This window comes from Triticum aestivum, chromosome 5B, assembly GCF_018294505.1.
Source record: "Triticum aestivum cultivar Chinese Spring chromosome 5B, IWGSC CS RefSeq v2.1, whole genome shotgun sequence".
Classification (NCBI taxonomy): Eukaryota; Viridiplantae; Streptophyta; class Magnoliopsida; order Poales; family Poaceae; genus Triticum; species Triticum aestivum.
In genome coordinates this window covers 494,092,755-494,164,843 of record NC_057807.1, presented here as the reverse complement: position 1 = coordinate 494,164,843, position 72,089 = coordinate 494,092,755, and the positions used below count along the sequence as shown (strand labels likewise).

The 72,089-nt window shown below is 43.8% G+C and overlaps 1 protein-coding gene across 1 annotated transcript; it reads left to right on the top strand.

Moving 5' to 3' along the window:
* The first annotated feature begins 43,181 nt into the window (after window positions 1-43,181).
* LOC123114919 (uncharacterized) lies at window positions 43,182-59,341 on the top strand. Its single transcript, XM_044536285.1, has 4 exons — window positions 43,182-43,798; window positions 45,508-45,535; window positions 45,983-46,001; window positions 59,019-59,341. Exons 1-4 carry the CDS (start codon window positions 43,182-43,184, stop codon window positions 59,339-59,341), a joined length of 987 nt encoding a protein of 328 aa, XP_044392220.1.
* Window positions 59,342-72,089: the final 12,748 nt, after the last annotated feature.

Genomic DNA, 72,089 nt, shown 5'->3' with positions numbered 1-72,089 from the left:
GAGTAGCTCCGTGCAGATTATTGTAGACATAGAAATTTGGTTAGATGTGGTTTTATGTTTTAATTAGTGTTTGTGCCAAGTAGAACCTTTGGGAAGACTTGGGTGAAGTCTTTATGATCTTGCTGTAAAAAACAGAAACTTTAGCGCACACAAGATTAGCTGCCATTGTTTACTGGAGAGTGCTTTTAGGTTGATTATTTTTGCAGATGATTAGTAGACAATTTCCTCACGTCTACCAATTTATTTCAGAATTTTTGGAGTTACAAAAGTATCCGTTTGATACAAATTACTACAGACTGTTCTGTGTTGTTTGCTTATTTTGATGAATCTATGGCTAGTATCGGGGGGTATGAACCATAGAGAAGTTGGAATACAGTAGTTTTAACACCAATATAAATAAATAATGAGTTCATTACAGTACCTTAAAGTGGTGGTTTGCGTTTCTTGCACTAATGGAGCTTATGAGTTTTCTGTTGAGTTCTGTGTTGTGAAGTTTTCAAGTTTTGGGTAAAGATTTGATGGATTATGGAATAAGGAGTGGAAAGAGCCTAAGATTGGGGATGCACAAGGCACCCCAAGGTAAAATTCAAGGACAACCAAAAGCCTAAGCTTGGGGATGCCCCGGAAGGCATCCCCTCTTTCGTCTTCGTCCATCGGTAACTTTACTTCAGGCTATATTTTTATTCACCACGTGATATGTGTTTTGCTTGGAGCGTCTTGCATGATATGAGTCTTTGATTTTTAGTTTACCACGATCATCCTTGTTGTACACATATTTTGGAGAGACACACATGAATCGGGATTTATTAGAATACTCTATGTGCTTCACTTATATCTTTTGAGCTAGATAATTTTGCTCTAGTGCTTCACTTATATCTTTTTAGAGCATGGCAATGGTTTTATTTTGAAGAAATTATTGATCTCTAATGCTTCACTTATGTTATTTTGAGACTCTTTTAGAACAACATGGTATTTGCTTTGGTTATAAAATTAGTCCTAATATGATGGGCATCCAAGATAGGTATAATAAAAACTTTCATAAAGAGTGCATTGAATACTATGATCAATTTGATACTTGATAATTGTTTTCAGATATAAAGGTGGTAATATTAGAGTCATGCTAGTTGGGTAATTATGAAATTGAGAAATATTTGTGTTAAAGTTGGCAAGTCCCGTAGCATGCACGTATGGTAAAAGTTATGTGACAAATTTGAAGCATGGGGTGTTCTTTGAGTGCTTTCCTTATGAGTGGCAGTCGGGGACGAGCGATGGTATTTTCGTACCAATCTATCCCTCTAGGGGCATGCGTAGTAGTACTTTGCTTCGAGGGCTAATAAACTTTTGCAATAAGTATATGAGTTCTTTATGACTAATGTGAGTCCATGGATTATACACACTCTTACCCTTCCACAATTTTCTAGCCTCTACGGTACCGTGCATTGCCCTTTCTCACATTGAGAGTTGGTGCAAACTTCGCCGGTGCATCCAAACCCCGTGATATGATACATTCTATCACACATAAACCTCCTTATATCTTCCTCAAAACAGCCACCATACCTACCTATTATGGCATTTCCATAGTCATTCCGAGATATATTGCCATGCAACTTTCCACCATTCCGTTTATCATGACACGCTCCATCATTGTCATATTGCTTTTGCATGATCATGTAGTTGACATCGTATTTGTGGCAAAGCCAACTTTATAATTATTTCATACATGTCGCTGTTGATTCATTGCATATCCCGGTACACCGCCGGAGGCATTCACATAGAGTCATATTTTGTCCTAAGTATTGAGTTGTAATTCTTGAGTTGTAAATAAATAGAAGCATGATGATCTTTATTATTAGAGCATTGTCCCATGTGACGAAAGGATGATGGAAAAAATGATTCCTCCACAAGTCGGGATGAGTCTTCGGACTTTATAAAAAAAAGGCCAAAGAAGCCCAAACAAAAAAAATAAAAAATAAAAAAATGAGAGAAAAAGAGAGAAGGGACAATGTTACTATCCTTTTTCCACGCTTGTGCTTCAAAGTAGCACCATGATCTTCGTGATAGAGAGTCTCCTATGTTGTCACTTTCATATACTAGTGGGAATTTTTCATTATAGAACTTGGCTTGTATATTCCAATGGGCTTCCTCAAAATGCCCTAGGTCTTCATGAGCAAGCAAGTTGGATGCACACCCACTAGTTTCTTTTTGATGAGCTTTCATACATTTATAGCTCTAGTGCATCCGTTGCGTGGCAATCCCTACTCCTCATATTGACATCAATTGATGGGCATCTCCATAGCCCGTTGATTAGCCGCGTCAATGTGAGACTTTCTCCTTTTTTGTTCTCTCACATAATCCCTATCATCACACTCTACTCCACCCATAGTGCTATATCCATGGCTTGCGCTCATGTATTGTGTAAGGGTTGAAAAGGATGAAGCGCGTTAAAAAGTATGAACCAATTGCTCGGTTTGTCATCGGGGTTATGCATAAGGGGAGCATTTTGTGTGACGAAAATGAAGCATGGCCTAACTATATGATTTTGTAGGGATAAGCTTTCTTTGATTGTTATTTTGATAAGACATAATTACTTGGTTAGTATGCTTGAAGTATTACTATTTTTATGTCAATATTGAACTTTTATCTTGACTATTTTGGATCTAAACATTCATGCCACAATAAAGAAAATCATTGAGAATTATGTCAGGTAGCGTTCCACATCAAAAATTCTGTTTTTATCATTTACCTACTAGAGGACGAGCAGGAATTAAGCTTGGGGATGCTTGATACGTCTCCAACGTATCTATAATTTTTTATTGTTCCATGCTATTATATTATCTGTTTTGGATGTTTAATGGGCTTTACTATGCACTTTTATATTATTTTTGGGACTAACCTATTAACCGGAGGCCCAACCTAAATTGTTGTTTTTTGCCTATTTCAGTGTTCTGTAGAAAAGGAATATCAAACGGAGTCCAAACGGAATGAAACCTTCGGGAGAGTTATTTTTGGAACAAACGCAATCCAGGAGACTTGGAGTGGACGTCAAGAAAGAAACGAGGCGGCCACGAGACAGGGAGGCGCGCCCAGGGGGGTAGGCGCCCCCCACCCTCATGGGCCCCTCGTGGCTCCCCTGACCGACTTCCTTCGCCTATACATATCCACATACCCTAAAAACATCTAGGATCACCACGAAACCCTATTTCCACCACCGGAACCTTATGTACCAGTGAGATCCCATCTTGGGGCCTTTTCCGGTGCTCCGCCGGAGGGGGAATCGATCATGGAGGGCTTCTACATCAACACCATAGCCTCTCCGATGAAGTGTGAGTAGTTTACCACAGACCTTCGGGTCCATATTTATTAGCTAGATGGCTTCTTCTCTCTCTTTGATTATCAATACAAAGTTCTCCTTGATCTTCTTGGAGATCTATTCGATGTAATTCCTTTTGTGGTGTTGTTGGGGATATAACTATTCAGTATAAACCGCCCAAGAGGGGCCAGTTTACCCTCAACCATATTGAAGCCCATGAAGACTCAGAAGATGGCGTTTTACTATGAAACTTAGATGCCCGGAGCCCAAAGGCGGATTAGGGCCCATAATAGCAAACCGCCATGGTTATGTAAACTTGTGTTGTAAGTTAGGAAAGGAGAGACCGAGCCGAACCCTTGTATGAGTCGGCCTCGGGACTTTGTAGACCGGCGGGGCGTCAACCTGTTTATATAAAGGGACGACCGGCAGCGGTTTAGGGACAAGAGACAACAACTCGAGACTCAGGCAAAGTGTATTCGCTCCCTGATCATCCAAACCCAATCAACCCCATCACAACTAGACGTAGGCTTTTACCTTCATTGAAGGGGTCGAACTAGTATAAAACTCCCGTGTCCCTTGTCCGGTTTAACCCCTTCAAGCTAACCCATAGCGATGGCTCCGTGACCAAGTCCTTTCATGAGGACATCTGACGTGTTAATTCCACGACAGTTGGAGCCCACCGTGGGGCTATCGCATGATGGTTTCGAGTTCTTCAAGGGCTGCTCTGAAGGACTTAAGGGGTACGTGGTCGACCGGATGACCAAGAGTCGTCGCGGCAAGCTCTACATCGACGACGAAGGATGGGGACCCGAGGCCGGCTCAATCGAGTACGGGTACCGGGTCCCCTTTGGCGGAATTCGCGTTTTCATTGGCAAGATCGATGAACCGGGCCCTGAGCCGGACATCTACACTGACCTCGTCGAGATGGCTTAGCGTGCAAGCCCTGCCCGGGTGAAACCCGCCATGAAGCGTGCGTTCGTAGGATGTGTGCATGGGATCAGTTCTGAACCGGTGTCTAAAGGCGAGACGGTTATTTATTCCGATAACAAGTCATCCACTGGTGAAACTAAGTCCCTGTACCAAGTTCATGATGGTGTGTTCGAAGGATATTCCGATGGCAACAGTATTCCGGACCTCCTTGAACCGCCAAGTCGGGTTGCTGTTTTCATGGCCGGAACATAGGCCACTCTGCAGTCTTCTTCCACAGCAGCAATGAATACTGGATCAGCAGCCATGGCAGGAGGCCTGGCGCGCTGACCGGCTCAAGTCCTCTCCGGTTTGATGGATGCCTGGGCTACCTTATTAACCACGACAATTACCCCGAAGACGCAGGATCAGCATAATGCGAATATTGCGAAGCTTAAGGACCAGATAACACAGGCCAAGGAGGATCTAGCAACGGAGGACGCTAGGTTGGCTGAAGAACGGGCCGCTTTGGATGCCCAGTCACAACAAATACAGACGCAGAACTACCGGCTCCTGTTGGATCAAAATGCAACAAATGATGTAATGCGGAGAAAGTATCGATCACGTCCGCCATCAGTCTTCGAGGGAGTAAATCTTTTCAACACACCAGGGGCTGGGCCGAGTAATCCGGTAGCCACAAACCGGACTGACGCACCAAGGGCAGCACCGGATCAACCACGGACGACGGAACCACCTCGACGAACAGATAACCCGCCGCAATATGGGCCTACTCCACCGGGTCACTTCTCAAGTCCTTTGGATAATATGATTGCTGCAGCATCTCGCTTGGCAGCTATTCCGATGGAGGGCGATTCACTGGCGGCAATTGAGACAGGGCGGGCCAGAGATCTTCTTCAAACCGCGGTGGTGCAGCAGCAGGCTTATTCCTACAGTCGGTATAGAATTCATTCAACTCCTCGTCCGAGCAAAAGTTACAGTAGGCACATGGATGAACCGGAAGTGTGTAGCAGTGCACGACACCAAAATGTTCCCCAAAGAACCAATCTGGCACGTGGTGAAGTAAATGCTCAGGACATGGTGGATAATGGCAGGGCACGAAGGGAGGCCGCTTTGGCAGCACAGCATGCGGGCCGTTATCAACCCGCCCCGGTTCAACCTGCGGCGTCAGTAGACCGTGGTACCGGGGTAGTCTTCAGCTCCTGGGGAGTGCCTTGTCTCATTCCGGCTCTACGCAATGTGCGACTGCCTAAAGATTTCAAGGGTCCACGTAAGGTGCCGAATTACACGGCGGATCAGCCGCCTGAGGCGTGGGTTGAAAGTTATGAGATGGCAATGGAGATGCTGGACGTGGATGAAGCGGCTTGTGCAAAGTATTTCACAATGATGTTGGAAGGGACATCCCGTACTTGGTTGAAATACTTACCAGCTAACTCCATCGAATCGTGGGACCAGTTGAAGGCCCGGTTTATAGCCAATTTCAAAGACACATGCAAACAGCCCATGTCTATTGTGGATCTGGATGCCTGTGTTCAAGGGGAGAACGAGTCAACCACTCATTGGGTGCGCCGGGTTTCAGAAGTTTTGCATTCTTCAGACCGGATTAACGCTGGTCAGGCAATCATCACTCTAGAACGCAATTGCCAGTTTAAGTCACTAGAGATGATGCTGGGATGGCTCAAGCGCCACTGCGATGACTTGGGCACCCTTATGGCCGCCTTGGTCAAGTATGCCGATTCTGATAATACCAAGGATCCCGATTCTGATGAGGAGAAACCAGAGAAGGGAAAGAAGAACGACGGTACCAAGAGATGATAACTCGAGACTCAGGCAAAGCGTATTCGCTCCCTGATCATCGAAACCCAATCAATCCCGTCACAACTAGATGTAGGCTTTTACCTTCATTGAAGGGGCCGAACTAGTATAAAACTCCTGTCTCCCTTGTCCGGTTTAACCCCTTCAAGCTAACCCGTAGCGATGGCTCTGTGACTAAGTCCTTTCATGAGGACATCTGACGTGTTAATTCCATGACATTGTTGGGGAACGTAGTAATTTCAAAAAAAATCCTACGCACATGCAAGATCATGGTGATGTATAACAACGAGAGGGGGAGTGTATCTTCATACCCTTGAAGATCGCTAAGCGGAAGCGTTTATCAACGCGGTTGATGTAGTCGTACGTCTTCACGATCCGACCGATCCAAGTACCGAACGCACGGCACCTCCGAGTTCTGCACACGTTCAGCTCGATGACGTCCTCACCTTCTCGATCCAGCAAGACGGGCGAAGTAGTAGATGAGTTCCGGCAGCACGACGGCGTGGTGACGGTGTTGGTGAAGAACAATTTCCGCAGGGCTTCGCTTAAGCACTACGGAAACTATGACGGAGGATAAACTAGAGGGGATGGGGTTGCCGGCACACGGCTTGGTGTTTCTTGATGTGTCTTTGGTGCTATCCCTGCCCCTCTATTTATATGTTGAGCCTTGGGGTCGAAACTTGGAGTAAAAGCCTCCACAAAGTCGGTTTCACCCGAAAGGCAAGAGTCCTTCTCGGACTCCAGGGCCAGACGCCAGGGTTCCCGGCGTCTGGACCCAGACGCCAGGGACCCTAGCGTCTGGCCCCTGGACTCCACAAAACTTCCTTTTGCGCTTTCCAAAAACCTTGTGGGATTTCCCCTTTGGCCCAAATAACGTGTTCTCGTTCCCAAACATTTCGGGAAACATCCGGAACCCCTTCCGGTGAATTCTGGAACTCTTTCGGAGATCAAACACTATTATCCCATATATCAAACTTTATCTCCGGACCATTCCGGAGTTCCTCATCATGTCCATGATCTTATCCATGACTCCGAACAACATTCGGTTACCAACATACATAACTCATATAATACTATATCGTCAACGAAACGTTAAGCGTGCGGACCCTATGGGTTCGAGAACTATGTAGACATGACCTAGAACTTGTTTCCGGTCAATAACCAATAGCGGGACCTGGATGCCCATATTGGCTCCCACATATTCTACGAAGATCTTTATCGGTCAAACCGCATAACAACATACGTTGTTCCCTTTGTCATCGGCATGTTACTTTCCCGAGATTCGATCGTCGGTATCCAATACCTAGTTCAATCTCGTTACCGGCAAGTCTCTTTACTTGTTACGTAATGCATCATTCCATAACTAACTCATTAGCTACATTGCTTGCAAGGCTTATAGTGATGTGCATTACCGAGAGGGCCCAGAGATACCTCTCCGACAATCGGAGTGACAAAACCTAATCTCGAAATACGCCAACCCAACATGTACCTTTGGAGACACCTGTAGTACTCCTTTATAATCACCCAGTTACGTTGTGACGTTTGGTAGCACCCAAAGTGTTCCTCCGGCAAACGGGAGTTGCATAATCTCATAGTTACAGGAACATGTATAAGTCATGAAGAAAGCAATAGCAACATACTAAATGATCAAGTGCTAGGCTAATGGAATGGGTCAAGTCAATCACATCATTCTCCTAATGATGTGATCCCGTTAATCAAATGACAACTATTTTGTCCATGGCTAGGAAACATAACCATCTTTGATAAACGAGCTAGTCAAGTAGAGGCATACTAGTGACACTATGTTTGTCTATGTATTCACACATGTATTATGTTTCCGGTTAATACAATTCTAGCATGAATAATAAACATTTATCATGAAATAAGGAAATAAATAATAACTTTATTATTGCCTCTAGGGCATATTTCCTTCAGTCTCCCACTTGCACTAGAGTCAATAATCTAGTTCACATCGCCATGTGATTCAACACCAATATTCACATATGTATGTGATTAACACCCATAGTTCACATCGTCATGTGACCAACACCTAAAGGGTTTACTAGAGTCAATAATCTAGTTCACATCTCTATGTGATTAACACCCAAAGCGTACTAAGGTGTGATCATGTTTTGCTCGTGAGAGAAGCTTAGTCAACGGGTCTGTCATATTCAGAGCCGTATGTATTTTGCAAATATTCTATGTCTACAATGTTCTGCACGGAGCTACTCTAGCTAATTGCTCCCACTTTCAATATGTATCCAAATTGGGACTTAGAGTCATCTGGATCAGTGTAAAAGTTTGCACCGATGTAACTTTTACAACAAACTCTTTTATCACCTCCATAATCGAGAAACATCTCCTTAGTCCTCACTAAGGATATTCTTGACCGCTGTCCAGTGATCTACTATTAGATAAAAATTGTATTCCTTTGCCAAACACAGAGCAAGGTATACAATAGGTCTGGTTCACAGCATAGCATACTTTATAGAACCTATGACTGAGGCATAGGGAATGACTTTTCATTCTCTTTCTGTTTTCTGCCATAGTCGGGTTTTTGAGTCTTACTCAACTTCACACCTTGCAACACAGTCAAGAACTCTTTCTTTGACTGTTCCATTTTGAACTACTTCAAAAAATTTATCAAGGTATGTACTCATTGAAAAACTTATCAAGCGTCTTGATCTATCTATATAGATCTTGATGCTCGATGTGTAAGCAGCTTCACCGAGGTCTTTCTTTAAAAAAACTCCTTTCAAACACTCCTTTATGCTCTCCAGAAAATTCTACATCATTTCCAATTAATAATATGTCATTCACATATACTTATCAGAAATGTTGTAGTGCTCCCACTCACTTTCTTGTAAATACAGTTCTTTCCAAAAGTCTGTATAAAACCAAATGCTTTGATCAACTCATCAAAACGTATATTCCAACTCCGAGATGCTTCCACCAGTTCATTGATGGATTGCTGGAGCTTGCACACTTTGTTAGCATCTTTAGGATTGACAAAACCTTCTGGTTGCATCATATACAACTCTTCTTTAAGAAAACCATTAAGGAATGCAATTTTGACATCCATTTTCCAGATTTCATAAAATGTGGCAATTGCTATCATGATTTGGACAGACTTAAGCATCACTACAGTTGAGAAAATCTCATTGTAGTCAACACCTTGAACTTGTCAAAAACCTTTTTGCGACAAGTCAAGCTTTGTAGATAGTAACACTACTATCAGCATCTGTCTTCCTCTTGAAGATCCATTTATACAATATGGCTTGCCGATCATCGGGCAACTCCACCAAAGTCCACACTTTGTTCTCATACATGGATCCCATCTCAGATTTCATGGCCTCAAGCCATTTCGCGGAATCTGGGCTCATCATCGCTTCCTCATAGTTCGTAGGTTCATCATGGTCTAGTAACATGACTTCCAGAATAGGATTACCGTACCACTCTGGTGCGGATCTTTAATCTGGAAGACCTACGAGGTTTGGTAGCAACTTGATCTGAAGTTTCATGATCATCATCATTAACTTCCTCACTAATTGGTGTAGGAACCACTGGAACTGGTTTCTGTGATGAACTACTTTCCAATAAGGGAGAAGGTACAATTATCTTATCAAGTTCTACTTTCCTCCCACTCACTTCTTTCGAGAGAAACTTCTTCTCTAGAAAGGATCCATCTTAGCAACGAATAACTTGCCTTCGGATCTGTGATAGAAGGTGTACCCAATAGTTACCTTTGGGTATTCTACGAAGACGCACTTCTCCGATTTGGGTTCGAGCTTATCTTGTTGAAGTTTCTTCACATAAGCATCACAACCCCAAACTTTAAGAAATGACAACTTGGGTTTCTTGCTAAACCACAGTTCATATGGTGTCGTCTCAACGGATTTAGATGGTGCCCTTTTTAATGTGAATGCAGCTGTCTCTAATGCATAACCCCAAAACAACAATGGTAAATCAGTAAGAGACATCATAGATCGCACCATATCCAATAAAGTGCGGTTACGACGTTCGGACACACCATAACGTTGTGGTGTTCCAGGTGGCGTGAGCTGTGAAACTATTCCACATTGTTTTAATTGAAGACCAAACTCGGAACTCAAATATTCGTCTCCGCGATCAGATCGCAGAAACTTTATTTTCTTGTTACGATGATTTTTCCACTTCACTCTGAAATTCTTTGAACCTTTCAACTATTTCAGACTTATGTTTCATCAAGTAGATATACCCATATCTGCTCAAATCATCTTGTGAAGGTCAGAAAATAACGATACTTGCCACGAGCATCAACACTTATTGAATCGCATACATCGGTATGTATTATTTCCAATAAGTCAGTAGCTTGTTCCATTGTTCTGGAGAACGGAGTTTTAGTCATCTTGCCCAAAAGGCACGGTTCGCAAGCATCAAATGATTCATAACCAAGTGATTCCAAAAATCCATCTTTATGGAGTTTCTTCATGCGCTTTACATCGATATGACCCAAACGGCAGTGCCACAAATAAGTTGCACTATCATTATCAACTTTGCATCTTTTGGCATCAATATTATGAATATGTGTATCACTACGATCGAGATCCATCAAACTATTTTTATTGGGTGTATGACCATCAAAGGTTTTATTCATTTAAACAGAACAACAATTATTCTTTGATTTAAATGAATAACCATATTGCAATAAACATGATCAAATCATATTCATGCTCAACGCAAACACCAAATAACATTTATTTAGGTTCAACACTAATCCCGAAAGTATAGGGAGTGTGCGATGATGATCATATCAATCTTGGAACCACTTCCAACACACATCGTCACTTCACCCTCAACTAGTTTCTGTTTATTCTGTAACTCCTGTTTCGAGTTACTAATCTTAGCAACCGAACAAGTATCAAATACTTAGGGGCTACTATAAACACTAGTAAGGCACACATCAATAACCTGTATATCAAATATACCCTTGTTCACTTTTCCATCCTTCTTATCCACCAAATATTCAGGGCATTTCCGCTTTCAGTGACCATTTCCTTTGCAGTATAATCACTCAGCTTCAGGCTTTGGTTCAGCTTTGGGCTTCTTCGTGGGAGTGACAACTTGCTTGTCATTCTACTTGAAGTTCCCTTTCTTTCCGTTTGCCCTTTTTCTTGAAACTAGTGGTCTTGTCAATCATCAACACTTGATGCTTTTTCTTGATTTCTACCTTCATCGATTTCAGCATCACGAAGAGCTTGGGGATCGTTTTCGTCATCCCTTGCATTATAGTTCATCATGAAGTTCTACTAACTTGGTGATGGTGACTAGAGAATTCTGTCAATCACTATCTTATCTGGAAGATTAACTCCCACTTGATTCAAGTGATTGAAGTACCCAGACAATCTGAGCACATGCTTACTAGTTGAGCGATTCTCCTCCATCTTTTAGCTATAGAACTTGTTGGAGACTTCATATCTCTCAACTCGGGTATTTGCTTGAAATATTAACTTCAACTCTTGGAACATCTCATATGGTCCATGACATTCAAAACGTCTTTGAAGTCCCGATTCTAAGCCGTTAAGCATGGTGCACTAAACTATCAAGTAGTCATCATATTGAGCTAGCCAAACGTTCATAACGTCTGTACCTGCTCCTGCAATAGGTCCGTCACCTAGCGGTGCATTAAGGACATAATTCTTCTATGCAGCAATGAGGATAAACCTCAGATCATGGATCCAATCCGCATCATTGCTACTAATATCTTTCAATACAATTTTCTCTAGGAACATATTAAAATAAACATATGAAAGCAACAACGCAAGCTATTGATCTACAACATAATTTGCAAAATACTACCAGGACTAAGTTCATGATAAATTTAAGTTCAATTAATCATATTACTAAAGAACTCCCACTTAGACAGACATCTCTCTAGTCATCTAAGTGATCACGTGATCCAAATCAACTAAACCATGTCCGATCATCACGTGAGATGGAGTAGTTTTCAATGGTGAACATCACTATGTTGATAATATCTACTATATGATTCACGCTCGACCTTCCGGTCTCCGTGTTCCGAGGCCATATCTGTATATGCTAGGCTCGTCAAGTTTAACCCGAGTATTCCGCGTGTGCAACTGTTTTGCACCCGTTGTATTTGAACATAGAGCCTATCACACCCGATCATCACGTGGTGTCTCAGCACGAAGAACTTTCGCAACGGTGCATACTCAGGGAGAACACTTCTTGATAATTAGTGAGAGATCATCTTAAAATGCTGCCGTCAATCAAAGCAAGATAAGATGCATAAAGGATAAACATCACATGCAATCAATATAAGTGATATGATATGGCCATCATCATCTTGTGCTTGTGATCTCCATCTTCGAAGCACCGTCGTGATCACCATCGTCACCGGCGCGACACCTTGATCTCCATCGTAGCATCGTTGTCGTTACGCCATCTATTGCTTCTACGACTATCGCTACCGCTTAGTGATAAAGTAAAGCAATTACAGGGCGTTTGCATTTTATACAATAAAGCGACAACCATATGGCTCCTGCCAGTTGCCGATAACTTCGGTTACAAAACATGATCATCTCATACAATAAAATATAGCATCACGTCTTGACCATATCACATCACAACATGCCCTGCAAAAACAAGTTAGACGTCCTCTACTTTGTTGTTGCAAATTTTACGTGGCTGTTACGGGCTTAGCAAGAACCGTTCTTACCTACGCATCAAAAACCACAACGATAGTTCGTCAAGTTAGTGTTGTTTTAACCTTCGCAAGGACCGGGCGTAGCCACACTCGATTCAGCTAAAGTGAGAGAGACAGACACCCGCCAGCCACCTTTAAGCACAAGTGCTCGTAACGGTGAAACCAGTCTCGCGTAAGCGTACGCGTAATGTCGGTCCGGGCCACTTCATCTCACAATACCGCCGAACCAAAGTATGACATGATGGTAAGCAGTATGACTTGTATCGCCCACAACTCACTTGTGTTCTACTCGTGCATATAACATCAACGCATAAAACCTAGGCTCGGATGCCACTGTTGGGGAATGTAGTAATTTCAAAAAAATTCCTACGCACACGCAAGATCATGGTGATGTATAACAACAAGAGGGGGAGTGTATCTTCATACCCTTGAAGATCGCTAAGCGGAAGCGTTTATCAACGCGGTTGATGTAGTCGTACGTCTTCACGATCCGACCGATCCAAGTACCGAACGCACGGCACCTCCGAGTTCTGCACACGTTCAGCTCGATGACGTCCTCGCCTTCTCGATCCAGCAAGACGGGCGAAGTAGTAGATGAGTTCCGGCAGCACGACGGCGTGGTGACGGTGTTGGTGAAGAACAATTTCCGCAGGGCTTCGCCTAAGCACTACGGAAACTATGACGGAGGATAAACTAGAGGGGACGGGGTTGCCGGCACACGGCTTGGTGTTTCTTGATATGTCTTTGGTGCTAGCCCTGCCCCTCTATTTATATGTTGAGCCTTGGGGTCGAAACTTGGAGTAAAAGCCTCCATAAAGTCGGTTTCACCCGAAAGGCAAGAGTCCTTCTCGGACTCCAGGGCCAGACGCCAGGGTTCCCGGCGTCTGGACCCAGACGCCAGGGACCCTGGCGTCTGGCCCCTGGACTCCGCAAAACTTCCTTTTTCGCTTTCCAAAAACCTTGTGGGCTTTCCCCTTTGGCCCAAATAACGTGTTCTCGTTCCCAAACATTTCGGGAAACATCCGGAACCCCTTCCGGTGAATTCCGGAACTCTTCCGGAGATCAAACACTATTATCCCATATATCAAACTTTATCTCCAGACCATTCCGGAGTTCCTCGTCATGTCCATGATCTTATCCGTGACTCCGAACAACATTCGGTTACCAACATACATAACTCATATAATACTATATCGTTAACGAAACATTAAGCGTGCGGACCCTACGGGTTCGAGAACTATGTAGACATGACCTAGAACTTGTTTCCGGTCAATAACCAATAGCGGGACCTGGATGCCCATATTGGCTCCCACACTACGAAGATCTTTATCGGTCAAATCGCATAACAACATACGTTGTTCCCTTTGTCATTGGCATGTTACTTGCCCGAGATTCGATCGTCGGTATCCAATACCTAGTTCAATCTCGTTACCGGCAAGTCTCTTTACTCGTTACGTAATGCATCATTCCGTAACTAACTCATTAGCTACATTGCTTGCAAGGCTTATAGTGATGTGCATTACCGAGAGGGCCCAGAGATACCTCTCCGACAATCGGAGTGACAAAACCTAATCTCGAAATATGCCAACCCAACATGTACCTTTGGAGACACCTGTAGTACTCCTTTATAATCACCCAGTTATGTTGTGACGTTTGGTAGCACCCAAAGTGTTCCTCCGGCAAACGGGAGTTGCATAATCTCATAGTTACAGGAACATCTATAAGTCATGAAGAAAGCAATAGCAACATACTAAACGATCAAGTGCTAGGCTAACGGAATGGGTCAAGTCAATCACATCATTCTCCTAATGATGTGATCCCGTTAATCAAATGACAACTCTTTTGTCCATGGCTAGGAAACATAACCATCTTTAATAAACGAGCTAGTCAAGTAGAGGCATACTAGTGTCACTATGTTTGTCTATGTATTCACACATGTATTATGTTTCCGGTTAATACAATTCTAGCATGAATAATAAACATTTATCATGAAATAAGGAAATAAATAATAACTTTATTATTGCCTCTAGGGCATATTTCCTTCAGACAGTTGGCGCCCACGACATCTGACGTGTTAATTCCATGAGGGGCAGCAGCACAACCAAGGAGGCCATGGGAATAACGGTAAGCATAAAGCGGATTCAGATTTTGTAGCTAACGCTAATGTGCAGCGTCGTAAGGGTAAACCGCCCCAGCGTGGCGGCGGAATGAATCTGGAGCGTTTGTTGAATCAGCCCTTCCCAAAGCATGGGACGAAGGAGGTTCCTGCAACGCATCTCTGGAAGGATTGTCACATTATGAAGGAGTTCAAAAACTCTGATCTTTTCCGATATGACTAGGGGCCATCAGGCGGTTCAGGTCCAGGTTTTCATGGCGGCGGCGGTTCAAATTCTGGATTTCAGAATAATCAGGGCAACCAGAACAACCAAGGTGGTAATAACCAACAGAATAATCAAGGAAATCAGTAGCAGTCGGGTTACCAGAGTCACCCAAAGCAGTTGACTGGTGGGTAGTATCATGTGTTCACCACTAGTTTGTGCAAGCATGATCAGAAGCTTCACAAGAGGGCAGTTAATGCCGTTGAATTGGCAGTACCATGTTATCTGCGGTGGTCCGAACAACCTATTGTGTGGAGTAGGGAGGATCATCCGCCCCGGGTTGACAATCCAGGTCACCTGGCTTTGGTGGTGGCGCCTCAGGTGGGAGGTTATAAGTTCACCAAGGTACTCATGGATGGAGGAAGCAGTATCAACATTCTGTATTATGAGACCTTCCGTCGCATGGGGTTGAAAGACAAGAGTCTTAAACCATCCAACACTGTTTTCCATGGTGTGGTACCAGGTAAATCGGCATATCCTGTTGGTAAGATCGCTTTGGAAGTTGTGTTTGGTGATGAACATGATTCCCGGTCTGAGACATCGACCTTTAAAGTGGTGAGGATCCAGAGCCCGTACCACGCACTATTTGGGCGACCGGCTTATGCAAAGTTCATGGCGAGGCCTTGTTATATTTACTTCTAGCTCAAGATGCCGGGGCATAAAGGGACCATTACGGTTCATGGAAGTCGTAAAATCGCTTTCGATTGCGAGGAAGGTGATGCGGCCTATGCTGAGTCAGTTTGTGCTACAGAGGAGTTGAAGTTTTATAAGGAAAATGTTGATCCGGCAGACATGACCCCTATGAAGAAGCCCACCACTGAGCATGACCCAACCCTGCATTTCAAACCGGCGGATGAGACTAAACTTGTCGACTTTGTTCCTGGCGATTCGTCCAAGCAGTTCAGCATCAGCACAAATCTGGATCCGAAATAGGAAAGCACGCTCATCGAGTTCATCCGTGAGAACCGAGACATTTTCGCATGGAAACCTTCTAACATGCCAGATGTACCGTGGGAACTCGCTGAGCACACTCTTAATATTGATCCCAAGTTTAAACCGGTCAAGCAATTTCTTCGCCGCTTCAACGAAGAAAGACGCAAAGCAATTGGTGAAGAGGTAGCCCGACTGTTGGCTGCTAGGTTTATTGTTGAAGTGTTTCACCCTGAATGGTTGGCTAATCCGGTGCTTGTTCTTAAGAAAAACGGCACTTGGCGTATGTGTGTGGACTACACAGATTTGAATAAGGCTTGTCCGACCGATCCCTTTGCTCTCCCGCGTACCGATCAGATTATTGATGCGACGGCGGGTTGTGAGCGCCTGATTTTCTTAGATGCTTATTCAGGTTATCATCAGATCAAGATGGCAGTTAAGGACCAAGAGAAGACAGCCTTCATCACTCCCTTTGGAGCCTTCTACTATGGTTCTATGCCCTTTGGGCTCAAGAGTGCCCAGGCAACTTATCAGCGTTGTGTGCAGAATTGTCTTCACACGCAGATTGGGCGTAATGTTCATGCCTATGTGGATGACATTGTGATAAAATCCAGGAAGAAGGAAACACTAATAAATGACCTCAAGGAGACATTTGACAATCTTCGGGTTTACAAAATGATGCTTAATCCAGATAAATGTGTTTTTGGTGTTCCGGCAGGCAAGCTCTTGGGCTTTCTGGTATCCAATAGAGGTATTGAGGCTAATCCGGAAAAAATCAAAGCGATTACATCCCTGGCTAAACCGAAGTGTATCAACGATGTTCAGCGTCTGGCGGGTCGGATTGCAGCCCTTAGCCGGTTTATCAGCCGTTTAGGAGAGAAGGCAATTCCTTTATATCATATGTTGAAAAAGACAGACGATTTCGTTTGGAGTGACGTAGCTAACACGACTTTTGAGGAGTTAAAGCGGCAGTTGGTTGAACCGTCGGTTCTTGCAGCTCCGGTTGATAATGAACCCTTGCTGTTATACGTGGCTGCCAATGCCCGAGCAGTCAGTGTGGCAATTGTGGTTGAGCGTAAGGAGGCTGGGAAGGAGCATCCGGTTCAACGACCCGTGTATTACATCAGTGAAGTCTTGATTGAGTCAAAACAACGCTATCCACATTGGCAGAAATTGGTGTATGGAGTTTTTATGGCAAGTCGAAAGCTCAAGCAATACTTTCAAGGCCATCCCATCACAGTGGTTAGTTCTGCTCCTTTGGGAGATATAATTCAAAACAGAGAAGCAACTGGCCGGGTTGCAAAGTGGGCAATTGAGCTTGGTCCACATGGCTTGAAGTATGTGCCTCGAACAGCCATCAAATCTCAGGCACTTGTGGACTTTATCAATGATTGGACTGAGTTGCAAGCGCCAGAGGACAAACCGGATAATACATACTGGACTATTCATTTTGATGGATCCAGGCAGTTGGAGGGCGCGGGGGCTGGAGTTGTCCTTACTTCCCCTCGAGGTGATAAAATTTGTTATGTTCTCCACTTGATGTTTCCCTGTACTAACAATGCAGCTGAGTACGAAGCTTTACTCCATGGTCTCCGTGTGGCTAAAGAGATGAACTTAAGTCGAGTTCGTTGTTTTGGAGATTCTGATCTGGTAGCTCAGCAAGTTTCTGGTACTTGGGATTCTAAGAATCCACTCATGGTGGCTTACAGGCGTGAGGTGGATATTGTGGCGGGTCACTTCAAAGGGTATCAGGTTGAGCATATCAATCGGCGCAAAAACGAAGCAGCAGACGCTTTAAGCCGGCTTGGATCTCAGCGTAAACCGGTACCTCCCAATACCTTTTTAGATATCTTGCATAACCCCTTTGTTAAGTTGCCTACAGAAGAGGATTTGGCTGTTCCTAATCCGGAGGCTCAATTGGTGGCTGCTTTGCACATTGTGCCAGATTGGACGGTTCCATATCTGGCGTACATGAACCGGGGCAAGTTACCAGATGATGAAGTCCTGGCTCGGCAGATAGTCCGGCGATCCAAGTCCATGGTTATTCACAATGGCAAGTTACACCGCTGTAGCGTTTCAGGCGTATTTCAGTGTTGTGTTTCTCTGGAAGAAGGCCAAGAGATCCTACGGGAAATTCATGAAGGGGATTGTGGTCACCATGCCGGTTCAAAGTCCCTGGTTGCAAAAGCTTTTTGACATGGGTTCTACTGGTTGACAGCTCATGCTGATGCGGAGGATCTGGTAAAGCGATGTGATGCTTGTCAAAAGTTTTCACGCAGAGCTCATGTTCCGGCTCAAGAACTACGGATGATTCCTATCACTTGGCCTTTTGCCACTTGGGGGCTTGATATGGTGGGACCCTTTAAGCGTTCCATGGATAAGAAGACCCACCTGTTGGTGGCGGTTGATAAATTCACCAACTGGGTTGAAGCGGAGCCTGTCAGCAAGTGTGATGCGGCTACGGTGGTTCAATTTCTCAAAAAGATTATCTTCCACTTTGGCTTTCCACACAACATCATCACGGATAATGGCACAAACCTTTCTAAAGGTGAGATGGAAGATTTCTGTCAGAGAGAGCACATCCGGCTTGACTTAGCATCTGTGGCGCACCCTCAGTCCAACGGTCAAGCAGAGAGAGCCAACCAAGAAATTTTGAAGGGTATTAAACCCTGGCTCATGATTCCCTTGAAGCGGACGCCGGGTTGTTGGGTGGAAGAATTGCCTTCTGTCTTATGGAGCATCAACACCACCCCCAATCGATCAACATGATACACACCTTTCTTCATGGTGTACGGGGCAGAGGCGGTCCTCCCAAGTGATATTCGTCATGACTCACCCCGGGTTGCTAATTATATTGAAGCAGACAACGAGCAAGCACGCCAAGAGGCGCTGGACCTGTTAGATGAGAAACGGGACATGGCTTTGGCTCGATCGGCGATTTATCAACAAGACCTGCGGCATTATCACAGCCGCCGGGTTAAGACAAGAACCTTTCAAGAAGGCGACTTGGTGCTCCGGCTCATCCAGGATCAGACCGACATGCACAAGTTATCCCCACCTTGGGAAGGGCCCTTTGTGGTCAGCAAAAATCTGCACAACGGATCATACTACCTCATTGACGTTCGAGACAACTCACGCAGCTCTGAGGAGGAGACCCGGCGGCCGTGGAACATAGCTCTCCTACGGCCTTACTACACTTGAGCCATAGGCTTTTCTTATGTACATATTTCGACAATGTATATATTATGATTAATAAAATAAACCAGCATCCTTGCTATAAGCAGGACCTCTGCTGTTTTTTCTCAAATATTCTTTGAGTTACATGGGGGCTTCAGCTGACAAAGTGGAGTACTGCCTGTTAAACCGGCTACCACGCCACAATACAGCTTGGGAGCTTCACACCCAAGGGGCCAAAGAGAGCCTGGATGCTATGCACAACTCAAACATAGGCACCCAATGAGCACAGCTCATCACGTTACTTGGGGGCTCCTTGTGTCAAATACCAAGGAGTTTGAAAGGACCCTTGTAGCTGGGTATTGACCCACGGCTTGGAAGCCGGGTATATTTACCTAAAACCCCGGGTTAACCTGCATTCATCAAGTAAACCACTCCTATCCAGGTAATCCTAGCATGACCCTCCGAACGTTTGACAGTTACTCTCATTGAGACCCTGAACTTGTCGAAGTTAAAACAGTGATTGGTTAGTTATAGGCCCATCTTAAAAGGCTTTGTCAAATGGTTTAACTCAGCGGCCTGGCAGCCCATGAAAAGCCTCGAATTTGGGCCTGGCAACCCTTGAAAAGCCTCGACTACACGGTTTTATTTGCGTTTGTCATCTTTCTTCTTGATAAATTCTATGTTAAACCGGTCTCTTTGACCTGGTATAGCTTTTCAGTCATCTTATTAGCCCGGTGTTTCTTAAACCGGCTTGGTTTTCAACTACAAGTTGACAGACCTTATTATCAAACCGGAATTTCATAACCCGGCCTGGATTTGACTACTTGTCGCCAGTTTTGATCATCTGGTGTTCATTATAACCCGACATGACTTATTATATGCCATCAGTACATGATGGAGTTATTCAAAATTCCAGATTTGGGTATTCACCCTTATTACAATCAAAGTTGGTAAACCAACTAACGTGATATCACACCACAGACATAGGGATTGCATACTATGACATATGAGCCAACATTGAAATTTTCATGACGGATCACATAAAATATTTCCCACTGCACGATGGCAGCAGATCAAAGTATTTTTGCTACCCTATTACAAGGTGCGTAACGGCCCAAAATATGGCATTGTTTTAAACCAGACAGTTTCTGAAGTATCAACTAGATTGCTGGATCAAGCTTCATCGCCATGTTGACGCAAAGTGGATGGGTCATCTGGCATCGGTTCAGCCTCCTCCTCCCCATCCAATGGCTGGAAGTAAGTGGTGGTCCAATCAATCCGGGTTAAGGCCTTAAAGACAGCCTCTTCACATATAAGTTCAGTCGGATCAACGTCAGGGGCGTAAGTGTGCTTACAGACTGGCGGAGTAAGATTTTGCACTTCTGGAATGACAACCTCAACCCGTTTGTTGCTAGCATCATAGAAGGACCGGTGAACCATCAAGTTAGCTTCTTCTGCCAACTGACTCGCCAGAGGACGCATCTCCCTTGTCACACTTTTGAGGGCTTCGTTATCAAACACTACCCCGTTTTCTTGTTCATTGGGAAAGCCCTTGGCAATATCGACCGGATTGAGATCAGCTATCCATGCTTTGGCTCAGGTAAGTGCTAACAAAGCACCAGCCCTGGCAGCGGATCGCTTCACCTCTTCTATCTGTGCTGGCGTCATAGATAACCTGGCCAGAGTATCCTTGATCAGTGTTGGGGCCGCATTGTCATAGGAAGTTGCACAGATAACCCGTTGGGCACTGGTATACAACTGTTCAATCGGCATATAGGCGGCCTTTAGCTTCATCCGCATATCAGATCCCAGATGAGCAATGCGGCTACCTACATCGGTTTAAGGATTTCATGTTAAACCGGCAAAATTTCAAAGCGGAACGTTCACAAAGCCTTGGCAAAAGGTACTTACCAAATATTGCAGAAGTCATGGCATTGACTTGGCGCTTCAATCCAGTAAGCTCTTCCGTCGCCGGTTTAAGAGCCGATTCAGCGTCTTCCGCCCACTTTAGCAATCCAGGCTTTTCGGTATCCCAGTTGGTCCGCTCAGACTTGAACCACTCTTTGAGTTGCTCCATGGTGGTTAAGGCAGTTTTTAATTCATCACCCCTAGTTGGTTTTGGAGTATTGACGACAAAGTTGGTTGAGGGACTAATGCGTTTGTGAGAATTGCAGGATAACGCAGGTAGTGTCCCTCATTGATTCGGTTTACCTACCGGAGATGACCCCTAAAAATGTATGAAGACATTGACGACAATGGTGGTATGTGAAGATATTCATATTGAAGACTATGACATGAGAAGACATTGAGTGAAGACTATGGAGCGCGAAGACTGTGTTGTTTCGTTGTTTCCTTTTCCTCTTTTTTGAGTCATAGGAACCACCGTACTGTTAAGTGGGGTCCAAGTGAACAAAGTCAGAATGACTAAAGTGATGCTCAACCCAAATCCTATGTCTTCGAGCGAAGACAATGAGAGCAAATCTTATCCAGAGCTGGATGAGTCAGCTTTGCTTGTAGCCCAAGTAAAGTTGCTGTGTGTGTTTGAAATCTGACCGTTGGAACACGTGTCAGTTCCTTAGTGACCCAGGGTCATTTCAGACATATCAGGTCGGGTTGCCTTGTGGCTATAAATAGCCCACCCCCTACACCATAAATTGGTGGCTGCTCAGAGTTAGTTCACGGCTTTTGTCGTTTGAGAGCAACCCACCTCGAAGCCTTTGAGAGAGAGAAATCCTTGCGAGGACAAAGCCCAAACACCCAGAGCCAAAGAGTGTTAGGCATCACTGAAGTCTTTCTGTCTGAGTGACCTGAAGACTTATTACACTTGAGGACTGTGTATCCTCCAGCCGGTTAGGCGTCGCGTTCTGAGCATCCAAGAGTCATTGTGGATCGCCGGTGAACGAAGTCTGTGAAGGTTCGGAAGTCTACCTTGAAGACTTACCAGAGTGATTGGGCGAGGACTGTGTGTCCTTAGCTCAAGGGGAATAAGGTGAAGACGCGGTCTTCTGAGTTGAATCTCAGCCTCCCTAACCAGACGTACAGTTGTCACAGCAACTGGAACTGGTCCAACAAATCCTGTGTCTTCAACAAGTGACTGGTTCTATCCTCTCCCTCCCTTTACTTAGTTTGTCTTCGTGAAGTCATTGCCTATTTGTCGTACCTGTTTGACTTCATTGCTTGACTACTATCGTTGGTTGGCTTCATACTATCTTCCATCCTGATCCTTACTACCAAGCTGCTATTAGTCTTTGTACTTTCACATTATTGCATACTTGACTATGGTTTGCTTGTTGTAGTTTATCTTCCGCTGCATATCAATTAGGTCATTTCTATTGTTTGTCTTAGAAACTTCCACGTTTTGAAGACTTTGATAAAAATCGCCTATTCACCCCCCTCTAGTCGATAACTAGCACTTTCAATTGGTATCAGAGCAAGGTACTCCCTTGTTCTATGTGATTCGGTTTAACCACCTGGAGTTTAGCTATGTCGACTGCAGGATTGAGGAATGTATCTTGCCCCACCTTTGATGGTCATGAGTATCCTTGGTGGAAGGCCATGATGAAGAAGCGACTCATGGCTATGGATAGCGAACTATGGACCGTCACTGAGATTGGTCTTACCAATCTATGCAAGATGGCGAAGGCTGATGACATTCGCAAATACACTCTACTGAACCTCACAGCGAAGGATGTCATCTGCTCCTGTCTGTCCCGAAATCAGTTCAGGAATTTCATGCACCTCAATCACGTGAAGCTAATCCGGGACCGACTTTCTGAGGTCTATGAAGGTCATCTTAATCGTCATGATCCTTGGTTTGAGGACTACAAGGAGTCTCTTAAAGAGATGACCTTTCCACCTGAATCGTCTTCATCTTCACCATGCCTCATGGCAGGGGGTGCTAAGGTAACTGAATGCTACCTCTCTGAAACTAGTGATGATGAATCAGGTGATGAATTTGGCCCCAGCTATGTCAAACTTGCTTCCCTTGCCACTAAACAACAAAGAGCCTTGGAAAAGGTTCAAAACATGCTTAGTAAGAGCGATGATATGTTGGGTGAAGAAATGGATCAGTCAAAAGCATTGGCTGAGAGTCTTCAGAGACTTCATTCCAAGTTTGACGCCCTTCAAGATCAACATAATGCTCTCTTGTCTGATCACGAGAAGCTTTCTTCTGAATGTCTTCAAAGAAAGCAAGATCTTGAAAAGATAAGAGTGGACTATGGAGATCTTCAGAAGGAGCGCGATTCATTACTTGCTCAACAAATCAGCGTTACACAGGATGGATTTGAACCACCATGTCTAAAATGCATTGAGCGTGATAACGCTACCTCTGTTGCTGAATGTTCCACTGCTGCTACTGTTGCATTGTCTTCAACTACTGATGTGGAAACTAACCCCTCTACGGAGGATACCACTACTATTGCTGATGAAAATGCTAGGTTGAAGACATTGCTTGAAACAGGGATGTATAAAAGTCTGAAAGGACATCAGACACTTTGCGATGTCCTCAAAAAGCAGATTCTGAACCGAAACCCTAGGAAAGAGGGTGTTGGGTTCGAGAGGAAAATGAATGTTGATGGTTCCTACTGGAAGCCTGAGCAGTATCCCAAAACCACATGGGTTGCTGCAAAGGAACCTTCAGTGGATCCATCCACCTTATCTGGCTTTACCTGTGCTAATCCTATTATCATTGATGAATCCTTTGATGCAAACTATAAACTGTTCAAAAATCAGAATGGTGAAGTGTTTGCCAGGTATATTGGTACTAACTGCAGGAATGGACCACCTATGAAGAAGATCTGGGTTCCCAAAGCTGTCTTGAGAATCTTCCATGTGAATGTCATCATGACACCACCAGGGAAGAAGACAAACCCCAGACCTAAGGCTTCATATGGTCCAAAGGCTTCATACAGATACAGGACTCACCTGAGTCACCCTAACGCCAATGTTTTGCAGGGAAATCATACTCAAACTTATGAATATGAGCGTGTGTCTTCAAACCGCTATGTTCATAGAACTAAGAACTTTTCTGCTTATTCATATGAGTATCATTCATCTCCTGCAAGGCTATTTGCTAGGGCTTCAAAGCCGAAGTTCTCAGATGCTGCACTTAGACTCATTGCTTCTAAGCCACCCCTGAAGATGTGGGTGGTGAAGAAGAATTAACTTTCTTTTGCAGAATAAGGTCTCCAGCCTGATATCAAAGGCGTCCAATACTATTGCTGGGGACCTAAAACACATTAAGGGACGCATGATAAAATGGTCTTACTATGTATTTCACATCTGAATCACTTACCAGTCATACTATGAGTCCTAACCTTGATCTAAGCTGTGATAATCCTTGTGTGCGTCAAATGCTTATGCTTCACAACACTCTTTGTGAAGCCTATCCTCCTAACTGCACTGTAGGGTATGACACCTCATGCTTCAGAATGGATTATGGACAGCGGATGCACTAATCATATGACTGGTGATCGAAGTCTTCTCATGGACTCAACCTTACGTCCATCAGACAAGAGTCACATCACATTTGCTGACACTAGTAAAAGCAAGGTATTGGGTCTAGGTAGAGTTGCAATCTCAAAGGATCAACACATGGATAAAGTGATGCTTGTTGAATCCCTTGGGTTCAACTTAATGTCTGTCTCAATGCTTTGTGACTTGAACATGATTGTGCTATTCGGAAAATATCGTTGCCTTGTACTAATGGAATCTGACAAGTCTCTAGTCTTTGAAGGGTATCGGAAAGATGATCTATACATGGTAGATTTCTCAGCAGGTCCACAGCTTGCCGTATGTCTTCTTGCAAAAGCTTCAGAATGCTGGCTCTGGCATCGGAGGCTGGGGCATGCTGGCATGAGGAACTTACACACACTCGTCAAGAAGAAGCATGTCATAGGCATCGAGGGTGTCAAGTTCAAGAAGGATCATTTGTGTGGTGCCTGCGAAGCTGGAAAGATGACTAGGGCAAAGCACCCCTCGAAGACAATCATGACGACATCTCAACCCTTCGAGCTGTTACACATGGACTTATTTGGCCCTACTCACTACTCTACCCTCACAACAACAGCTTGTCTCTATGGCTTCGTCATTGTTGATGACTACTCAAGATATACATGGGTGCACATAATTCTCTACAAGACTGAAGTGCAAGATGTCTTCAGACGCTTCGCCAATCGAGCCATGAACAATTATGGCGTCAAGATCAAGCATATCAGAAGTGACAACGGCACTGAGTTCAAGAACACCGGGCTTGATCTTTATCTGGATACAATGGGAATCACTCATGAGTTTTCTGCTCCATACACACCTCAGCAAAATGGCATTGTAGAGCGCAAGAACAGAACCCTCATTGAGATGGCTCGAACAATGCTCGACGAGTACAAGACACCAAGAAAGTTCTGGCCTGAAGCTATTGATACAGCATGTCACATCATCAACCGTGTTTACATCCATAAGCTTCTGAACAAAACATCCTATGAGCTCCTTACTGGCAAGAAGCCAAATGTCAGCTACTTCAGAGTATTTGGTGCTAGGTGCTGGATCAAGGATCCCCATCACAAGTCAAAATTTGCACCTAAAGCTCACGAAGGCTTCATGCTCGGTTACGGAAAGGACTCGCACTCTTACAGAGTCTTCAACCTCTATCTCTACAAAATCGTTGAAACTGTGGACGTGCGATTTGATGAAACCAATGGTTCACAAAGAGAGCTCCTGCCAAGTACACTAGATGAAGCTCCGCCCAGCGAATCTATCAAGCTGATGGGAACTGGTGAAATCATGCCTTCTGAAGCACAGCCTGAAGAGGAACTTATCATTTCTGCACCAAACCAACCTGAAGACAATGCTCAGACCGAAGACAATCCTCCCAATGATGACAATGATCAGCAAGAGCAAGGTCTTCGTCCAGTTCATCCTCGTGTTGCAAATGAAGTACAAATTGAGAAGATAATTGATAGCATCAATGCACCTGGTCCACTTACTCGCTCAAGAGCAACACAGTTAGCAAATTTCTGTGGGCACTTTTCGTTTGTGTCAATATCAGAACCCAAGAAAGTTGCTGAAGCCTTTATGGAACCTGAATGGATTCAAGCTATGCAAGAAGAACTTCAACAGTTCAAGCTGAACAATGTTTGGGAACTAGTCAAGCGTCCTGACCCTCGCAAGCATAACATTATTGGCACAAAATGGATATATCGAAACAAGCAAGATGAGCATGGTCAAGTCGTCAGAAACAAAGCACGTCTTGTGGCTCAAGGATATACTCAAGTTGAAGGAATTGACTTCGATGAAACATTTGCTCCTGTGGCTAGGCTTGAAGCTATTCGCATACTGCTAGCCTATGCTAACCACCACAACATCTTACTATATCAAATGGATGTGAAGAGTGCATTCCTCAACGGCAAGATTGAAGAAGAAGTGTACGTTGCTCAACCACCTGGCTTTGAAGATCCAAAACATCCTGATATGGTGTACAAGCTAAACAAAGCACTGTATGGCCTCAAACAAGCTCCTCGCGCTTGGTATGATACGATCAAAGACTTCCTGAAGAGCAAAGGCTTCAAACCTGGATCCCTCGATCCCACACTCTTCACGAAGACATATGATGGTGAACTGTTTGTGTGCCAAATATATGTGGATGACATTATCTTCGGCTGCACCAACCAGAAGTATAGTGATGAGTTTGGATACATGATGCAAGAGCAATATCAGATGTCCATGATGGGTGAGCTGAAGTTCTTCCTTGGTCTTCAAATTCGTCAGCAAAGGAATGGCATCTTCATATCTCAAGAAAAATATCTCAAAGACTGTCTGAAGAAGTTTGGAATGCAAGATTGCAAAGGTTACACGACGCCAATGCCAGCCAAACACCATCTGGGTCCCGACGACAATGGTAAAGAGTTCGATCAAAAGGTATACCGCTCCATGATTGGTTCCTTACTTTACCTATGTGCATCTAGGCCAGATATTATGCTTAGTGTTTGCATGTGTGCTCGATTCCAAGCGGCACCAAAGGAATCGCATCACTTAGCTGTGAAGCGAATTCTTCGATATTTGGCTTACACCCCAACACTCGGATTATGGTATCCAAAGGGCTCAAAATTTGATCTGGTTGGATTCTCGGATGCTGATTATGCTGGTGACAAGGTGGATCGCAAGTCTACATCAGGCACATGTCACTTTCTGGGACGATCACTTGTCTGTTGGTCTTCAAAGAAGCAAAACTGTGTATCACTCTCAACTGCTGAATCTGAATACATTGCTGCTGGATCTTGCTGCGCTCAGCTTCTATGGATGAAGCAAACTCTCAAGGACTATGGCATCAATCTGAAACAAGTACCTCTCTTCTGCGACAACGAAAGCGCCATCAAGATTGCCAACAATCCAGTCCAGCACTCGAAGACAAAGCACATTGAAATTCGTCATCACTTTCTCAGAGATCATGTCATGAAGAAAGATATTGACATCATTCACGTCAACACTGAAGAGCAACTGGCAGATATCTTCACAAAGCCCTTGGATGAGAAAAGGTTTTGCAAGTTACGGTGTGAGCTAAATATCTTGGAATCCTCAAATGTCCTGTGATCAGGCACACATCCTAACACTTATGCATGTTGATGACTTAGATGTGCAACACACGAAGTAAAGTATATCTTCAATCAATGAAGACTTACATTCTGAGTGTGAATACATTAACATGGAATTTGACTTCGGAGCGCCACGATAATTGTGCGCCGTGTCTGGGTCTAATACTTCCTATACGGTGGGTAACGCCACCACCAAATTTCTTGGTTTGAAGTGTTTCACTCATGGCGTTATTTTTGCAATGTCTTCGCATTTGGTTTGTCTTCAATTTCAACTTATCTTCATGATTTCTTCACTATTGATTTGATTGCTTTCTGATATATATACTAGTGTTCTGTCCTCTACAGCATTCACTTATAGCTATGTCTTCCTAGTTGAATCTTTTGAACTAAGTGAATGTGATCGGACCCTAATCTCTCTATGCTTTCTATCTCAAACTCTATCTGTCCAAATCATATGCATTCTATTGAAACTGTCGAATGTCTTCTCTGCGTCCTTGTCAGCAGAAGACACAGAGACAAACATTAAGTCTGTTTTAAATGATTCATCCTTATTGTTTGAAATCCGGAGAAGCCGGAACAACCATCCGACAAACCTGGCGGGCGTGGGAACGTGGGACAACTCTGAGTATGTTGCATGCTTGCCACGTGCCCCTCAGATGTGAACCGCCAGGGGCACCTGCGTAATTGCGCTATGCCGCACACTTCCTTATAAATACATGTCCCCTGCGGTAAAGAAAACCTTCTTCCACCTCTCCACCTCGTCAAAACCCTAGCGCCACCGCTAGCTCTCGACGACGCCGGCGACGAAGCGCTTAGCTGCCGCGACTTCTCCGACGCCGTCCTCACGCCGGCCGCGGACATCGTCCTCTCCGCCGCCGCCGTAGGTGTCCTCCGTCGCCAAGTTAGGGCACGGTGGATTGAACTGCTCGGTCTCCTATTCATCCCATCTAGCAGTTCTTCGTGTGGTAAATACAACTCTATTTTTACCATCTTTTTGATCCTCAATGATTCATCCTATTTACCAAAATTGGTTTCTGCCTATACAATGTTAGATCTATTCTGTCTGCATCTCATACTGCCTAGTATATTCACTTAAGCTTCATATCTAGTTAGATTCCTCACTTGTACTTATTCACGGATTCGTACAAATCTGGAACCAACTCTCAACATATAAGTGAATGTCTTCGCATCATGAGGTCAATGTCTTCAAACTGATTTATCTTCAAAATCTTCTGAGAATGCATATGACCTCTTCCCCTTCCCTCGCATCTCTAATGCTGTCACAGGTACATGTCCGTGGGAGAATCCCTTGGTTCTCATAGTCTGCATTCGTTTGCAGAATTCTTACAGCAACACATTAACTCTCCCGAAGCCAGTTCCTGTTTGTCCAGCAAGCGAAAGCCTTTGAAGCCTTTGAACGTATTGAAGCCATTCAGTTTGAAGTTCATGGCTGCAGAGAAATCAGTAAGGAAGGGTGGCAGACAGCGTCGAGGGGGAACATCAAAAGATTTGCCTGATGACCTCGCAGAGCTTTACAAGACAGATCCTGAAGAGGATTATAATCAGCGCAAGACACGAATCCAATGGATTCGACGATATTGGGCTGAACAATGGTTCAAATACAAGTTCGTGACCCAGGAATACGCTGAGAAGAATGCTATCAAAAGTCCTTGGGGTGATATTCTCTATCGAGGCCTTCCACCCAAGAACAGAGCTGAAGCTATTGCACAGGGTTTCTATCCTTGTATGGTCCGTGGACCTCAGCCTGAAAATGCCGACCCATCATCATTGCTCTGGTGTCGTGACGATAATCTCTTCAAGCGCAACTTCCAGCATGCAAAGGCATCGGCCAAGGAAAACAAGAAGTCATTGGGATTAGACTTCAACCCTGGTCCCTCTGCTCCCCGTGCTGACGGCTCACGTGATGCAGAACCCAATGTCATCGGCCCCTTTTCCAACCTTGATGGCCTCATCACTTACATCTTGGTCCAAGGTGCCAAAGTGGATCATTCTGATAATGATGCTGACACTGATGAAGCCCCAGCTCCTCCTCCAAAGCCGCAGAAGCTAAAGAAGACTAAGGCTTCACGATCAGCTGCTCCTCCAAAAGCTTCACGTGCGAAGCCACTGGCCACTGCACCTCCTGAAGACAGTGTGCAGTCTGAAGATCTATCACGTATCTCCAAGAAGACGGAGAAGAAAAAGAAAATCGTCAAGAATACTGATCAGACATTGACTCCTGCTGCCATTCTGCGAGAAGAGCACATTGATCTGTCCAGCGATGAAGATCTTGCAGATGATGCTCTTGAGCAACTGATCAAGAGCAAGGAAGAAGCAGAGATCTTCAATGATTTGCCTCTCTTTGATGTGGCAATCATCCATAACTTCATTGATGAGTGGTTTGACACCCCAAATCTCAGCTTTGATGATCTGCAACTTCCCATTGGCCTCAGCGTCTCCTTCAATGGCGCATCGTTGAACTGAAGCACAAGATCGACTATGAGAAAGCTCAGTTCAAGAAGCATGTGGCCAAGCTCAGCGTGCAAGATGTCAAAAACTTCAAGATCATGCTGCACGAGCTCAAAGAAGCCTTTCACAAGAAGCGCGAAGAAGCTAGAGGCTCTCGTGAGCGCATGAAGAGTCTGGCTGACAAGTGTGTGCTAGCCTACAATGAGGCTGAGAAGCGCAAGGCTCTTGGTCGTCCTGGCATTGACCCCAGAATGGCTGCAAAGAAGAAGAAGCTATCAACTGTCCAATCTGCACCTTCAAGGCAGGATGAACCTCGCATAGTCTTCCCAAGCAGCATGACTGGCTCGAAGCCAAAGGTCATGTCAACCGCTTCAGAACTGAAGAAGACGAGGGCTGCCGAGGCTGAAGCCAGAAAAAGGAAAAATACAGAAGCCTCTGATGTTGCTCCCTCCAAGAAGAAGCGCAAAACCAAGAAGAATCGGGCTGCTCCCACAGAGCCCTTAGTTGTTGAACCTATCTCAATGGTTCGCCCTGCATCTGAACACCAAGAACGACGGATGATTGTTCATGAGCCTGCTTCCACAGAGGCTTATGAAGCTGAAGACATTCCAGCAGTTGATCCCATCACTGCTGAAGACATTGGTCACCATGACAATGTCGAAGATGATGAAGTTCTTCCTCAGATCGAACACAACTTGGTATCATCGCATGTTCTCACGAACAGCAAACTCATCAGCATTGGTCGTCCTCTGACGCCAATTGCTCAGGATGCATCATGGGCTGATCACCCACAACAACAAGACTCCCCAAGTACTCCCCAACAACAACAAGTCACACCACCTGTGCAAGAAGAAGAGGATGAGGCCCAGCCAACTCCATCTCCAAAGGCGTCGCCAGTATTACAAAGGCTTCGCAAAGGACCAAGGCCTCAAGTCCCTCTTTCGAGCGTTCCAGAAGGAGAAGTGCACCACCAATCTGTTGCACGTCAAGTGTTTCCAGAAGCCACTCCGACTGTGAATGTCTCCGTGTCTGAAGCCAAAGCTGCTGAAGACAATCCGGCTGCATCAGCCGATGACGAACAAGAAGAAGAACGTGTCCCTACTCCCCCCATTACTGAAGAAGTTGTTCCTGAAGTGAACGTGCCAGTGCCAGACCCTCCAGCTCATCAAGTGGAGGTTGAAAATCTTGAGGCTGCCACCACCAACACAAATGCAGCCAATGACGTAGTCATGGCTGAAGCAAGTGTGGAGCCTGCACCAACCAATATGCCAGAAGCCAATGCTGCAACTGCTCCTGAAGCTTCTGTTGTGCAGCCTGAAGCCTCTGTTGTTGCCACTGCTCCTGTTCCGCCACCAAGGCCCCATACAATTGAGCAAGCATACAACCATGGCCAGCTAATCACTGTCAAATGGCCCAGTTCTGGTCCCTCCGCCTAATGTCTCTGGTCCTCAGTTTGATTATCATATTGAGCATAGGCCTCAGGTCCAGAAACCAAAGCCAAGACTGCCAAGGTTCCCAGGTACTGCCACCTCTACAGGGTCCTTCAATGCAAATGGCTTCAAAAGCCACAACACCTTCTTTGACAGCGCAAAGAACCCCTACTCAAGGCCAAGAATATCATCTGATCGTTTCTGGAGCTATCAGCAGCGAAGCTATTACTCCTGCGTTCTGTATGATCAAGGGCGCATTTTCCCTCATATGCGCCTCGACACTGAAGCCATTGCTGGACTGCCATGCTTAGAAGAAGCACTTGACTGCTTTCGTGATGCAGGTCTGCTCAGCTTTGTGACAGACAAAGAACATTGGAATGAGGAACTTTTGCTTCAATTCTATGCTACCCTCCACATTCGCGGCTACAACAGGGATACAAAGACATGGGTTCTCGAGTGGATGACAGGAAATGTTCATCATGAAGCAAAAGCTCTTGACATCATTGAGCTTACAGGCCTACCCACTCCCGAAGAGCTGTACGAACCTGATTGTCAACTCCACCGCAATGCACTGGAGAGCATCTTCCATAAGCCAGAACCCAACATGAGCCAGATGTTGAGCATGATGAAGCCTCTGCCACATGACGCTGAATACCCAAAGGAGTTCTTTGTTGATGACCTTGAGTATCTGCCTCGCACAATATATCACATCATCAGGCGGACTCTATGGCCTATCAAAGGGCATTCATCAGCTGCAAAACTTGAAGGAGCCATGAAGACATTGGTCTTTTACATCCTCAATGGCATCAGCTTCAATACACAAGAATTCTTCCTCCGGCAACTGGCTGCGTCTGGATCTGACCTTTTTGGCCTGAAATTCTATGCTCCATGGGTCATGCGCCTCATCAAGCTACACTCTGCTATCAACTATCAGCCCTCTGCTCGCAATCATCTGATCTTTCTACCAGAGGTTGATATGTCAGTTGAAGCCATATACCCTGAGCCTGCCAAGAAGCCTCTTTGTCTTCAAAATGCTGAACACCAAAGCTTCACTCAGCCCATGGAAGGAGTCCAAGCAGTAACTCGTGTCTATCCAATGGCTGGGAACACTCGTCTGCCTCATCGTGCGCCAACTGAAGCTACTGAGAGCACAATTGCCCAAAGGCCTAAGAAGCGCTCTCGCGTCCTAAATGACCGAGAACTTCTTGTGGCACTGCATCAGAAACAAGACAAGCATCACTTTTGGCTCAAGCGACAGATGCAAAGCCTCTTGGTGGACGTCAATCGCATTCGAAATCTTGCCACCAAGAATGCCTTTGTCACTCACGAGACCTGTCGGCGATCATGGAAGAGTTTGACACTGCTCAGTGCTGAAGCAGATCTTCAAGACGATGGCTTCACTGAAAGATTCAAGTTTGACTCCACTCCTCCACGGAATGTTGTCCTACATCGAACTCCATCCCTTGAAGACTCTGACTATTCTTCCTCCGCGGCAACTGTGAATGCCAAAGTGATCGATGATGAAGACGATGCTACTTCACCGCCCCCTACTTCTGCACGCATCGACACTGCACCAAGTTCGTCTGCGCTGCCAAACAACAATGACAACCCTGCTGCTTCACCTACTCCTCATGAGGACGAGTAGATGCTCTATGTCTTCAAACCTTTTTGGTCATTACTGACAAAAGGGGGAGAAGCATATGAGTTTGATAGTCTTCAAGCGGGTTCATATGGGCGGTTGCTTTATATTTTGCCTAGTGATTACAACTCTTGCTTTTGATACATTTCGTTCTTTGAGTTGTAACACTTAAACTCGATGGTCGTCTGCTACTTATTTGCTTTTCCATGTGCGATGATAACTTCCGCACTTAGATCATTCTGCAGACGTCCATTTTTCATTATGCATGTCACTCTCTTAGTTATATCATTTCATGCATGATGAATTATCTTCATAAGTTGAAGAGGATCTCCACAAGTACAACCTGCCATGTGCATTTGCATTCCAAAAGCAAATTACTTATATGCACATCTTCAGGGGGAGCCTTTGCCACTTATGAAGACAATACCCTATCCTTTACAATTTCACATACTTTATCCCCGTTGAAAACTTCAACCAGTTTGTCATCAATCACCAAAAAGGGGGAGATTGTAAGTGCATCTAGTGCCACCCCTAGTTGGTTTTGGAGTATTGACGACAAAGTTGGTTGAGGGACTAATGCGTTTGTGAGAATTGCAGGATAACGCAGGTAGTGTCCCTCATTGATTCGGTTTACCTACCGGAGATGACCCCTAAAAATGTATGAAGACATTGACGACAATGGTGGTATGTGAAGATATTCATATTGAAGACTATGACATGAGAAGACATTGAGTGAAGACTATGGAGCGCGAAGACTGTGTTGTTTCGTTGTTTCCTTTTCTTCTTTGTTGAGTCATAGGAACCACCGTACTGTTAAGTGGGGTCCAAGTGAACAAAGTCAGAATGACTGAAGTGATGCTCAACCCAAATCCTATGTCTTCGAGCGAAGACAATGAGAGCAAATCTTATCCAGAGCTGGATGAGTCAGCTTTGCTTGTAGCCCAAGTAAAGTTGTCGTGTGTGTTTGAAATCTGACCGTTGGAACACGTGTCAGTTCCTTAGTGACCCAGGGTCATTTCGGACATATCAGGTCGGGTTGCCTTGTGGCTATAAATAGCCCACCCCCTACACCATAAATTGGTGGCTGCTCAGAGTTAGTTCACGGCTTTTGTCGTTTGAGAGCAACCCACCTCGAAGCCTTTGAGAGAGAGAAATCCTTGCGAGGACAAAGCCCAAACACCCAGAGCCAAAGAGTGTTAGGCATCACTGAAGTCTTTCTGTCTGAGTGACCTGAAGACTTATTACACTTGAGGACTGTGTATCCTCCAGCCGGTTAGGCGTCGCGTTCTGAGCATCCAAGAGTCATTGTGGATCGCCGGTGAACGAAGTCTGTGAAGGTTCGGAAGTCTACCTTGAAGACTTACCAGAGTGATTGGGCGAGGACTGTGTGTCCTTAGCTCAAGGGGAATAAGGTGAAGACGCGGTCTTCTGAGTTGAATCTCAGCCTCCCTAACCAGACGTACAGTTGTCACAGCAACTGGAACTGGTCCAACAAATCCTGTGTCTTCAACAAGTGACTGGTTCTATCCTCTCCCTCCCTTTACTTAAGTTTGTCTTCGTGAAGTCATTGCCTATTTGTCGTACCTGTTTGACTTCATTGCTTGACTACTATCGTTTGTTGGCTTCATACTATCTTCCATCCTGATCCTTACTACCAAGCTGCTATTAGTCTTTGTACTTTCACATTACTGCATACTTGACTATGGTTTGTTTGTTGTAGTTTATCTTCCGCTGCATATCAATTAGCTCATTTCTATTGTTTGTCTTCGAAACTTTCACGTTTTGAAGACTTTCATAAAAATTGCCTATTCACCCCCCTGTAGTCAATAACTAGCACTTTCACTTGGCCTTGGTGGTTTCTGCTTGTTGGAATTTAAGATTTTCTTGAAGATCAGCAATTTGAGAGACTTGTTGATTTATCTCAGTCTGCAACAGTCAGAAGAGCATGTCAATATCTTTTTGAAAGTCCCAAGCATATAGCCAGTTATACACTTGGCACTTGGGGGCTAATGTGGATCACTTTTTCTACTGATTGTTTGAAGTCCCAAGGATTAATACAAGTTTTAATCTCGGCACTTGGGGGCTAATGTGTGTTTGATCAACAAATACACAAGGAAAATCAACAAAGTACAATATGGAATATACAAAGTCCCGGTTTGACTTTCTACGACAAACCGGCCCTTGGGGGCTATGATGCAATGAAGGTACAGAATAAAAGATCAAACGGTTTACCTCATAGCGCTCCTTCATCAGATTTACCAAACCAGCCTCATAATCCCGGCTTGTGAAGAGGCGGTTCAAGAAACTGGAATGAAGATCCTGAGCAGACAAGTTAGCATAGCTTGACAAATCAGTCTTGCTTTTCCCCTTGTTCATAAAATCAAATTCATCCTTGGCAGAATGTTTAGACAAAGCAACTGGATTGCCCGGGGTGGTATATGCAGTGCCAGTAATAACAACATCATCATCTTTGGCTGGGCTTGATGGATTGACATTCTCCTTAACTGGGCTTGGCGCTTTGGCAGCAGGGCTCGGCGGTCTGGAAGCAGGGCTTGGCGGATCAACAGTTGAATCCCGCTAATCAACAGTTGGACTTGGAGGGGTGGCATGAGGATTTGTTGTATCAACATGTGTCTCCGGTTCAGCTTCTGGTGGGTTAGCATCAGCGCCTGGGTTTTGTGGAGCAGAGTTGTCTGTGGCAATCTCAAGATTTTCGCCCTCATTCTCTGGGGTCTTCTCCGGATCAACATTGTCAGTACGGCCGCTGGTCTTGGCTTTCTTACTCAATCGGGCCTTGGCGCTACAAATGTCCAAAGTTAGAATATGATAAACCGACGCATGAAAAAACAAATTGAGGAATAGTGTACTTACCCAGCGATGGTCTTGAGGGGAGGCAGCTGAGTGGTTGATGAACTGCTAGATGAGTTGGAAGATGCCTGATAATTCGGGTCAGACGGATTGAGTGGGCATCGGAAGAAACCCTTCAAAGGATAAACTTTTTCAGGAGAACAAGTCACCTCTGGAGGACGTTTCTGGGTTGGTGTATCTGGTAGACCGGATGAGGTGATTTGCTGGCCACTGTGCCGGGTTGTGCGACATTCTGCAGCTTGCTGTGTCTTCAAAGAAAATTTTGGATCCAAATGAGCAAGGGGGTGAGAGTGTTTTACTTCCGAACTGTGCGGCGAACTCTTTGAACCGGCACAAGATCTGAATCGGAAGAAAGAGTGATTACCTCAACATGGTCTGCGTGGCTGGCCTCAGCGTCGTCCTGGGAATAATCATTGTCAATAAGATGTACGAAAAAGGAACCAAGTGAGTCAAGTTCTACCTCTGCGTCTGATTCCTCATCTTCTGGCGGATCGGAAGACTCAGCGGTTTTGTTCTTGGAAATTTTCTTGGTGGCCTTGGTCTTTGCACGAGGAGCCCTGGACGATTTAGTCCGTTTCCAGAAGGAGTTGTTGGCCTGTGACATTAAGGCAAGGAAATGTTAGCACATAATCAAAGTGGAGGCGAATCAGTAAGTATTAAGATGAACTTTACCGCTGGCGGTTGATTGGATACGCAAAAAGGTGGCAACACGGTTTGGCTGCATGCAGAGGTCGTTTCATCAAGCATCTTCTTCACAGATTTAGTAACTTCAAGGTCCGTCATTACTACTTCATGATAGCGTTGAGGGTCTTTGACGTTGCCAGTATATTCATGCATCAATCCGGGGCGGCGTCTTAAAGGCAAAATGCCCCAAGAAACCTAGCAGCGGACGAGATCAATGCCAGTCAAACCATTGGCCATGAGAGCCCGGAGCTTGGCGAGTTGAGGTGCAAAGGCTTTCCGTTCTGCGGCGGATAAGTGTGAAGTAATGGGTGACCGTTGCTAAGCCGGTGAGGGCGGTAACCCAGCAAAGAATTTTCTCCATCAGGGGTAGTATTCCGGCAATAAAACCAAGCTTGGTTCTTGTCTTTAGGATGGCTGTGATGTTTTGCATGAGGAAAGTCAACTTCTTTCCTTTTCTGAATTGAAACACCACCAAGTTCTGTGTTTGGACCATCAGAGAATTCCGTACGGCGGTTCAAATGAAAAAAAAATCCCGGAACAGCTCCACAGATGGTTCTTCTTGAAGGTAGACTTCGCAGAATACTTGAAAGTTGCATCTATTGGACATGGAGTTCGGTCCAATATCTTGTGGATGGAGTTGAAAGCTTGCAAGGACATCCCAGAATTTTTTTGATCCGGGCGGGCTGAATCCCCGGTCTAAGTGTTGCATAAATACAATCACTTCTCCATCTTGAGGTTCAGGTGGGCATTCAGAGCCCGGAACTCACCAATGAAGGACCCTTTTTGAGGCTAAAGCGCCAGTGATGACATATCCGTTGATTTGTGTCTCCGTAATCCGGGACGGAACCCAATTGCAAGCAGAGAATTGTTTGGTCATCTCGGAAGGAAAACTGAAAGGAAAAGTAAAAGCCGGTTTACAATTAACGGTTTAAGTGTACTATTTAGTGTTAAACCGAAAAAATTGCTGTTCAAGTTCAATTGGTGGTTTAAGGGAGGGCTAGTGATATATGGCGGATTGGTTATCAAAGGTTAAACCGCCCGTAGGCAGAAGGGCCTGGGTTCAAAATCTACTAAGTGTTACAAAAACAGGTTTCACAATATCGTAGTACAATTTGGGATCTACCGTGGATAACTAAAGAAAATTTTCCTGAACCCTACAATGGCGCTAAGAGGAACAGGGAAGATCCAGGCACAGTCTGTTTTGTGCAGCAAGAAGCCACGGGATGGTGGGCTATCAAAATGAATCTAGCCGCAAATCAAAGCCTAGCAGACGCATATATACACCCTCAGTAAAAGGACTAAGGAGAAGGTTGCAGAAGAACTAAGGAAAGGCGGCGGACGTGGATGAACTCGAAAACCCTAATGAAGATCTAGGGTTACAGGGAAATGAACTTACCAGGGCCACTCGGCGGCGGAGGAACGCGGCAGGGTCTCTGGAACAAACAAGGTGATGCAGCGTCCTCGGTCGGTGCAGATTCGAAGATCGACGGCGGCGGCGGCACTGGAGTTCTTCGGTCGCGAGGAAGAAGATGAGGAGAAAGGGGAAAATGAAAGTGCCCGTTGGGTTTATTTATAACAAGGAAGGGAGATAAAGACTGGCGCGAAAATCGAGGAGCCCAAAGCGGCAAGTGGCGCAACTGTTGCCTTGATTTCCGGGATAACATTAAATGAAGGGAATCTTTTTATTTTGTTTTTATAGAGATGATGTCATGATGATCTGTTGATGTATTCAAAGGATACGTCACGGCGGTTTAACAAAGACATCGTGGCGGTTTACGAGAGATGAAGGAAGATGTTCACAGGATTTTTCTAAGTATTGAAGATTGACATGAACAGGTTCAAATCACTCTTGGGCCTAATGTTGGGGATATAACTGTTGAGTATAAACCGCCCAGGAGGGGCCGGTTTACCCTCAACCGTATTGAAGCCCATGAAGACTCAGAAGATGGCGTTTTACTATGAAGCTTAGAGGCCCGGAGCCCAAAGGCGGATTAGGGCCCATAATAGCAAACCGCCATGGTTATGTAAACTTGTGTTGTAAGTTAGGAAAGGAGAGACCGAGCCGAACCCTTGTATGAGTCGGCCTCGGGACTTTGTAGACCGGCCGGGCGTCAACCTGTGTATATAAAGGGATGACCCGGCGGCGGTTCAGGGACAAGCGACAACATCTCGAGACTCAGGCAAAGTGTATTTGCTCCCTGATCATCGAAACCCAATCAATCCCATCACAACTAGACGTAGGCTTTTACCTTCATTGAAGGAGCCGAACTAGTATAAAACTCCCGTGTCCCTTGTCCGGTTTAACCCCTTCAAGCTAACCCGTAGCGATGGCTCCGCGACTAAGTCCTTTCATGAGGACATCTGACGTGTTAATTCCATGACAGGTGTGTTTGTCGAGATCTGATGAATTGTGGGTTTTTGATCAAGATTATCTATGAACATTATTTGAATCTCCTCTGAATTCTTTTATGTATGATTGGTTATCTTTGCAAGTCTCTTCGAATTATCAGTTTGGTTTGGCCTACTAGATTGATCTTTCTTGCAATGGGAGAAGTGCTTAGCTTTGGGTTCAATCTTGCGGTGTCCTTTTCCAGTGACAGCAGGGGCAACAAGGCACGTATTGTATTGTTTCCATCGAGGATAAAAAGATGGGGTTTATATCATATTGCTTGAGTTTATCCCTCTACATCATGTCATCTTGCCTAATGCGTTACTCTGTTCTTATGAACTTAATACTCTAGATGCATGCTGGATAGCGGTCGATGTGTGGAGTAATAGTAGTAGATGCAGAATCATTTCGATCTACTTGTCGCGGACGTGATGCCTATATACATGATCATGCCTAGATATTCTGATAACTATGCACTTTTCTTTCAATTGCTCGACAGTAATTTGTTCACCCACCGTAATACTTATGCTATCTTGAGAGAAGCCACTAGTGAAACCTATGGCCCCTGGGTCTATTTTCCATCATATAAATTTCTGATCTATTTTATTTTGCAATCTTTACTTTCTGATCTATATTATAAAAATACCAAAAATATTTATTATCTCTATCAGATCTCACTTTTGCAAGTGGCCGTGAAGGGATTGACAACCCCTTTATCGCGTTGGTTGCAAGGTTCTTATTTGTTTGTGTAGGTACAAGGCGACTTGTGTGTAACCTCCTACTGGATTGATACCTTGGTTCTCAAAAACTGAGGGAAATACTTATGCTACTTTGCTGCATCACCCTTTCCTCTTCAAGGGAAAACCAACGCATGCTCAAGAGGTAGCCTCAACCTTTCGTCAAACCCGTCAATATCAGTGTATGTATGACCAAGGATAGAGCTAGCAAGAGGATAGTTGGGGTCATGACTCCCTCCCTAGTTCATACTTGGCAACTTCTTGGTATTTGCTGCATTCATCTGCTTTACTACAAGATACAACAAATGAATCACTTCCTTGCCATCCCTACTAACAAATTTAGCTGAACAAGTACTAGTTACATGCGTGGTTGAATTGACAACTATGGTTGAAGTGACAACTCAATTGTTAAATCTTATCATTATTCTTTCAGACCCTCGTTGTTGAAAATATAAATAGGGTTGTAATAATTCCCAAAGAAGACTATTGTGGCTCCATGCACTTAGGGGTATCAAGACGGTTGATGAGGGCCATGGTGGAGGATGTTCGGGTGGTGGCCCCAGGGACGTGGCAGGCGGATCCACGAGGTAGTTGTAATGGTTGATACCAACGAGTTGGTTGCAACTGTTAAAGAATTGGAAGATCATCTTACGTCCAAGCCGCTTACTTCCCCCCCCCATCGACGAGGATTGAAGGGGGTTAGGATGGGATCACGAGCATGGGATGATGTGGAACCTTCATCCAACATCTTTTCCAGCGGTGTGAGTGGGCTTTGGGCTCTCGCAATGCGATGATCTAGTTAGCAAGACATCATCAGTGGTAGAGAGAATGATGAAAATGATGGATGATTCGACGACAAGAATGTGTGTACTCCAGGTGAAAACCCATGATCTACCTTTCCATGCTATATCAGGCAATGTGGGCTTGTGAGCTTCGAAGCTTGACTTCGGGGATGAAAATCCTCTATTCAACCTTTCGTCAAACTCATCAATACCTGTGTATGTATGACCAGGGACAGAGCTAGCAAGAGGCGAGGTGGGGCCATGGCTCCCTCCATGCTGTAAAAAAAATCCTCAAACTACCCCTAAGTAGTATGTTGAATGAATGTTGGTCACTAAATTCTTATGTATGGCCCCCTCAATGTTTTACATGTTTCGTCAACCCCTCCCCCCCCCCCCCCCCCCCCCCCCCCCCGAGTTCCGTCCCTACATATGATGCATCGTAGAAGGCTTTGTCTAGGTTTAGTTAGGTCTTGTCATAAGGTTAGCAGTAGAATTGTGGAGATTGTGCCACGGGGACAGACCCATTTTGGATGGCCTATGGTTTTCCTTTATTTTATTTTGTTAGTTGATTCATTCAGCATCAATGCTAGGCTTCGCTTGACATTGTGAAATAGTCAATGATATATGACTGTGTGCATCTTTTGTCCTCCATTTTGAAGAAAAAATAGATATAAGGTTTTCTACTCCATATGTAATATTATTAAGTAGATTATACATGCAAAATATTAGATCAATACAGGGAATTAAACCTTGAGCGGCGAGACAGCAAGTGTTTGTAAGTGATACTGGGTCTACTAGCTAGCTCAATCATGCCAGCCCCCTTAATTGGAAATAAAATAGAGCCAGATATACTCATAATGACCGCTAGATTCTCTTTTCTCTCCCTCTCCAATGGAAGTCTTTGTTTTAAAAAAAATCAATCTATTCATATTTAATCATGACAGTATAACAACGAATATCAAAAATAATAAAAATTATATTCAGATCCATAGACCCCCTACCGACAACTATAAATACTGAACCGAGCCGAAGACGTGGCGCCGTTATCACCCCTCACTCGTCAGAGCCAAACAAAACATATTGGAGTAAACAGTCGAAAAATTGACCGTGCTAAGGCCTTATAGGACCATCACACCAGGACAGCAACCGCGACCGATGATTTTTTTTATTAATTTCTTTATCATGTATGAAGAGTATATAGAACCATGCACGAAAGAGTTCGGCTTCTTCTGGCATTTGTATGTTGAAGACGCGTACAACCAAAATAAGCCTGCTGGATATCGTTGTAGCTGCAAATTGTTTAGTGAGTCCCAAATGCAAGAGTTAAGATTAAGAAGATAACGCCAGTCGTGTTACTTTATCAGCTGGCGGCCACTACCTGCTAGGAATCGTACGAGAAAAGAGTGTATAGAAAGCGTTGTTGCTAGGAATCGTACGAGAAAGAATTATATATAGAAAGCGTAAACTATATGAGCCTAGGTACCGGTTCATTGCATGTACACCTGTACAGGCACCAGCTACTATTAATGTAACCTTGGTTTGTTGATATATGAGGCGACACGGGAACTTGTTTATCTCTGCCGTCTCTGTCCGCATTCCATGGACCCATGCATGAAAGATGCGCGCAGCAGCAGTAATGATAGATCCGGGTGTGTGCTTGCATCAATGGCTTCGCCGTTCGCCAATCTGGGCGGGTTTTCTTTCCAAATCACCTTTTAATTTTCATCCACTCCATGCATATGTGCACATGCATGGCGCCGTACGTTCAGCGTGGATGCATGCACCCTCCATATGCGCTTCATGTGCTAGCTTCAGGAGCCAGCCTGCTAATTTGGGTTAGATTGCATACTACTTATACCTACTGTCTATACGTATTAGGATTAGGAAAAGGTATTCACCTGATGACGCCCGGGTGCGTTGTCGTATCCAGCCGCGCTACGTCATTCGCATCTGTGCAATCCTATTCGTCCATACTAGTAGATCGGCTGGTCCAGCATGCAATGCAAGGCCCGTGTGGCTGATGGATGGACAAGTTGATCTATAGATTACAGTTCTGTCATTACAAGTCAAAGCTTGTCTGCCCCGTGTAGCTGCGTTTGTTCGCTGAACGCTGGCTATATATATAGAGAGAGATGTATACAGATTGTCTTGTAGACTCGACGTATATGCTGCTGGTCTTAACTCTTATTATCTCCACCTCGTCCCCAAGCCCACGGCTTAGATTTAGCTTAATTATACATGGAGCTGCCTACAGGTGATCACTCCTACCACCACGGCTAATCTATTTCTTTCTCCTCCGGTACACCACAGTGCACACATCATCACCGTGCTCCTCAAGCTCGAGTTCGTGCTGCCATGGAGGTCGACCACCAGCGGTTGTCGTTCCTCATGGAAGCCACCTCCATCACCGGCAACGACGACGGCTCACCTCCCGCCTCTGCAGGGGACGCGGCCGGCGACCACACTGGAGGCGGCGAGTTCATGGCGACTCCTGTCGCGTGGCCGGCGCTGGGACTCCAGGGGAGCTCCAGTGGTTCATGCAGTGCGCAGGAGTCGCCGTTCATCGGGGTGCGGAAGCGGCCGTGGGGCAAGTACGCGGCGGAGATCCGGGACTCCACCCGCAACGGCGCCCGTGTTTGGCTTGGCACGTTCGACACTCCGCATGCCGCCGCGCTCGCCTACGACCAGGCCGCCTTCTCCGTGCGCGGCCCGGCCGCCGTGCTCAACTTCCCGGTCAAGCTTGTGCAGGAGTCGCTGCGCGCGCTCGGCATCGGCGGGGCTGCCACCGCGGGGGACTCGCCTGCGCTCGCGCTGAAGCGCCGCCACTGCATCCGGAAGAGAAATCCCAAGAACAAGAGGAAGACGGGCACGACAACGACGGCAGCGGGGGCCGATACTGCATCGTCATTGTCAACGTGCGTGCTGGAGCTGGAGGACCTTGGAGCCGACTACCTCGAGGAGCTGCTCACCTTGTCCGATCTGTGAGCCACCGCACCGCTCCTGCATCCTATATGTAGATATGACGAGTCCGCCATGGTGAACCGAACCGACAGCTCCTCCTGCTGTCGCGGCGCATCCATTTCATTCCATGAGAGCACCACCGTGTCGCAGACGAAGTGGTGAGCTCTCGCAAGTCGCATCCGTTGTACATTGCTGCGGCCTGCGGTACGCATCATCGATGTCCATGATTGTAAATGGCTCACTTTTTTTTTGCGAAAAGTAAATGGCTCACTTCTGTTGCTTACTTAAACCACGACATGCAACACAAATCTAAGGTGTACATGTCTTTGGGCCATGCTAGGGCGATGATGATTTACACACTGATGGAGCGAATTGCAAAAAAAGAAAAAACACACCACATTTCAAGTTCAATTCTAGATTTGCTACACATTCCTTAGGCGCCCCAAAAACCTACTGATTTTAGAACCGGAGTGTTCCATTTTTAAAAAATAACCCTACTGATTTCCTTACTAATTATTTTCTCAGTTAACACTTATTAGCCGCTTACTCGATTTAATGATGATTCTGACTAGTTGGACCCGCTTGTAAGTGTTCAATTCTAGATTTGCTACCTCATTCCTTAGGTGCCCCAAAAACCTACTGATTTTGGAAGCGTAGTGTTCCAGTTTAAAAAAAAAACTATTGATTTCCTTACAAATTTTCTCAGTTAACAATTATGAGCCGCTTACTCGATTTAATGATGATTCTAACTAGTTGTACCCGCTCGTAAGTGTTGGGAATAATTTTGTCATCTACCCCTATTTCTCGCAAAAAAAAGAGAAAAAACACACCACATTTCAAGTTCAATTCTAGATTTGCTACCTTCCTTAGGCGCCCCAAAAACCTACTGATTTTGGAACCGGAGTGTTCCATTTTTTTAAAACCCTACTGATTTTCTTACTAATTATTTTCTCAGTTAACACTTATGAGCCGCTTACTCGATTTAATGATGTTTCTGACTAGTTGGACCCGCTTGTAAGTGTTCAATTCTAGATTTGCTATCGCATTCCTTAGGCGCCCCAAAAACCTACTGATTTTGGAACCGAGTGTTCCAGTTTTAAAAAAACTATTGATTTCCTTACCAATTTTCTCAGTTAAAAATAACGAGCCGCTTACTCAATTTAATGATGATTCTAACTAGTTGGACCCGCTCGTAAGTGTTGGGAATAATTTTGTCGTCTACCCCTATTTCTCTGCGCTTATCCGTGGTGTTGCTCACAATTCGCATATCTGATGCTAGGGGTAAGGATCTTCTTATACTATCTTTTCAAAGAGTACAACTCTTATACAGATAAGATTCCTAGTCCTTTTAACCAGTTTCTGGGGTAAAGCCCAGATCAAATTACCAACCCTGATCTAATTTATTTGTTAATGAACTCTACCTGTTGTGTCCTTGGAGCATGCGCTCGTAACCAACGTACCATAATAGAGTGTATAATAGTTTACAGATTAAATCATAAATTTTCATTGTATAATAGTTCGTGTATATAGTTAGCAACTTGTATTTCCTCCTGTATCGACATCACTGAGATGCTCATGAAGAGAAAAAGGACTTATTAGAGATATTTGACCGAGGAAAATATGAAATCCAAATTGCCATAATTTTCCAGGCATTTTGTTCCCTCTCATATTGAATAGCGAAAGAACAATCACGAAGTTCAATACATATAAATGAAAACCCGTGTATTATCTTTAGTTCAAATTTAGGAGTCTGAGCATAAATTTCCTCCTTCCACACAATGGCATTTTCCCGTAATTAGCTTTTCCGGTTTGTGCATGTCGATGATATAACTACTATTCTTGGCTGAGGGTGAACACGTTAGTTTAATTTCCCAAACCATGAAATTTATAAGCCATATAATCTATACTACGGAGTACTAAATAATAATATATATAACAAAACATTGATAAATGCTATGCGAGTAAATTTTACCGATCCGTGTGGATTCAAGGAAAAAACAGTGAAGACCTTGACAGGCAACACACCTGTTAGTTTCGTTGCGCCCTTGGTTCCTGCACATGCAGCTAGATCATGGCTCAAGTGCGACGACTACGTTCTTTTCTCAATTGCACGAGTTAACTGGAGGAGTAGTTAATTTGACTTACATATTTCCATGATAAGTTTCCTCAAATGCTTGAGAAAATCAGAAAGTAAGTTGGATGCACATTCACTTGGTTGTATTACGAGAGTTTTCATACACTTATAACTGTAGTGTATCCGTTGCATGATAATCTCTACTCCTTATATCAATATTGATTGTAAGGGTAAATTCTATTTGTCATCCAAAGTGCAAAGGTCGAGATTTATGATTTAGGTATTGAGCAAAGTGCTAAGTAGTGGAAAAGGGTCCGTCAGGGATTCAGTGACTTAACCGACGGCCTGGCTGAGTTATGATAAGCCGTTTGAATATGATAAAGCGTTGAGCGATTAGGGGCATGGATGTGACATATGAGTATTGATTGGAATTACATGAAAACATTAGTCCATTAAAAGCAAGAGTAATTTTGATTACATAGTTTGATGTTACTTCCTTGTTATCAATTATAGATTATTGCTTTGAATCACTTTTGGCTTGACTTCATACCATATTACATCATTGATCGAAATTACGTTAGGTAGCATTCAACATCGAAAATTATCTTTGTTTATCATTTACCTACTCAAGGACGAGCAGGAACTAAGCTTGGGGATACTGATACATCTCAAACATATCTATAATTATTTATTGTTTCATGCTACTATATTATCATTTTTATATAGTTTTATAGCATTTTATATTATTTTTCTAGACTAATCTATTAATGTAGTGCCTACTGTCAGCTCCTGTTTTCTGCATGTTTTTTGTTTCACAAAAAATTAATATCTAGGAACGCCAAAATATAGTGCCAATTTAGCACGTTTTTTGGGCAATGAAGGACACACGAAGCTTCTGAAGGGCACGAGAGGAGCCATTGATGGCCCACATGGCCAAATAGTGCACCCTAGGCCTAGGGCATGCCACCAGGGCGTGTGGCGCCCACGTGCACCGCTTTTCGAGCATTCCACCATCATAAAATCCCATAAATACCGAAACCCTTTGTCGTATTTTTATAAGAACTTTTTTGCTGCCGTAAGTTGCTCTTTCACGAAGATTCAATCTGCAGGCCTGTTCCAGAGTTTTGCCGGAGGGGGAATCCATTGTCGGAGGCATTTTTCACACCCCTTGCTGCTTCCATGATCATGTGTGAGTAGTTCCATTAGGACCTTAGGGTCCATCTCTCTCTCTCTCTCTCTCATGATCGGGATCAATTCAATGTAATCGGTGATGTGCTTGTTGGGTATGATGAATTGACATTTTACGATCAGATCGTTCATTGAATCTTTTGAGGTTTTCTTGCTATATACTCCCTCCATTCCTAAATATAGGGTGTATAGTTTTTGGAACGGAAATTAAAGTACGCATGTGGAGGCTAAATTTCACAAGTTTTGGGCGAGATTACACCTGACTAATTGACATGAGAAAATAGAGGAACTTGCATGATATAAGGAAATGTAATCAAATCCTTAAAAAATTATCCAAACGAGTGGTGCAACACAATACACCTTATATTTTGGATTTTTTTTCGAAAATCTATACACCTTATATCAAGGAACGGAGGGAGTAATAAAATAGTTTTGCATGCTCTCCAATCTATCTATCTTCTTTGTCCAAATTTGATCGGTTTTTCTTCAGAAGGAGTGGTGCTTTGTAGTGGGTGCAGTCTTGCAGTGCTCTAACCCAGTGACCACAAGGGCAATGACATATATTGTATTGGTGCCATATGGTAAATGACGGGGTCTCGTCGTACTAACTAATGCTTTCATGTCTGCAGTATGTCATCTTGCTTATTGTCATGCTTTATTTCTTGCAAACTTAATACCTCAAGATGCATGTCGGGTAGCAGCTTTGGGGTGGAGTATTAATAGTAGATGTAGTTGGACTAACGGTCTACTTATCATGGACATAATGCTTATATGCGATTATACCATGAATCATCATAGTCATAAATATAAATATTGCAATTGAATCTCTACCCAACTATAACTTGTTTACCATGTCATTTGCTTGTTTTCGAGAGATGCCACTAGTCAACCTATGCCCCCTGGTCTATTCTCCATTACTGAATTCTTCTACACAATTGCTACCTCCACATTGTCGTGTTACATTGCTATCAACTATCTCTATCACTTGTAATTTAATCTTATAACTAGAAAGACAAGGGGCTTGACAGCCCTCTTGCCGTGTTGGGGACAGGTGTGTTTTGTGTGCATGTGTGCATGTGTCGTTCACTTTGTTAGCTTGGGAGACTCCTACTGTATTGATAACATTGATTCTCTAACTGAGGAAATATTTTGCTGTTGGGCTACTTCACCCTTATACTTGGGGGAATCCCAATAACTCCTACGGAAGCAAGCATCGGCTACATTTGAACTCTCAATTTCCTCATGGTAGGAAAACTTTGCTGGCGATTTCCTAACTCTTCAGTGAGGACATAGTCAACAACGTCTCGAAGAACATCATCTCTAGTGCTGAAGAACATGAACTTCACTCGGAGAAAAATAGGATAGTTTGAGCATCACTTCAAAAATACATCTATATATCACCTAGAGCCCCTCAATAGTGCGGTGGTCCCTATGATTAAAATAAGAAGAAAATAAACTAATAAAAGACTAAGTGTTTGTCTTCCAATTCTTCAGGCAATTTATTCAAGGGCGCACCAATTTCTTCAATGTATTCCATAAATTTTTAGGGGTGACGGTTAAATCAAATCTTCTGGGACTATCTCGCGTGTATACCCACAAACACCCTAAAAGGAGGCACTAGTTGCACTTAAAATTATTGACCGATGCCGAGTTTCACATATCCCTCGGACCACTGTGCTCTAGTTGGAACATGTACCTCGCTTTTCCCACTGAAATATACTTCGTCTCTCTTTTGATGTACGCTATAGCTGCCCAATAGGTCGAGTGAAGTCTTTCGTCACTTCCAACATGAGATGGTGGTGGTTGTATGTGCCACTCCGTGCCCCGTCGACTTCAAGCTCTCATGTGTACGCAGTCTTGAATCAACCCCATGCAAGAGTTTTGTTGAAGCGCACAAGCCCTCATGCATGTGCCACGTGTTGACATACCCATAAGTCGATCACCATCTGCATCACGCTTTTACTTTATTATTACTACTGGAAACATAGAATTTGCCATCAGTCAGCTCTTTGTCGTCTGCTAGCGGATGACAAAGAAGGCCTTTGTCGTCTGCTTATAAAAAACGGACGGCAAAGACATGGCTGACGGCAAAGACACTACTTGCCATCAGCCAGTTCTTTGTCGTCTACTAGCAGACGACAAAGAAATGTTGTCGTCCGCTAGCTGATGGAAAAGAGGTAGGGGTGGGGTCCAGTGCAGGGAGGCTTATTGCAATGGCCCATCCCACCTCTTTGTCGTCCGCTAGCAGATGGTAAAGAGGCCACTATCTAACGGCCCACCCCCTCCTCTCTCTCTCTCTCTCTCTCTCTCTCCTTGACTGCACCCCACCGCCGCCCCCAACCGCCCCCACCCCCGACCACACGCCACCCGGCCCACCGCCCGCCGCCACCGCCGCTCCTACACGTCGCCCCGGCCCGCCGCTCCCCCCCCCAGACGCCCCATCGCGCCGGCACACCGCCCTTTCTCTCTTCCCCTCTTTCCTTCCCCTTATTTTGACCTACATGGGGCGCACCATCCCCCTAGGGGCTGGTATGTCCCCTTCTTGGCCGATTAGGCCCATGTAGTTGCCGGGGGATGCCTGGAACCCCTTCCAGTGACCCGATATGTACCCCGTACCCCCGGAACACTTCCGGTGTCCGAATATCATCGTTCAATATATGAATCTTTACCTCTCGACCATTTCGAGACTCCTCGTCATGTTCGTGATCTCATCCGGGACTCCGAACAACATTCGGTAACAAAATCACATAACTCATATAATACAAAATCGCCATCGAACGTTAAGCGTGCGGACCATACGGGTTTGAGAACTATGTAGACATGACCGAGACATCTCTCCAGTCAATAACCAACAGCGGAACCTGGATGCTCATATTGGTTCCCACATATTCTATGAAAATCTTTATCGATCATACCGTAATGACAATATACGTTATTCCCTTTGTCATCGGTATGTTACTTGCCCGAGATTCGATCATCGGTATCTTCATACCTAGTTCAATCTCGTTATCGGCAAGTCTCTTAACTCGTTCCATAATACATCATCCCACAACTAACTCATTAGTCACATTGCTTGCAAGGCTTATTATGATGTGTCTTACCGAGAGGGCCCAGAGATACCTCTCCGATACTCGGAGTGACAAATCCTAATCTCGATCTATGCCAACCCAACAAACACCTTCGGAGATACCTGTAGGGCATCTTTATAATTACCCAGTTACATTGTGACGTTTGATAGCACACAAGGTATTCCTTCGGTATCCGGAAGTTGCATAATCTCATAGTCGAAGGAATATGTATTTGACATGAAGAAAGCAATAGCAATGAAACTGAACGATCAACATGCTAAGCTAATGGATGGGTCATGTCCATCACATCATTCTCCTAATGATGTGACCCCGTTCATCAAATGACAACATATGTCTATGGTTAGGAAACTTAACCATCTTTGATTAATGAGCTAGTCTAGTAGAGACTTACTAGGGACACGATGTTTTGTATATGTATTCACACATGTATTAAGTTTCCGGTTAATACAATTCTAGCAAGAATAATAAAAATTTATCATGATATAAGGAAATATAAAATAACAACTTTATTATTGCCTCTAGGGCATATTTCCTTCAGTCTCCCACTTGCACTAGAGTCAATAATCTAGTTCACATGGCCATGTGATTAAACATTAGTAGTTCACATCGTCATGTGATTAACACCCATAGTCCACATCGCCATGTGACCAACACCCAAAGGGTTTTGTGACGCCCAGATAATTAAGCTACAGTAAAACTTTGCTAATGATGCCACGTCATCCCGTTTACTGTTGGTATTCGCGTGTTAGTTCAAAACACTCTGAATTCAAATTTAAAATTAACAAACAGTCAAAGTTTTCAAAACACTAAAACAAAAATGTTCGGTGTGTGACAAATATTGCTACGGTAATTATCGTGAAGAAAACATAATTTTACAAAGTGCCTAAGTGCTTTAAACTAAATAAAACAGAAAAGATAAATAAATAAAAGTAAAAGATCAAAACAAAACAAAAAAATATATATAAAAGGAACCCCCCCCCACTGGGCCAACCGCCCCAGCTGTCGGCCGGCCAGCCCAAAACGCCCAACCGGCCGAACCAACCCCCACTCCCTTATCCCATAACCCCCCGAAACCCTAACCCACTCCCCGTTGCCCCACACCCCACTCCCCCTACTCCCTCGTCTGGATCTGGATCAGGAGGATCCCGATCCCCTCACCCCTCGACCCCGCGCGCCCGTCGCTGCCTGGACCTCGCCGGCGCCCGGAGCTCCCCCGCTGGCCTGCTTCCACCTTCCCACCGGCCTGCTCCCACGTCGCCCGTCGTCCCCTCGCCCCCCTCGATCCCCGCTGCCCCGGCCCCTACTTCCCCACCGTGAGCTCCCTCCCCCTTCCTCGCACGCTCATGCTCGATGCCGACCCCCCCATTCCCCCCGTGCACCCCGCGCCCGAGCTCCAGACAGCCTCGCGTCCGCCGCGCTCGTCGTCGTGACCCTCGCCTGCTGCCTCCCTCCGCCGTAGCCTCTCTGCTCCCGCGGCTGCGGCCTCACCGCGCCCGACTCTTCTCACGCACCCCCGCCGTCGGCCCTCGGCCGCGCTCGCAGCCACTACTGCCGTGGTTGCCACCACCGTTGAGTCGCGCCTCTGCCCAACTGCGTCGCCTGAACCGCGCCGCCTCCGCTCAGGGCCACGCCCCCGCTCCCCGCACCCACCTCACCTTCGCTCCGGCGCACGCACGCGCCCGTCCCGTTGCCTCGATGGGCGCCTGCTGCCCAGCACCCGCTCGGGTGACATCCGCACCGGGGCGCCCGAACCCAATAGGCCCCTAGGGCCTATGACAAACGAGGCCCAGCCCCAGAACGTTTTTTTATAAAAGAAAATAAAATAAAAATGAATAATTAATTAATTAACTAATTAATTAATTAGTGAATAAATTAAGTTAAGTAATCATGTTTAATTAATCTAATTAACTAGTTAGTTTAATTAAACGGTAATTAGATTAGCTAAATCCTAATTAACCTAAACAAAGTATGACATGCGGGACCCTCACGTCAGTTTGACCCAGTCAACGCCCTATTGACTGCTGATGTCATGATGATGTCAGCATACACTATTCTGGATAATGTAGATTTGAAATAATTAAATAAATTCTAAAATTGATTAAATCTTTTAAAATTAATATAAAATAAACCATAGCTCGGATGGAAAAACTTTGTACATGAAAGTTGCTTAGAACGACGAGACGAATCCGGATACGCAGCCCGTTCGTCCGCCACACATCCCTAACATATCGAACACGCAACTTTCCCCTTCCGGATCACCTGTCCGAAAACGTGAAACACCGCGGATACTTACTCGGATGTTTCCCCCTTTCACAGGTATCACCTACTACCGCGTTAGGGCACACCTAACCCCGCTCATTGTCATGTCATGCATCGTCATGCTTATGTTTGCATTGTATTTACTGTTTCTTCCCCCTCTTCTCTCCGGTAGACTATGAGACCGACGTTGCTGCTGCCCAGTTCGACTACGATGTTGACGACCACTCCTCCTTGCCAGAGCAACCAGGCAAGCCCCCCCTCCTTGATCACCAGATATCGCCTATTCTTCTCTATACTACTTGCATTAGAGTAGTGTAGCATGTTACTGTTTCGATTGATCCTATTCTGTTGCATAGCCTGTCATTGTTGCTACAGTTGTTGATACCTCACCCGCAATCCTAAATGCTTAGTATAGGATGCTAGTTTATCATCATTGGCCCTACATTCTTGTCAGTCTACCTTGCTATACTATCGGGCTGTGATCACTCGGGAGGTGATCACGGGTATATACTATATATATATATACATACTATACAGATGGTGACTAAAGTCGGGTCAGCTTGTTGAGTACCCGCAAGTGATTCCGATGTGGGGGCTGGAAGGACAGGTGGCTCCATCCCGGTAGAGGTGGGACTGGGTTCCCGATGGCCCCCGACTGTTACTTTGTGGCGGAGCGACAGGGCAGTTTGAGACCACCTAGGAGAGAGGTGGGCCTGGCCCTGGTCGGTGTCCGCGGTTACATCAATTAACACGCTTAACGAGATCTTGGTATTTGATCAGAGTCTGGCCATTTGGTCTATACGCACTAACCAACTACGTGGGAAAGATATGGGCACTTGACATCGTGGTATCAGCCGAAGCCTTCTTGACGTTGGCGACTGAGCGGCGCGCGCCGGATTGGAACGTAAGCTTGCTCTTATATTAAGGGGGCTAGTTCTGCTTCCGGCCGCCCTCGCAACATGCAGGTGTGCAATGGGCAATGGGTCCAGACCCCTGCACGCATAGGATTTAGACCGGCGTGCTGACCTCTCTGTTGTGCCTAGTGGGGCTGCGACGTGTTGATCTTCCGAGGCCGGGCATGACCCAGGAAAGTGTGTCCGGCCAAATGGGATCGAGCGTGTTGGGTTATGTGGTGCACCCCTGCAGGGAAGTTAATCTATTCGAATAGCCGTGTCCCTCGGTAAAAGGACGACCCGGAGTTGTACCTTGACCTTATGACAACTAGAACCGGATACTTAATAAAACACACCCAGACAAGTTCCACAGACAACCCGGTGATCTCTTTTCCACAGGGCGACGAGGGGAGGATCGCCGGGTAGGATTATGCTATGCGATGCTATTTGGAGGACTTCAATCTACTCTCTTCTACATGCTGCAAGACGGAGGCTGCCAGAAGCGTAGTCTTCGATAGGACTAGCTATCCCCCTCTTATTCTGGCATTCTGCAGTTCAATCCACTGATATGGCCTCCTTACACATATACCCATGCATATGTAGTGCAGCTCCTTGCTTGCGAGTACTTTGGATGAGTACTCACGGTTGTTCTGCTCCCTCTTTTCCCCCGTTTTCCTCTTCTTCTCGGATGTCGCAACCAGACGTTGGAGCCCAGGAGCCAGACGCCACATTCGATGACGACTACTACACTAGAGGTGCCTGCTACTACGTGCAGGCTGCTGACGATGACCAGGAGTAGTTAGGAGGATCCCAGGTAGGAGGCCTGCGCCTCTTTCGATCTGTATCTCAGTTTGTGCTAGCCTTCTTAAGGAAAACTTGTTTAACTTATATCTGTATTCAGATATTGTTGCTTCCGCTGACTCGTCTATGATCGAGCACTTGTATTCGAGCCCTCGAGGCCCCTGGCTTGTATTATGATGCTTGTATGACTTATTTTATTTTTAGAGTTGTGTTGTGATATCTTCCCGTGAGTCCCTGATCTTGATCGTACACGTTTGCGTGTCTGATTAGTGTACGATTGAATTGGGGGCGTCAAAAGTTGTTATCAGAGCCGACTGCCTGTAGGAATCCCCTTTCCAGCTCCTTGGCCGAAGTCGAGTCTAGATATTACAAAACTATTTTACTAACATGGCTGTGCGGCCCATGGGCCCACGTCGCCATTGGGTGGTATTAGGATCTTTTATTCCTCGTCTATACTCTCGGATTCTAATCTCTCTTCTATTCGGGTTAAATGATTTTCTAAAAATCTAACTTTAGGTTCTCGAAAACACTTTCTCCCGGAGAGCCCCTTCAGCCCAGATGATCGCTGGCTGCATCAGAAGATTCTGAAGATACTCTCTGATGTTCTCTCGAGACTCTGTGTCCGTCGCTTTTGCAATCCCCTACCACCGATACATCCCTATGGATAAATACTTACACATCTCCTTCTTACTTTCATTCCCAACTGCTCTTGTTATTACAAGATGCATCGAATTATTCTTTGACTTTTAGGAATCTCTTGAGCCACTGCCTTACAGATCTTTGCCGCATGAGTACCCCTATGAATAATTCCTCGCACTTATCGTGTATCTGCTCATTCCCAATTGTTCATGTGTTTCACAAAAGACTTCGAAATACCATTTGATCTTCTGAAGATCCTGAGCAGCCTATTACTCTTGAAATTCTTGCTTGCTTGCATTATGGTTAATCCCATAAGTCTCGTAATCTTATAGGCATCCCTTTTCTTTATTATTTTAAGTCCGTTGATTCAATAGGTTGAGGATGCTCGCATTCCTCAGTTGAATCTTAGAATTCTTTCTTTCAGCTCAGACACCATTTTAAACATGAGCTGGATCTCGATCAATCTAATCGCCATCGATTGTACCCCTAAGGCTATTCTACCTATCCATCCCTAATTAGAGCATTGCTTCTGACCCCTTGTCCTGGGATTCAAAATTCCTTTGCGTTTGAGCTTTGAGATAGTCAGTTGTTTCTATAATCTGACCTCCTTGCATTCTTTCTTTCTCTGGTTGAGTACCGATGCTCACATCAGATCCCTTATGGACCACCAGATCCTTTGTTGAATTTTGTCCGACACCGTCCTTCATATTCATTAAACTTGTGAGCCTTTCATCGGATACATAATGACATTGGTAAATATTATTCCTTGATTTGGCCAACCATGCTCTGCTTTCGAGCTGGTGATATTTACTATTGAAGCTTGTGGTATATGTTTCCACGATGCCCTGATGGGTTGAACCTATGCCTTCCTTAATCTGTGTGAACCCGAAAGCTTTCACGGGTCATACTCCTCTGGTAATTCACCAGGTAGGTTTTGACACTGAAATCATTTTTATTTAGAGGAGTGAATGAAAGGTTATGCATTGGAGAAGTGGGAGTCGACCTTGAACTTTGTGTTCATGCCCATGGACACGATGTAGATCGTATCATGGAAGCTACGCTTAAATTAATTATTCCCTTGGTATAAGTTCATCTTATATTTGGGATCTAGTTTTTTTGCAATCTTGGTTCCAGCCATATTGATATTCTTTGATTCCTTTTCTCGGACAAGTTGAAGTACTTGTCTTCTGCAGATCATTACACCTATCCAACCTCTATTCTGCTCTACCTTTGAGTATACCCTCTGGTATCTCGAGAATATCGCGAAACTACATAACTTCTTATGAGTTCTTCGTCAACTATTATTCTCGTCGATTCCAATTTCCCCCCGGATTTTGAGTTATTAGTCACTCGAGAACACCGATAAGTGAATTGATTCTGCACTCCGATTCAATACTCTAAGTAATTTTCGTTGCTTATGAGTTTAATAATCATTCAAGTCATTCCTAGCCTGATTGGCTATATCATTATCGTGCTAAATTTTAACTGTGCTACCTAGTCCTTCCCGGAGCACAATTTTCGACGATGAGCTAAGCTTACGTCAATATTCCTCGTCATATCATTACGCCTTGAACATCAAGCTTGATTTCGTGTTTGTGCCATACCCGTGGTTCCAATAACCTTTCGCTTCATCATTCCTTTGGCTTGATGTCATCGCCGATCGACTACATCTTGAAATATCTCGACTGCTATGTCGTGATCATCATCAGCATTCTGAGCTCTTCCAGAATATCAATTGAATTTATGTTGAGAAAGACCATCCTTGCCCTCGATGATTAGTGTTATCATCGACCACTCTACTGCCTTTTGTGTTATACCTTGAGTTCCTTGCTATCCAGCAATTGCTCTTCTTTATCTTGGAGTATTACCATCTTTTATGTCAAGAATGTCGTGAGAATTTCACCAGCTCTTGAGAATTCTTGGTATAGTGATACTTCTCACCATCACCATTTTTTCTTGGTCCCCGTGTTGATTCCCAACAAGTGAACGGTGTTGTTTGGATGCTTTCCTTCTAGCAACCCTATTGCTTTGAAGTTAATGGTCGACATTTCATTCTTAGACCATTGGTTATCGAATCACCATTATAACATTGGTCGTGCAACGCAACCCATATTTTGGGTGCACCTTTCCACCAATGTTTAATTGAGTATGTTTTCCTCGAGAATACCTCGTTATATCATTTGATCTGACAAATGCTATCTCCTTGATCACATAATTGTGCAAACCCATCTTTTGAAAGTCTCGATGAATTGTTGCTGAGTTCATCAACTACCACCTTATCCCTTCATTGGTTTAATGATGAGTTATTGTTTCGGAACTTGCTTCCATAGTTCATTACCCGAGGATCTTATAATGTCATCTCGTCAATTGCGTTGCACCTTGTCTTCTTAGGCATCCTGGGTCTGAGGTATCCTGCCCCCAATCAGATCTGAATCTCGGGCAGATATGATGGTTGGAACATATTTTCCAAGAGTTATAATGTTGGTCTTTATATGACCCGGTAATGTGGTGTCATGCCTAGCACACCTGGCCGGAGGCCCTATTGGTATTGTTTCCTTTTTAGCAAAGATAACCATTCTTCCATGAGGGAATTGTAAGACTTATTGTATAAGTTGTTCCTGATGGATCCTTTGTGCATCCAAATTTTGACCCTTGATGACAATGTCAATGCTATCTCGATGCATGTTGTGGTACTCTGATTTTCAATAAGAACAGTTGAAGCAATGCTATCTTTTCTTTATCTATTATCCAAACACTGTTGTATGGGTATTGTCATCAAATTCCTCTCCCCTTACCTAAATGGTTTCTACTTTCTATCATGTCGTGGATATCTTGCTCTGCTTGTCCTTAGGAAGGATATACCCTTGAAATATGTGTTTAAATAGACTTTCCTTTCCATTGTCCTGTTTAATCTGATAATCACACTTTCCTTTCTATTGTCTTGTTTAACCTTACTGGTGATCTATATGATCTAAACAATAATATTCTCCTGCTTATGTAAACACCTTGGTGTACAGTTCTGTCAGCAAGACCATGTTACTATTTTTGATGACATTCCGGTAGCCACCGATGGACGAGAACTTTGCCTATTGGTCCGCCTCGTCCAACGAGTAGGCAAATGGTTCTCTTCGTCCCTCGCCCTTGGTACCAACGATGCTGTCAACATAACTGACAGGCTATCCCCTGACATGCCTTGCTTACACGGTCATGCAAGACATTACTGCCCTTTCTACTTTCAACCCACATGGTGGGCCCATAACCCACAGTTCCACAGGATCGAAACCTGACTCTCCTGTACCCCTTGTTTCCAAAGTTATTCCTCATGCGCGGCTTTATATGTAATTCACGAGCCACCTTTCGAGAGATCACCAATTATGGTATCCAAAACAATACTTATGCCCATTACTCTGAACCCCTTTCACACTCTGTTTCAGGCATCGAACGATTGCTTGCTCTCTTGACACTTCCCATGATACCTCTTTATATTGCTCTCGATATTTTCTTAAGTTTCAATTTGAGAGTTACTTTCCTCCAACCTCCCTGATGTTATCTACCACATAGTCAACCTTGTAGAGGTCCATTCTCCCAGAATACCCCCTTATTCTTTCGTAAGTACGATGAAGTTCCCGAAGAAAGGATGACGACTTGATCATGGTGACTTGAAGCAGAGAAATGAAGACATCAGCGAAAGGGGTCAACCTCTTCGAGAAGAGCAACCAAGACCGAGAAGATCTGTTAGAATTTCGTAACTAGACCTTCCCCCCCCCCCTTCTCTACTTCTTAAATCTCGGGACGAGATTTCCTGTAGTGGAGAAGAATTGTGACGCCCGGATAATTAAGCTACATTAAAACTTCGCTAATGATGCCACATCATCCCATTTACTGTTGGTATTCGCGTGTTAGTTCAAAACACTCTGAATTCAAATTTAAAATTAACAAACAGTCAAAGTTTTCAAAACACTAAAACAAAAATGTTCGGTGTGTGACAAATATTGCTAGGCTAATTATCGTGAAGAAAACATAATTTTACAAAGTGCCTAAGTGCTTTAAACTAAATAAAACAGAAAAGATAAATAAATAAAAGTAAAAGATCAAAACAAAAAAATATAAAAAAAGGAAAACACCCCCCCACTGGGCCAACCGGCCCAACTGTCGGCCGGCCAGCCCAAAAGGCCCAACCGGCCGAACCAACCCCCACTCCCTTATCCCATAACCCCCCAAAACCCTAACCCACTCCCCGTCGCCCCACACCCCACTCCCCCTACTCCCTCGTCTGGATTTGGATCAGGAGGATCCCGATCCCCTCGCCCCTCGACCCCGCGCGCCCGTCGCCGCCTGGAACTCGCCGGCGCCAGGAGCTCCCCCGTCAGCCTGCTTCCACCTCCCCACCGGCCAGCTCCCACGTCGCGCGTCATCCCCGTGGCCCCCCTCGACCCCTGCTGCCATGGCCCCTACTTCCCCACCGTGAGCTCCCTCCCCCTCCCTCGCACGCTCATGCTCGACGCCGCGCCCCCCTATTTCCCCCGTGCACCCCGCACCCGAGCTCCGGACGGGCTCGCGTCCGCCGTGCTCGTCGCCGTGAGCCTCGCCTGCTGCCTCCCTCCGCCGTAGCCTCTCTGGTCCCGCGGCTGCGGCCTCACCGCGCCCGACTCTGCTCACGTGCCCCCGCCGTCGGCCCTCGGCCGCGCTCGCAGCCACTACTGCCGTGGTTGCCACCACCGTTGAGTCGCGCCTCTGCCCAACTGCATCGCCTGAACCGCGCCGCCTCCTCTCAGGGCCGCGCCCCCACTCCCCGCACCCGCCTCACCTTCGCTCTGGCACACACACGCGCCCGTCCCGTTGCCTCGATGGGCGCCCGCTGCCCAGCACCCGCTCGGGTGACATCCGCACCCGGGCGCCCGAACCCGATAGGCCCCTAGGGCCTATGACAAATGGGGCCCAGCCCCAGAACGTTTTTTTATAAAATAAAATAAAATAAAAATGAATAATTAATTACCTAATTAGTGAATTAATTAAGTTAAGTAATCATGTTTAATTAATCTAATTAACTAGTTAGTTTAATTAAACGGTAATTAGATTAGCTAAATCCTAATTAACCTAAACAAAGTATGACATGCGGGACCCTCACGTCAGTTTGACCCAGTCAACGCCCTGTTGACTGCTGACGCCATGATGATGTCAGCATACACTATTCTGGATAATGTTGATTTGAAATAATTAAATAAATTCTAAAATTGATTAAATCTTTTAAAATTAATATAAAATAAACCATAGCTCGGATGGAAAAACTTTGTACATGAAAGTTGCTCAGAACGACAAGACGAATCCGGATACGCAGCCCGTTCGTTCGCCACACATCCCTAACATATCGAACACGCAACTTTCCCCCTCCGGATCACCTGTCCAAAAATGCGACACACCGCGGATACTTACCCGGATGTTTCCCCCTTTCACCGGTATCACCTACTACCGCGTTAGGGCACACCTAACCCCGCTCATTGTCATGTCATGCGTCGTCGTGCTTATGTTTGCATTGTATTTACTGTTTCTTCCCCCTCTTCTCTCCGGTAGACTATGAGACCGACGCTGCTGCTGCCCAGTTCGACTACGGTGTTGATGACCCCTCCTTGCTAGAGCAACCAGGCAAGCCCCCCCCCCCCCCTAATCACCAGATATCGCCTATTCTTCTCTATACTGCTTGCATTAGAGTAGTGTAGCATGTTACTGTTTTGATTGATCCTATTTTGTTGCATAGCCTGTCATTGTTGCTACAGTTGTTGATACCTTACCCGCAATCCTAAATGCTTAGTATAGGATGCTAGTTTATCATCATTGGCCCTACATTCTTGTCAGTCTGCTTGCTATCCTATCGGGCTGTGATCACTCGGGAGGTGATCACGGGTATATACTATACATATATACATACTATACAGATGGTGACTAAAGTCGGGTTAGCTCGTTGAGTACCCGCAAGTGATTCCGATGTGGGGGCTGGAAGGACAGGTGGCTCCATCCCGGTAGAGGTGGGCCTGGGTTCCCGACGGCTCCCGACTGTTACTTTGTGGCGAAGCGACAGGGCAGTTTGAGACCACCTAGGAGAGAGGTGGGACTGGCCCTGGTCGGTGTCCGCGGTTACATCAATTAACACACTTAACGAGATCTTGGTATTTGATCTGAGTCTGGCCATTTGGTCTATACGCACTAACCAACTACGTGGGAAAGATATGGGCACTCGACGTCGTGGTATTAGCCGAAGCCTTCTTGACGTCAGCGACTGAGCGGCGCGCGCCGGATTGGAACGTAAGCCTGCTCTTATATTAAGGGGGCTAGTTCTGCTTCCGGCCGCCCTCGCAACGTGCAGGTGTGCAATGGGCGATGGGCCTAGACCCCTGCGCGCATAGGATTTAGACCGGCGTGCTGACCTCTCTGTTGTGCCTAGTGGGGCTGCGACGTGTTGATCTTCCGAGGCCGGGCATGACCCAGGAAAGTGTGTCCGGCCAAATGGGATCGAGCGTGTTGGGTTATGTGGTGCACCCATGCAGGGAAGTTAATCTATTCGAATAGCCGTGTCCCTCGGTAAAAGGACGACCCGGAGTTGTACCTTGACCTTATGACAACTAGAACCGGATACTTAATAAAACACACCCAGACAAGTTCCACAGACAACCCGGTGATCGCTTTTCCACAGGGCAACGAGGGAAGGATCGCCGGGTAGGATTATGCTATGCGATGCTACTTGGAGGACTTCAATCTACTCTCTTCTACATGCTGCAAGACGGAGGCTGCCAGAAGCGTAGTCTTCGATAGGACTAGCTATCCCCCTCTTATTCTGGCATCCTGCAGTTCAGTCCACTGATATGGCCTCCTTACACATATACCCATGCATATGTAGTGTAGCTCCTTGCTTGCGAGTACTTTGGATGAGTACTCACGGTTGTTTTGCTCCCTCTTTTTCCCTGTTTTCCTCTTCTTCTCGGATGTCGCAACCAGACATTGGAGCCCAGGAGCCAGACGCCACAGTCGATGACGACTACTACACTAGAGGTGCCTACTACTACGTGCAGGCTGCTGACGACAACCAGGAGTAGTTAGGAGGATCCCAGGCAGGAGGCCTGCGCCTCTTTCGATCTGTATCTCAGTTTGTGCTAGCCTTCTTAAGGCAAACTTGTTTAACTTATATCTGTATTTAGATATTGTTGCTTCCGCTGACTCGTCTATGATCGAGCACTTGTATTCGAGCCCTCGAGGCCCCTGGCTTGTATTATGATGCTTGTATGACTTATTTTATTTTTAGAGTTGTGTTGTGATATCTTCCCGTGAGTCCCTGATCTTGATCGTACATGTTTGCGTGTCTGATTAGTGTGCGATTGAATCGGGGGCGTCACAGGTTTAATAGAGTCAATAATCTAGTTCACATCGCCATGTGATTAACACTCAAGAGTACTAAGGTGTGATCATGTTTTGCTTGTTAGAGAAGTTTACTCAACTGGTCTGCCACATTCAGACCTCTATGTATTTTGCAAATATCTTTGTATACAATGCTCTGCACATAGCTACTCTAGCTGATTGCTCCCACTTTCAATATGTATCCAGATTGAGACTCAGAGTCATCCAGATCAGTGTCAAAGCTTGCATCGACGTAACTCTTTACGACAAACTCTTTATCACCTCCATAACCGAGAAATATTTCCTTACTCCTCTTAGGTAACTAAGGATAACTTTGACAGTTGTCCAGTGATCCACTCCTGGATCACTATTGTACCCCCTTGCCAAACTCATGGCAAGGTACACAATAAGTCTGGTACACAACATATCATACTTTATAGAACCCATGACTTAGGCATAGGGAATGACTTTCATTCTCTTTCTATTTTCTGCCGTGGTCGGGTTTTGAGTCTTACTCAACTTCACACCTTGCAACACAGACAAGAACCCTTTCTTTGACTGATCTATTTTGAACTTCTTCAAAATTTTGCCAAGGTATATACTTTGTGAAAGTCCTATTAAGCGTCTCCATCTATCCCTATAGATCTTGATGCCCAATATATAAGCAGCTTCACCGAGGTCTTTCATTGAAAAACTCTTATTCAAGTATCCTTTTATGCTATCCAGAAATTCTATATCATTTCCAATCAACAATATGTCATCCACATATAATATTAGAAATGCTACAGAGCTCCCACTCACTTTATTGTAAATACAGGCTTCTCCAAAAGTCTGTATAAAACCTTGCACTAGTCCATCAATGGATCACTGGAGCTTGCACTAGCACCTTTAGGATTGACAAAACCTTCTGGTTGCATCATATACAACTCTTCTTTAAGAAATCCATTAAGGAATGCAGTTTTGACGTCCATTTGCCAGATTTCGTAATCATAAAATGCGGCAATTGCTAGCATGATTCGGACAGACTTAAGCATCGCTACGAGTGAGAGAATCTTATCGTATTCAACACCTTGAACTTGTCGAAACCCTTTTGCGACAAGTCGAGCTTTGTAGATAGTAACACTACCATCAGTGTTCGTCTTCCTCTTGAAGATCCATTTATTCTCAATGGCTTACTGATCATTGGGCAAGTCCACCAAAGTCCATACTTTCTTCTCATACATGGATTCTATCTCATAATTCATGGCCTCAAGCCATTTATCAGAATCTGGGCTCATCATCGCTTCTTCATAGTTCGTAGGTTCGTCATGGTCTAGTAACATGACTTCCAGAACAGGATTACTGTACCACTCATGCTCTGGTTGACCTACGAGGTTTGGTAGTAACTTGATCTGAAGTTTCATGATCATTATCGTTATCTTCCTCTCTAGTTGGTGTAGACATCACTGGAACTGATTTCTGTGATGAGCTATTTTCCAATTCGAGAGAAGGTACAATTACCTCATCAAGTTCTACTTTCCTCCCACTCACTTCTTTCGAGAGAAACTCCTTCTCTAGAAAGGATCCATTCTTAGCACACAAGGTATTCCTCTGGTATCCGGGAGTTGCATAATCTCATAGTCGAAGGAATATGTATTTGACATGAAGAAAGCAATAGCAATAAAACTAAATGATCAACATGCTAAGCTAACGGATGGGTCTTGTCCATCACATCATTCTCCTAATGATGTGATCCCGTTCATCAAATGACAACACATGTCTATGGTTAGGAAACTTAACCATCTTTGATGAACGTGCTAGTCTAGTAGAGGCTTACTAGGGACACGGTGTTTTATCTATGTATTCACACATGTATCAAGTTTCCGGTTAATACAATTCCAGCATGAATAATAAACATTTATCATGATATAAGGAAATATAAAATAACAAATTTATTACTGCCTTAGGGCTAAATTTGATAGGATAGGGATCCCTAAGATCGAGTGCAGGAGGGGTAGGTCCTCCTTCGGCCCCTTATAATTTATAATCAACTCATCATTATAGGCTTTTCTTTGGTGAAATGTCATAAGCTTATCTCCTAGCATGAACCCTAGTCCATTGTTTTGTATAGAAAAACTGTCCTCTTTTTCTCAAATTTTCATTATAGGCAACAAAATTAGGAGATTGCAATCTCATTATTTCCTCTTGATTAAAAAGGATCTCCTCTATGGGAGGACAACCAACATTTATGTTGTAATGAGCAAAAATTTTGCTAGCTTCTCTTTCATGATAAATCTAAACTCGTGAGCTAAAAATATTGTAGCGGCACGCTTAACATGAGAATGCTGAATATTAGAGAACTCTAGGAAAATCCTTTGTATGCAAGGATGCATATGAACAAATTGTATTTCAAGTTCAATAATGAGCAAAGTTATATCATCCGCAGGATTATTAGTTTTATTAAGAATAGACCCTCCTAACATAGGTAGCGTGCCAGCACAAGTAAAGAAATCTTGAATAACACCTTTTCCAATAATATTACCACTACCTATGCGGAAATTTTTTGTATGCATGATAGTAGGTTTTTCATCAAAATTTTCATCAAGATTACTACTATCTTTTTCGATAAAAACCTCCTCAAATTCAGACATGGTGGCAAGAAACCAATCTAGCAAAAAGCAAACGAAAAGACAAACAGGAGAAGGGCGAATAAAAAGGCAAATATTTTTGTATTTTTCTGAAAATCGTTTTAGAGGTGGGGGAGAGGAAAACGAGAGGCAAATGGCAAATAATGTAATGCAAGAGATGAGAGCTTATGATGGGTACTTGGTAGGCTTGACGTAGATCTCCTCGGCAACAGCGCCAGAAATTCTTCCTGCTACTTCTTAAGCTTGCGTTGCTTTTTCCCTTGAAGAGAAAAGGGTGATGCAGCACAATAGAGATAAGTATTTCCCTCAGTTAAGAACCAAGGTATCAATCCAATAGGATAAATGTGCAAGTCCCCAATAGATGCACCTACACAAATAATCAAACACTTGCACCCAACATGATAAAGGGGTTGTCAATCCCTTCACGGTCACTTGCGAAGGTGAGATCTGATAGAGATAGATAAAACTAAATAAAAGATAACTAAATATTTTTGGGTTTTTTGGTTTATAGACCTGAAAATAAAAGATTGTAAAATAGTAGATCGAAAGCAAGTATGATGGAAAATAGACCCGGGGGGCATAGGTTTCACTAGAAGCTTCTCTCTTGAAGACAAATAGTACGGTGGGTGAACAAATTATTGTCGAGCAATTGATAGAAAAGCACGAAGTTATGACGATATCCAAGGCAATGATTATGCATATAGGCATCACGTCCGTGTCAAGTAGGCCGACTCCTGCCTGCATCTACTACGATTACTCCATACATCGACCGCTATCCAGCATGCACCTAGAGTATTAAGTTCATAAAGAACGGAGTAACGCCTTAAGTAAGATGTCATGATGTAGAGGAATAAACTCAAGCAATATGATGTAAACCCCATCTTTTTACCCTCGATGGTAACAATTCAATACATGTCTCTCTAACCCAAAGCTAAGCACCTCTCCCATTGCAAGAAATACCAATCTAGTTGGCCAAACCAAACCGATAATTCGAAGAGAAATACAAAGATATCAAATCATGCATATAAGAATTCAGAGGAGATTCAAATAATATTCATAGATAAGCTGGTCATAAATCTATAATTCATCGGATCTCGACAAACACACCACAAAAGAAGATTAGATCGGATAGATCTCCAAGAACATCGAGGAGAACATGGTATTGAGAATCAAAGAGAGAGAAGAAGCCATCTTGCTACTAGCTATGGACCCGTAGGTCTGAGATAAACTATGCACACTTCATCGGAAGGCCAATAGGATTGATGTGGATGCTCTTCGTGATCGAATCCCCCTCCGGGAGATCGCCGGAAAAGGCCCCAAGATGGGATCTCACGGAAACAGAAGGTTGCGGTGGTGAAAAAATATTTTCATGGATGCTTCTGAGGGTTTTGGAATATATGTGAATATATAGGACAAATAAGTAGGTCAAGGGATCCCCGAGGGGGACACAAGGCAGGGGGCGCCCCCCCTAGGGCGTGCCCTCCACCCTTGCCGCAGCCTTGTGGCTCTTCTGGTTTGGACTCCAAGTCCTCTAGGTGTCTTCGGGTCTAAGAAAAATCATCTCGAAATTTTTATTCCGTTTGGACTTCGTTTGATATTCCTTTTCTGCGAAGCTCAAAAACAAGGAAAAATAGAAACTTGCACTGGGCTCTAGGTTAATAAGTTAGTCCCAAAAATAATATAAAATAGCATAATAATGCATATAAAACATCCAAAACAGATAATATAATAGCATGGAACAATCAAAAACAATTAGATACATTGGAGACGTATCACCTACTACTCATTATAATTATCATGATTGAGGAGATAATTATCATAATTCTTATGACTTTGAAAAATTAATTCATACCAATGAGGAGTCTAATTTTGACACAATGATTATAATACTATTGAAAGTGGGCTTGGAGAGGTTGACTTTACGTAGAAATAATCCAAAATATACGGAGATTTTTATGATAATATTGTCAAAGGTGGGTTTCCAGAGGTCGTGGCTTTAGGTAATGTTGATCCCACTATGTTGGAGGATAATACGATCTATGTACATGTGGATCATGAGGAAAGTGTCATATGTGATAGTATATTATTGAGTTTTATTATGATTCCACATGTTACTAATTTTAAAAAATTTAAAGATGAATCTTCTTTCTTGTCTATGCTAGGGATTGCTTGTCCTAATAATTAGTTTATTTATAAAACTCCTATGCATAGAAAATTGGCTACGCCTAAATTTCTTTGATATGTGCCTTATGATGCTATGCTTCAATTCCTATTTCCATGTGAGCATCATTAAAATCTCAAGCCTATTACTAAAGGACATTAAAAAAACACTTGTTGGGAGCCAACCCAACCCAATGTTTATCTTTCCAGATTTGTGTGTCTAAATTGTTTATACTACCATAATAAGCATGTTCTGTATATTTTCTTTCACTAAACTGACAACTTTAGCCTTATCATGCTCACTTTCCAACTTGATGAGTTGTTCAAAAACAAGAAGTTTTCTGTTATGTCCTGAATATTTCTGAATAGTAAAAAAGTGATTAAAAAACAAAAATTTACATGGTAAGCATGTATAGGTTCTCAATTACTCGGTAATTATCTGGAATGTTTGGAGTTACAGAAGTATGAAATTTTATTATTCCTTTACGGACTGTTCTGTTTGCACAAATTGATGTCAAAATTGCATTGTTTGCTTATATTTGCTCCTTTAATGTTTCTATTAAGTGGTAGAAAGATTAAATATGTGTTGAAATTTAGTGTTTAATGTTAAATTATAATTTTATAATTTGCTACTAGAGAGAACGTTAAGTTTTTGAATTGGTTTTATACTAACCTACTTTGCAAGTTCTTATTAAGTTTTGTGTGGATGAAACTTTTAAGACAAAGGGGAAATTGTGATATGAGATGAATTGAGGAGACATAAGAGATCATGTTTGGGGATACCCAAGGCTCCCCAGTGTAATATTTCAAGGAGTCTCAAACATCTAAGCTCGGGGATGCCTCGGTATGCCGGGCCATGTAATGGTTGTTCTGTTTGGGCTTTTTTCTTGGTTTTTTATTTTTATTTTTATTTTATTTCTTCAAGTTTTGGTTTCTCTTCTGTCTTTTATCTTTGCCCATTTTCTGTTTTATAGTTTTTCAGTATATGATGAACTCTTTTCGAAATACAGATTGTACATTTTTAATATATGGTGATCATTTTTTAAATACTTACGGAACATTTATTTAAATATAATGAACATTTTTATACATATACATTGAACATTTTTCGTATACATGGACTTTTAAAATTATATGATCAGTTTTTTTAATAAATGTTAAAGAAAATCAGATACACCTTGAACATATTATTAAGTACATGATGAACATTTTTTATCATACACGCTGATTTTTTTATAGATACATTTTAAACATTTTTATAATAAATATTGAACAGTTTCCTAATGCATGTTGAATAGTTTTTAAATACATGTGTACCATTTTTCAGATGCACTTTGAACATTTCCTAAAATACACGCCAAATATTTTTTCTAAAATATGAGTTATAGTTTTTCTGGAAACACATTGTATTTTTTTCGTATACACTCAGAGCAATTTTTTATACATGTTGAACATTTTCTAAATAAATGACGAACATTTTAAAACATACATGTTTTGATTTTCATTTCAAATAAATGTTAAATATTTTTCAACTATGGTGGAAATTTTATGAATATACATTGATCTTTTTAATACATGTGAACCATTTTTCAGATACACATTGAACACTTTCTTAAATACAGGTTCTACATTTTTCATATACATGCTGAACATTTTTTGGTACACATTGAACATTTTTAATACCTGATGAACATTTTTTTAAATACATGTTTTAAACAGATGTTAAATATTTTTCAAATAGACTTTTAATATTTGGGAGTACATATTGAATGTTTTTTGAATACATGTGAAACTTTTTTTGAATGGTACAAACATTTCTTAAACTTGCTCGAACAATTTTCTAACACTGCATGAACATTTTTAAATGTGTTATAAGTTGTTATAATTTTCTAAGTCAATTATTTCTTAAATGTATGTTTTTAAATATTTCTAAATATAAAAATAAGAAAATTAAGAACAAACGAACGAACGTAAAAACGAAAGAAACAAATGCACGAAGAAGAAACATAAGAATGCTATGCATGTCCCTTCTGAGCATGGTATGCTTGGTCTCATTTAAAGCGAGATATAGCCCCATCCGTTGACTCCAAGCTCTCATGCGTACATCATTGTAAATTAATCCGTATCATAATCTTATTGAAGCGCATATGCCCATGCATGTGCCATGTGTTGTCACACTCAAAAGTCGATCAACATCAGCATCATGCAATTGAATTGTCGTTGTTGAACTCACCATCATCTTCTATTTTGCTTACCTTGCGTCGTCCAGAATGTTCACCTAATGTGTTTGACCTCAGTCGAACTTGTACAACTACAACCATGCCCACGCAGAATTGCACAATTAATGATACAACTCGTATACGTCTTAAGCAGCGCTTGGGAGGTCTGGATTGTTTTACACCTGTATTAAAGATGCACCTGTAGTTTACTTGTCACTGGAAACAACGAGTAAAATACAGGCATAAGGAAACCCATGGGCCGAGGTCTGTAATAAAAACCAGCAACTTACGCATGTGATCTTGGAAATCAGTGTATATTTTACCAGTCGAAAACGACCAACCAATCGCTTCGCCGAAGACATCAGCTTTTCTTTACACAAGCATCAGTTTTACAAACGATTTTGGCTGGAAAACGACGATCCAATCACGGCCTCAGCCTTCCAATCAATATGTATCTAATGAAGGTACTATACTCAAGTGCAAGGCTGGACCAGCACCACGTGCCTAACCTTTGTCATAGGGGCTTGATCCCACGGAAATCCATTGGTGCTTCCGGGAGCGTGTGCTCCTGCACGCGAAAAAAGTATTTTAAAGTGTGAAAAAATTTCAAACAAAAATTTGACGCATACATCTCGACATTGTATGTGTGCACGTCAAGTTTCGGAGAAAACTGACATTTTTTGTCACTTGTGTAAAAAAGACAAAAGGTTGTCTTGTGAAAAGCATTTTTAAGACCGGATTTTGTCTTTTTCACACCTGACACATAAGTTGTCAGTTTTCGCGAAACAACTTTATGAGCATGTATAATATCGAGATGTACACGCCAAGTTTATGTTTGGAATTTTTTACATCTCAAAATATGTATAAAACACATATTAAAAACCAGGAGTGAGCGCTCCCATGTGCCAAAACGCCACTCTCTCCCAAACCTCTCACATGCCTCAACCTTGCACGCACAAGTTCACAGCCTCACGTCGCCTCGGAGAACCCCGCCGATGCAACTCCACCTGGGGACCTCAATAGTTGGTCGTCCGCATGAAGAGGAAGCCCATGTGTTCACACAGAACAAGTCACCGTGTCTCGGTGTCGAGCGTGATATGCAAGACACATCGTCAGATGAGCCTTGCTAGTAGTGCGATATGCAGACACCTGATTTCTTCTAGGGCTTTGAGGTTCACTACAGTCGATTGTGTGGTTTTCAATCGGATGTCACCCCTCATCTATATATGAGGCGGCTAGACTTTCAGTACAAGAAAAGGACTCCAATTCCCATCTGAAGTGTCACAATTTGACCTAACTCAAACTCGTCACGAGCATCGTGCTGGACAGTCTGTCAATTTGGCCAAACACTCCAGCCATTTTTACACCATCTTGTTGCACCGCACTCTTTCCACCCTGGTGGGTGCATTTCGACAATACGAAGAATTTCCATGTTGAGAACCTTTCTATTTGAGGCTATATTAATTACGTTTTTTCACGTGTCCAAATCGTGTCATTTAGTATAACAGTACACATACAAGATCCTAGTTTTGGGAACCTTCCAAAAGTTTCCTAACTTGTTCATATTTTCTCAGAAAAGTTTCTCGTATATTTAGCAAATATCTCTTTTTCCAAAAAAGAAATCTTGTCTTTTCAAAATACATACCTGTTGTTTCAAAAAGAAACTTGAATGTTTTAAAAAAATTCTCCAAATTAAAAAAATGTTATCATTTTTTATTAAATTGTGTTTTCCCAAAGTTTCTCGTGTATTTAAACAAAGTTAATGTTTTTAAAAGTTATTCTTTCCATTTTCAAAAAACAATTCTCTAGTTTTCTTAATTACCAAGCATTTTTTTAAATAAAAGTTGGATATTGTGAACATTTTTTAGGCAATGGTTAAGTAAATAGATTTGCTATGTCACCAGATCATACAAAAACGTAAACAACTACAACCTAGTATTAAGCAATGTTGAGGATATCGCTTATCGTTATCGTCTCGATCAGCTACGGATTAGAGATTAATAGGAAATCGGTCGATTAATCGATTTTATCGGTCGACTATTAATCAGATATTTTTTTGCAAATCTCAGGTTCCCAACACTAAAATACGCTATATTCAACACCAAAACAATATTTGATAGAAGTGTTACCTTGATTTCTAGCCTCTGAATCCTTGTATAATGACAAAAAAATAAGACACCAATACATATTGCGTAACAAGGTCCACAAAACATAAATAAACATAATTTTTGCAAACATAGTGCTACGAATATGTCTGATTTATCGGTAGATTCTCGATAAATCGCTTGTGAGAGCGATAAATCAGTCCAAAAGATAAATGGCAAAGATAAGGCATAATCTTATCGGTCACCCCCTGATTAGCGATAAATCGGAAGATTAATTGCTGAATCGGAAGATTTCTCGAACAGTGGTATTAAGTATGTCACTCGAAGTGACCATAGTAGAGTTTGACCCAAAACGTATTGGGCCTTTCTAAATTCTAGTTTTATTACGCATGGGAAATCCATTTAGTGCTACCATCTATATCTTAAAATAGGCCCCGGCAGCACAACTTTTCATTAATTTATTCATACGCTTAAGCTCAATATAAAAACAGAGGTTAATGTGTATTAAAGTATTAACGAGTTCACTAGAATAAAAGATACTCTCTCTGTTCCATAATATAAGATGATTTTGCAAGCTAACATAGCTTGCAAAATGGTCTTACATTATGGGAAGGAGGAGCAAGAATATTGTAACATGAACAAAAACTCCAATTTACCAATAGCAGGGGGGAGGATGGCAGACTAGATGGCTTAATGACATAATGGATTTGCAAGAAAAAGTTCAAAGTCACAACCATATACAAAACTAGTACCTATAAAAAGAATACAAGAACTTGTGAGATGCAAAAAAAAAGTTTGGTTGCCCTTCGGCTTTTCTAGTTAAATTTTGAACATTATCCAAAAAAAAGCACATCATAGATAG

What these genes read in the sequence shown, in the direction of transcription:
- LOC123114919 (XM_044536285.1), top strand. Translation starts at nt 43,182, where the DNA reads ATGGAGGTCGACCACCAGCGGTTGTCGTTCCTCATGGAAGCCACCTCC. An exon ending in CTCGAGGAGCTGCTCACCTT is followed by an intron (nt 43,799 to 45,507) that starts GTCCGATCTGTG and finishes AAATGAAAACCC; the next exon opens with GTGTATTATCTTTAGTTCAA.